Source organism: Lytechinus pictus, chromosome 16 (genome assembly GCF_037042905.1).
Source record: "Lytechinus pictus isolate F3 Inbred chromosome 16, Lp3.0, whole genome shotgun sequence".
Lineage (NCBI taxonomy): Eukaryota > Metazoa > Echinodermata > Echinoidea > Temnopleuroida > Toxopneustidae > Lytechinus > Lytechinus pictus.
In genome coordinates this window covers 25,659,521-25,724,705 of record NC_087260.1, presented here as the reverse complement: position 1 = coordinate 25,724,705, position 65,185 = coordinate 25,659,521, and the positions used below count along the sequence as shown (strand labels likewise).

The window sequence follows — 65,185 nt, the reverse complement described above, 5'->3', positions numbered from 1 at the left end:
TGTCTGATATTGATTCACCAGGGAAAAAATCATATCGCTCATCACCAAGGGTTAGAGTTATTAATGAAGAAAATATTTTATCATTTTGTTCTTCATTGCAGGACATCAATTGGAATACCGTACTTGTTGATTCCTCTAACAATCTTGATGTAAACAATATGTACGATGCATTTATGAATGTATTCAGTAGATTGTATAATAAACATTTTCCTAAGCTTGAATATAGAGAAAACAAAATAAAAAGGAACCCCTGGTATAATAAATCCTTGAAAATGCTTTGTCGTAAAAAGAATTCCCTTTACCACAAGTTTATTAAAAATCCAACATCATACAGAGAAATTGTTTATAAAAAGCAACGGAATATTGTAAATTCTGCTATTAGAAAAGCTAAAAGAGATTATTATGAAAGAAAGTTTGGTTCAGTTAAAAACGATTTAAAGGGAACTTGGAAGGTAATTAATAATGTTTTGAAAAACAAAAAGAAACCTGAATTTCCATCTCTGATGGTTGACAATACTTGTTTAACAGAACCTTGTGATATTTTGTTGCATTTTAATCAATATTTTTTTTCTATCGGAGATGGTATTCTTGATACCATACCACTTTGTAACAAGAATCCATCAGACTTTTTAAGTACTGTTTACCCACATTCATTTTTTTTGTACAGCCATATCTGAAGCTGATGTTATAAATGCTGTATTGGGATTAAAAGATGGCAAGAGCCCAGGGCATGATGAAATCGATAGCAGAGTTTTAAAAAAGTCAATTCATGTAATAGCTCCAGTACTGTCTCATATATTTAATATTTCCATTGAAACTTGGTGCTTTCCAGAATCTTTGAAAATAGCCAAAGTCTTGCCTTTATTTAAAAAAAGGAGATAAAGATTTGTGTACAAACTATCGTCCAGTTTCACTTTTATCTATTTTCTCAAAGGTATTTGAAAAATTAGTTTATAACAAACTAATGTCCTTCATAAACAAACATAATATATTATACAATAAACAATTTGGATTTCGATCCGGACATTCTACATGCATGGCTCTGTTGGAATTTATTGAAAATCTCAATACAGCATTTGAAAACAAAAACATTGGATTAGGTATATTTCTGGACTTGTCAAAAGCTTTTGACTCAATAAATCACAAAATTCTATTATATAAACTTCATCATTATGGTATAAGAGGTACTTTTTTAGAATGGTTTAAGAGTTATTTGAGTAACAGACAACAGTTTGTATCCATCAATGGTATAAATTCTCCATTACTGCAAATAAACACAGGCGTGCCGCAAGGTTCAATCCTCGGCCCCTTGTTATTTTTATTATATATCAATGATGTCCAATATGTTAGTCACCAACTGTGCCCTATCATTTTTGCAGATGATACAAGTTTTTTTTTTGTCAGGTAAAAGTATTGTCGATTTAAATTCTATCCTGAATGTAGAAAAACCTAGGATCGAAGAGTGGTTTCTTGTAAATAAGTTGGTTATTAACTCTTCTAAGACAAATTATATGATATTCAAAACAAAAAATAAGAAACTTTTTGACAATCTTAGTGATATCTACTTAAACGATAAAAACATATTACAAGTTTTTACAATTAATTTTCTTGGAATCACTCTTGATGAAAACCTGTCATGGTCTTCTCATGTAAATGTAATTTTACAAAAAATATCTTGTGCTATTGGTGTTATATTTAGAATAAGACATTTCATACCACGTCAAATTCTATTATACATTTATAATGCAACAATTTTACCACATTTATCTTACTGCACAATGACTTGGGGTAGCTGTGCTCAAACACATTTAAATAGAGTCTTTGTCTTACAGAAGAGAGCATTAAGAGCAATTAATAACTCCAACCCTAGAACACCATCTGGACCTTTATTCTATAAGTTTAAAGTTCTTAAAATTTTTGACATTTACAATTTACAAATAGCATCTTTTATGTATATGTTTGAGCACCAGTTGCTTCCTCCTATATTCACAAAATACTTTAAATTGAATTCAAATGTCCATTCATATTCAACAAGACAATCCAGTGATTTATATTTACCTTTGTTGAATTACGAATCTTCTAGAAATTCTGTAAAATATGCTGGAGTTATTTCATGGAACAAAATACCTAAAGAAATAAAAAGATGCCCATCTCTTGCCTCTTTCAAAAACAGATATAAAAAATTCCTTATTGATGCCTATAAATAAATTTGAAAATAAGTTGTATTGCCTTATATCATCCACCCATATAATTATGTTTACAGTACTTTCTCTCTCTCTTCTATGATTATTATGATTATATTATGGTCTCGGGAGCCCAGCCTTAGAAAGGCCATTGGCCTATGCTGGCTCCCTCATATTCTCATTTATTCTCTTGTAAAATGTATTTCTATTTTTGTATCTTTATTTGTATATAGTGTATTCTTTGATTTGTATGTTGTATGTTTTTTAATGAGAATTTGGAATAAATAAATGAAATGAAATGAAATGAAAATATGGGCCCCATGTGGTATCTATATGGGCGATGTGGTCTTATTTCAGGCTCGACCGAGCCCAGATAGAAACATATAAAACCCATATAGGGCCCATATGGGTTTTCCCACCTAGAACCCACATAATAAAACCATATGGGTCCCATAAGGTATCTATATGGGCGAAGTGGCATAATTATGGATCGACTGAGCCCAGATAGAAACATATAAAACACATATGGGGCCTACATGGGTTTTCCCACCTAGAACCCACATAATAAAACCATATGGGCCCCATGTGGTATCTATATGGGCGAAGTGGCATAATTATGGATCGACTGAGCCCAGATAGAAACATATAAAACCCATATGGGGCCTATATGGGTTTTCCCACCTAGAACCCACATAATAAAACCATATGGGCCCCATGTGGTATCTATATGGGCGAAGTGGCATAATTATGGATCGCCTTAGCCCACATAGGAACATATAAAACCCATATGGGGCCCATATGGGTTTTCCCACCTAGCACCCACATAATAAAATCATATGGGCCCCATGTGGTATCTATATGGGCGAAGTGGCATAATTATGGATCGACTGAGACCAGATAGAAACATATAAAACCCATATGGGCCCCATGGGGTATCTATATGGGCGAAGTGGCATAATTATGGATCGACTGAGCCCAGATAGAAACATATAAAACCCATATGGGGCCCATATGGGTTTTCCCACCTAGAACCCACATAATAAAACCATATGGGCCCCATGTGGTATCTATATATATGGGCGAAGTGGCATAATTATGGATCGACTGAGACCAGATAGAAACATATAAAACCCATATGGGCCCCATGGGGTATCTATATGGGCGAAGTGGCATAATTATGGATCGACTGAGCCCAGATAGAAATATATAAAACCCATATGGGGCCCATATGGGTTTTCCCACCTAGAACCCACATAATAAAACCATATGGGCCCCATGTGGTATCTATATGGGCGAAGTGGCATAATTATGGATCGCCTTAGCCCACATAGGAACATATAAAACCCATATGGGGCCCATATGGGTTTTCCCACCTAGAACCCACATAATAAAATCATATGGGCCCCATGTGGTATCTATATGGGCGAAGTGGCATAATTATGGATCGACTGAGACCAGATAGAAACATATAAAACCCATATGGGCCCCATGGGGTATCTATATGGGCGAAGTGGCATAATTATGGATCGACTGAGCCCAGATAGAAACATATAAAACCCATATGGGGCCCATATGGGTTTTCCCACCTAGAACCCACATAATAAAACCATATGGGCCCCATGTGGTATCTATATGGGCGAAGTGGCATAATTATGGATCGACTGAGACCAGATAGAAACATATAAAACCCATATGGGCCCCATGGGGTATCTATATGGGCGAAGTGGCATAATTATGGATCGACTGAGCCCAGATAGAAACATATAAAACCCATATGGGGCCCATATGGGTTTTCCCACCTAGAACCCACATAATAAAACCATATGGGCCCCATGTGGTATCTATATATATGGGCGAAGTGGCATAATTATGGATCGACTGAGCCCAGATAGAAACATATAAAACCCATATGGGGCCCATATGGGTTTTCCCACCTAGAACCCACATAATAAAACCATATGGGCCCCATGTGGTATCCATATGGGCGAAGTGGCATAATTATGGATCGACTGAGCCCAGATAGAAACATATAAAACCCATATGGGGCCCATATGGGTTTTCCCACCTAGAACCCACATAATAAAACCATATGGGCCCCATGTGGTATATATATGAACGAAGTGGCATAATTATGGATCGACTGAGACCAGATAGAAACATATAAAACCCATATGGGCCCCATGGGGTATCTATATGGGCGAAGTGGCATAATTATGGATCGACTGAGCCCAGATAGAAACATTTATAACCCATATGGGTTTTCCCACCTAGAACCCACATAATAAAACCATATGGGCCCCATGTGGTATCTATATGGGCGAAGTGGCATAATTATGGATCGACTGAGCCCAGGTAGAAACATATAAAACCCATATGGGTTTTCCCACCTAGAACCCACATAATAAAACCATATGGGCCCCATGTGGTATCTATATGGGCGAAGTGGCATATTTCTGGGTCGACTGAGCCCAGATAGAAAAATATAAAACCCATTTGGGGCCCATATGGGTCCTCCCACGAATCCATATAATAAAACCATATGGGCCCCATGTTGTTTCCATATGGGCGGTGTGGCTTATCGCCTGATCCCAGATAGAGACATATCTAAACCATATGGGGCCTATATGGGTCTTCCCACCTAGAACCTACGAAGTAAAACCATATGGGCCCCACTTTGTATGTATATGGGATCGCTTGAGCCCAGAAAGAAACGTATCAAACCCATATGGGCCCCTATATATTGGTCCTACCTGAAACCAAAAAATAAGTAAACCATATGGGCCCCATGCGCCATCTATAGGGGCGATGTGGTTTATCGCCTGAGCCCAGATAGAGACATATCAAACCCATATGGGGCCCATATGGGTCCTCCCACGAACCCATATTATAAAACCATATGGGCCCCATGTGGTATCTATATGGGTGATGTGTCTCATCGCCTGAGCCCAGATAGAAACATATCAAATCCATATTGGCCCCATCTGGGTTCTACCTAGAACCCATGAAATAAAACCATATAGGCTCCATGTGGTATCTATATGGGCGGTGTGGCTTATCGCCTAAGCCAAGATTGAGAGATATTAAACCCATACGGGGCCAAATGAATCCTCCAAACTACAACCCACATAAAATAGTAGAACTAATAATTGGCCATATGCAGTATCTCTGTAGGCGATGTGGTCTGATATAAATCTATTAATCTACTGATAGACACATAATAAATCCATAGGTAGCACACACATTTGTGTATCGAATGGGTCTGTATGTATACATTGGCGATACAGGGGCCGATGGGACCGCCCCCCCCCCCCACCCCCATATTGGTGGTCTAAAAATCAGGGGGGGAAGGAAAAGGAGAGGAAAACAAAAAGGAGAGGAAATGGAAAAAAATAAGAGTGGACAGGAGAAGAAAAAAGATAAAGTGGGAGAGAGAGAGAGAGACCGGGCTTTGCATGTAACCGAAAGGAAATGGCGCTTTATAAATGCCCAACTATTATTATTATTACATTAAAGAAAAAGACGAGGGGGGGCTGGGAACAATATAGGCCGTTATATCGTGGAAAAAATCTGCTCACGCTAATTCGCACTCGCCTTTTTTAGATAATGTGCAGGGGAATGGTTAACTCATCACTTCACGGGGAATTATTTCATAAAAAGAAGAAAAACTATCAAAATGTGTGTATGTTTTTGTTTTGTTTTGTTTTGTTTAATTTGTTTGTTTGTTGTTTGTTTGTTTGTTGTTTTTGTTGTTGTTTTTTTTTTGGGGGGGGTAAATCACTATATTAGGAGGATTTCAAAACAAAATAACACGGTTGGTAAAAAAAAAATGTTTTGAAGAACATTGAAATTACGAATCAAATCAAATCAATTTATTCAAATAAAATCCACAGTTTAGGATTGTCATCAAATATTATAAATAATGAACGTGGCAAAACAGATATATATATATATATATATATATATATATATATATATATATATATATATATAAACAAGTAAATATAAGCAATCGCCAAAATATGTGTCCATTCGAAAAGAAAATACATTATTAAACATTATGCCAAACTCTTACTGATTTCAAGATATTACAATTAAGTCATTACAACACGTCCATGGCGTCATCTATTAACACGAATGTATCATAGTCCGTCATTATAATTACTCATATTTTTTAGTTACATAAATTTTACTTATATCGTAATCATTACTTTTATTTGCATGATGTACAAGAAGTAACCTGATTAGCTCAGTTCTCAAAATGACGGCACTATTGTATAGGCCTATTATCATAATTTTTCTCGTTGCGGGTTAAGGATGGGCGCGAGTACGTTGATTGATTTCTAGTTGTTTTTGTCGCCCTTGTTCAGTCATAAATTTACTATTGCTAATTCTTATCTTCAAATAATTCCTAACTTATAGATTATCAATGTCTAGTTATAAATATTTCTCTATGTAGGGCCTACGTTTAAGGTCTTTATATACGTTCTCAGTTTACTACAATAATTCTCTTCCAGTATCTATCTTCATGAAACTGTACCCACTGATTTAACTTGATGTCGTTTAGAAAATGTATTTAGGTTTTCCCAAATATGAGAATAACCTATATCTTTCATAAATAATTCTAGCTTTTGACAAAATCCGTTCTTTATTTTCATGTTTGATTAATAAATGTTAATTAGTATGTTAGCCTTTGCATTTGTTACTTGACACTAAAATCCGATCATGTATTTTAAAGCTCGACATAGATAGTAATCAAGGTATATTTCACATTGTTGGTAAATCTCGAAGGGGTAAAAAAAAGGGGGGAAAAGAAGAAGAAAAAAAAGATTTTCTTCATTTTCACATTTTTTGATACACTTATGATGAGAACTCAACCCCATAAAAGTTCGCTTTGGAATGCCTGCCTTTTCTAGAAATCACATGTTTAGTGTTGATTTTAGGGATTTATCGGGTACCCTATGTATACGGCTAATTCGATTGATGATAAATAGCTTACGGATAAAAAAAAATGTTTGTGATCTTACAATTCACAGGTTAAGTTCTAATCGTGTTAATGCATCTTAAAATAAAGAAAAATTTTGAATTTTCAAAGGAGAACATATACTTAAACAAAATATTCAGCTGTAAGCGATGACTGCATAAAACTTGCATTTCTGTTTTTAGTTAATAGCTTTCGATTTGTCTGATTTGTCAATTAAATTTTGGGGTCTGGTCTGGGTCTTTAAGTCCACATTTAGTCTACATTCAACTGTCAATGTCTGCTGCACTACTAGTATACAAAGAATTTACCCCAAGATATGATAATAATGCTTGTAATCAAATAACATGCATTTGTTAATTTATTTTATACCTAAATTTATTGCAATATGAAAAATCCTTCTTGTCACAATTTTAGGGATAAATTGGGCACAATATGCATCAATTAATATGATTAATACAGTCAGAGTACTAAATAAAGGCAAACAATGGCAGTTTCGATAATTAAAATCAATATTTTGTAATAAGCTTTCTTACGGGAAGTATAAATAATGATCACTGTAAATGAAATTCTGGATTTACGAAATTCCAATGTATTACTATTATTTCCTCCACATTTTCTCGTATATTTTTTTCTATTTTCTCTCCCCCCCCCCCCCTCCTCGATTGCAAACGATCGCTACTCAAGTCCCACATGTGTTATATCTGTGTAATTAGTAAATTAAATCCAAGAGAGGGCGCCAGACACGTAGAAAAATATATTCATGGACCAGCTGGTCAATATAGGCCTATTCATCGAAGGTGGACCGGCTGCGCTGGGAAAATACACTGATTTCGATCATATCACGTGACGCGCAATTGACCAATCGCGCTTGGCTATCTGTCTTGGCTATCTAATATATCACTTTATAATGTAACGTTTCTATGTGCTTCCAAAGGACTTCGATATTATTACTTTAGACTGGCATCTTTTACAGCACACAAGCATTTTAATGAATTAATTCCTGCCAGGTACCTATTTACCTTACCTTGGTTGAGTGCAACACAAATTTCGATATGTGCACACCATCATAGTAGTCATTGTTTGGTGGTCATTGATAGAGTTTATGATATGTGGTCGTTCTGATAATCATTTTTTGAGTATTCCACTTCTTTGGAGAAAAGGGAAGGAGTATAGGGCCCGGTCCAGAATCTGAAACCATACCCATACTGAACTGAAATTAGTATGAAAACAGGGGCCTAAGAACTAGATGGCCCTCTGCAAATAGAGGTGCTTGGGAACTGTAATTTAACATGAAATATGGTCTTCGAGAACTGACTCCTAAATTGTGGGGCTTAGGAAAGAGGGAGAACTGAAGGGGGAGGGGAGGCAAACGCTACATCCCACTGCTCCATCCATTGTCTGACTACTCTTTTTCTGTTTATATTTTGTATCACCACTTGAAAAATATCGGGGGCAGTCATGTTGCACCTCCTGTTCACCCCACCATTATTTTTTTTACACCTTTGAATTACACAAAATGTGAGATTAGACAAGGAGTGATGAGAAGATGTGTGATAATATGACAAACTGTAAGAGACGGCCTACCTATAACCAACGCCCGGGTTTTGCCGTTCTTACACTCATGTTTCATTTCGATCATTTATTCTTTTCACCTGCACTTGTAGGGCGAATAAGGTTCATTTTTATACCAAGATGGATCAATGTATTGGCAAAAATTTCCCGTTTGAAACTCGATTTCGTCCAAAATGATACCTATGGGCATTTTTGTATATTCAGATGCTCAATATATTGTGGATTTACTTCTAGAGATCAATGTTTGGAGCCTGATTCAACAAAACTTTATGAAGCATCTACACCTTCATGAAAGTATATACTTTTAATTGAATTGGCATTGGTCAGTTCCATTCATATTTTCTCCAAAACACTGACAGGGCACCCATCAAAAATGTTAATGAATACCTATCTGCCCCTCCTGAATATGTGAATAGTCCTTTAAAAAAAAAACGTTCATCCATAGTTTATTGTCCGAAATAGACATGTGAGAATAGAAATATTCAGAAAATTCATTTTGCCCAATTATTAATCGTTGGCCCCGCAGTAAATGTGCAGCGCCAGATCAACGAGGCTATATCCCCTTTATGTTGAAAGCCAAACAGGGTAGCAGCAATTTCCATCTTTAACGTATATTGGTCTGAGTCTAACGCGGCCATGATTTGAACCCCTGACCTCCCGGTTGTGAGCAAACTGAGCCAAAACACCGGTATAATTTAGACACATCTAACAGTATCAACGTCGGAATAATTAAATTAAATTCAATTAATTTATTTGACATCCTTCAAAAATATACAAACATGATTATGTACAAGTATAATATGATACAACAACAAAAGAGTAGAAGAATTTAAATCACAGTATAAGCAATAAAATGGTAGAAATATAAAGAAATGAAAAGAAATTCATAGCTTATATAGGAGGTCAGACAGGCCATTGACCTGTCAAAGCCGACTCCCTTAATTACTACATTATGGTACGATTAAAAACAAATAGTGGCAAAAAAAAATAATAACAGACACATACAGTATTATAATTATCTTTAATATATGTATGCTAAGGATTGATGTATTAGTATCTTGATAGTCCTTACAATAGAGAAGTCCAGTATGAAAATGCCAGTGTAAATCAATTTTCATAATTCTAAGAGATTGTTGTTATAAATATAATCTCTGCACAAAGACATATGCAAATGAAAAGGATTTTCCAAAGGGGGAGGGCACATTTTTCCGAGGAAAAATGTGACAAGCAAAAAAAAAGGTCTTCATTTTACATTTTACAAATTTTAATTGTGCTTCTCAAAGGGGGGCACGGGCTGGCTTCCCCCCCCCCTCCCCCCCTGGATCCGCCAGTGCAAATTACATTTTTGTTTATGGATTCACACAGTATGTGCTCTTGTGTGAAGTGTGCACATATATGCTTTTTTAAATTCTTGTATTTTATGTTGGTATTGAATAGGCTGGCAATTGTGAATTCCTTGATATTTTCGTGTTATACGAGTTGGTATTTAATTGTATTATAAGTAACACCTGTAATTTCCAGATATTTTCTACGTAGAATCAATATGTTATAATGTCGTTTTTTTTTCTTTCCAGATCATAGATGAAAGTAAGATTACCCATTTGCCTGAGAACGAAGTGTCATTCATTGTTGATACTCGAAACTCAGAAGATGATGACATGATATTGCAGTTTATCATAAAACAGAGCGGCTCAACACAGAAGATCTTAGTGAAAATGTGCCTGCAAGGTAAAAAAAAAGAGTTTTTCATCTAATTATTAATCTACAAGTATCCGTACATCACTCACTGTTTGATAGCGGACACTGACGAGAGTTATTCTTATGTCAAAGTCCATGTCTGCAGTTAATAATCAGCACATGATTTATTGATTTCAAAGGAATATAGAAAGTGTTTAATTGAGAATAATTTTCCTATAAGCAATCGACCTGCCTGAAAATGAAATTACTGAAAAACTATGCTAAAAAAAGATATTACGCCAATGATAAAACAGCTAATGTGTGACTATTTGTTTTAATAGGATTTACATCTGTTTTTGACTGTGTATATAATCTATGAAGGTTTGATAACTGATTGTTTGCCAAGAAGGTGTATCTTAATTTTAATCATTATTTTTATCAGAATTGTGATCTTTTTCAATCATATCCTTATTATCAGTATATGGATAATTACCACCACTTTCATAATGATTTTTATTTTTGTTGCAATTACAATTCAATTATTATTTGTATTATCATCATTTTAACTATTATTGATGATAATGTTATTATTTGTATTGATTTTTTTAGCTGTTATTATTATGTTGTCATCATTATTATCTATATTATTATCATGATTGCTACCTTTGTTAGCTGTTAGCTTTCGTCGTGTCTTGGTCGTCTTTCGTTAATCAGTAATGAAGTCAAATCGAACAAAGCAGACAACATTGGGAAATTGCATCACATGACGACATGCTATCTTTGAAATAATCAATGGCAAGTTCATCAAACAAATATATCAACTTAGTATTTTCATTTAAAAACATCAAAATTTAAATAACACTTCCACCAGGATCCTCGATAGGCGAGATAAGTCAAGAAAAAGCAATCTCAACATTCTCGAGACCCGTCAGATCCACATCGTCCAGTACTCACCCTACTCCCGAAGGAGCGACCAGTGACACTCCTAATTTGCACCAACGGTAAATATATTTTATACAATCACGAATTCGGTATTTTTTTCTATTTTACTATCATTGTTTCTTCATGAAATCATGCAAAGACGACAAGGTCCCTCAGACATTCGGCTACGTGTACGTATGAATGAAGAGGACGTTCTTCAACTAAAACTTCAATCTTTAGCACTTTAAAACCGTAAATGCTCTTTCTAATAATTCAATCTAATAGAACCTTATCTATTAACTATATTTTATCTATGCACATTTTCAGCAGCAAAAAATAATTGTGCACCGGATCCTTCAGATTCTAATGAAATTTGGTAAACTGTAGACCATGGTCATACATTCGTAATCAGCGAGATCGCTACGCTCATGTTCTTAAATATGTTAACCCCCCCCCCCCCCCCTCACGGCGAAAAATAGAGTCCTGCATAACATGGCCATGTTTATCGGCATGACCCAAGCAGGGTATATTTTTGAGATGGAAGATCTTGAGAAATATTTCTAATGAATGGTGTGTATATAAAAAAACTATTTATTATTATTATTTTTTTACATTTTAGCCCATGTGGTGAAAAGAACGTGGAAGATAAGCATATTATTAAACTATCAAAGCTTCTAACGCCTGATCTTTGGGGTGAGATACACGTCGCTCTAGATATCGATTACAGCATCGCAGAGAAGATCAGAGTGGAAAATAGCAACCCAATGCAACAGTATGTAAACCTTCTTCAGAGATGGAAACTTGCATCACCGAGGACCATTAAGGAATTAAATAAGATCCTCATAGAAATAGATGCAGGAGGACTCATAGATAAGTACACATAGGCAAGCTGTTAAAATAATGACGAGATAAATATTATGCATTGGTATATGGAATTTGATGACAATGCGATGGTAGTAGGTCCACCTGCGCTGATTTCAACCTGAATCAATTGTATCCAACTATGAAAAAGATAGTTGTACAAATGCCAATCGTCACTTGTGACTGGCTACAATCTGAAAAATATGATAAGTAAAATATTTCTTGTTTTTCCTAGTATTGAATTGACTTGGATTGGAAAGGGTTGTAATGTTTGTGTGAAGTTAGTTGCCCTATTCAAACTTGAGATAGTGTTAGAATTTCAAACGTTGATAAATAAATAAAGCTGATTAAGCGACTCGAGTTTAGAAATAACCGTTATCAACATACTAACAATGAATGAGTTTGATGACATATATTACTTGTTTCTATACATCCAGGACCCAAGCAAGTTTTTCAAAATTTGAAAAACTCTCATTTGAAAGCATGAGAAAAAAGTATTTCTCTTGTCAGACCAGGACAAAATACTTTGAATAAAAGGATACTTATTTTGACTAATTATTTTATTCTGTTATTCTGAAATCCTTTGATTCTCAATTTCGTTTTTTAATAAGAGATGTGAAAGTATTTAATTTGAATTTCAATAAGAATTTGATATTATTCCAGTATATTATAGTGTCCGAATTAGCATATTATTTCTTCTGAATTTATTTGGCACAAGTCTGTTTTTGTGTTTGTATTATTTGCAATACATAATTGATCCCAAGGCACAGATTCAGAGTTTTCAGGATAGTTTGTATTTGATGAATTTCTTTTCTGAAAATCATTTTCTCAGAAATTTTGCACGTTACATGAAAAAATTGTTGTACTGGGTTCACACTTTATGTATAAACGAATAATGTTATATGTTACATTTATTAATTAACATTTTCCATGTTACTAGTCATTTTATCAATTAAGGTGTCATTTTATTATCACTAATCCAGTTTTGAGGATAATTCTGATATGTGAATAGTTTAATGTATATATTGTGTGTGATACGAAATTAATGTTGAAAATGACTGTAGTCATATATTTTTTAAGTTTGATTGTGATATTGAATCCCCAATTGTACATATGTTTATGAATGTTTCATTGAGATGATAATGTTGCCCCACTTTACACCATATACATGTACATGTACATGTAGGTCAAAATTTTCATGAAATAATAGTTTGTATCACATTACGGTTAGTACACCTTTTATGTCTCCTTAGAAATTGTAATATTAATAGTGTGTTTTATATTTGCTCAATGTGTGAGGGTGTGTGAGTGTGTAATGTATAATATACACTATAAATATCCATCTATATATCTATTAAGTCATAAATTTATATTTTCTTTTTCATAACTGAAAACAAAATACGCTTGTGGTTCAAATCATTCACATTAAATTCAATTTAATGGAACAAAATATTCTTTACTTCATTTTTACATCATTCTTTTATCTTTCAACATATACATGTAAATCATTTAATATATATAACAAAGCGTTTCAAGATCAAAGTACTTGACGCGAGATCCCGAGATACACAATGTAAGAGATGTGAAGCCAGAATGAATTGAAAATGTATTTAAGAAGTGCGTTCTTTGTGGTTTAAATGTGAAAACATGAAACTTGGAGTTAAGTAGCAGAGATGAAATATCTGACACTGGGCCATATAGGTCCAATTTACTGTACATTTGTACATAATTTGTATTATTATCATAGAAGTTCATTTTTTCGAACATAGACTTTTTATCACAAGTCTGCACAAAGTAATGAATTAAAGTAGACATCGTTAGTGTGTTTCATATGCTTTCAAGAGATAAGATAGCCCAAATTGATACCATATTCACCTTATATTGAAAATATTCAACTTGAATACGCTGTGAATGATCATTGTCCAACCTGTTATGAAATACAGACCGAGGTTGGAATATTTCTTTAATATTTGTTTCTGTTTGAGAGTGATCTGCACATGAAGTTAGACGTCTAGAATTATGTAGATCTTATATTAACATTGAGTATTGGCTATGAATATGTGTTCGGATACAATGTTAAATTGTTCATGTAAATTCTTTTCATATAACAAAGCTTATAACCGATGATATTTTATATGTTATAAAAGTGAATGATTAATCTGAATACGCTTCTATTTTTATGCTCTGGATCGAGATTATTGTTATTTTTGGTTATATATGTTTTGTTTCATAATATGTAGTCCATAATGGTGTAGGTTGGTAAATTATGTCGCTTTTTTAGAGGAACGGAGATGCGATCTACTGTAAAAAGAACATGATAGTAACGTAAATGCAAAATAGTGAATAAAACATAACGCAGTAGATGGAACTTTTTTTCAATGTATTCAAACTTCATCCTCAACCTGAAAATTATGCAAGGAGTCAGTATTTACACCCTTTGGGTATGAGTACAATCAAGTAATATTTCCTGAATGTAATCGCATGAGATTACAAATTAAGCTTGAATTACACAAAGTGAACAATTTTTTTTTACGAGAATAAAATATGTACAGTAATATGACCAACGAACATGTTCTGAAATATGAATGATTAGTGTGAAGTCAGTGACCATATACAAAATTCATATCCTTATATTCTGTATAAATTTTGTGCAGAGTTTTTACTTGCATAAATATTATTGTGTGTTGAAAGCATGTTTTTAATTTAGTATCTCACTGAAATAGTCTTACAATTAAAAGCTTCCGTATCAATACGGCGAAGGACCAAAGTCATGTATGGATTTAATAACAATTGCCTATTGTTGTGCTTGTATTTTTGCTCATAATATGTATGTATATATATATATATTACTTGTGAAGGAAGTCCAACAAAACGATTTTATAAACAAGAATGTTTGATATACGTTTTTTTTTGTAACATAACTAACTAGTCAGTTTATAAATCAAGATGTCATTTATCATAACTACTCCATCTTAGTATGATTATTTTAGGATGATTCTGATATGTGAATATTTTAATGTATATGTTTTTATGTGTGATGCAATTGTTGAAAATGAATGAAATCACACATTTCTGTAATTGTGCATAAATTTAGATAGATATAAATGTTTCATTAGAGATGATAATTTTGCCCGACTTTAGACCATACATGTCTATTTAGTTATAAATGAATATTGTGTTATGCCTACTTCTTGTATCGCACTGCTTTGATATGCTTATATGTCTCTTTTAAAATTTGTGTTTTCATATTTTCAAATCCTTGAATATATATGAATAGTATTCCAAATTAGCAGCTGGAATGGAAAATACATCAATATCATAGAATATATGCATATGTGTGTCCACAAACAAATAATTGTAAAAAATATCAAATGCAACACGGAAGTAAATATCTATTCTTCCAATGATGTCATGTCATCATATCTCAATATTCCGTCGTCGTGAAAATTGTATGAACATGCAACTAGTGTTCATTCTTTCCATATTGATTTTAAGATGCTTCATATTTTTTAGGTGAAATTTTAGTTGTGGTATTTTAGATGTGATATTTCAACGTTGAATCTGGATTTTTTTTTTACATGGACCTATCCACGGAGGATTATCTATTGTTACTGGGGGTGCTGTGACAATGCTCAGCACCCCCAGTAACAATAGAATAATCCTCCGTGGATAGGTCCATATTTCTTTAGTACAAATTGAACAATACTTTTGGTTGTGAATGTCAATTAAGCTCAATATGTAACTTTGTATTTTTTTAATAAAAACTGACCAAAATGTAGCTGGAGACTTACAATTAATGCCGAACTCATGGTATGAAGCAACGATGTTGTACTTTAATTACGTATGTATATTATGTTGCCTATTATCTATTTCTATGTAATGTATTTTTTATAATCATTCAAAGCTCAACATGACCTTCAGCTCCCAGTAATCTCAAGTGTATATTTTCACGTGTTTGAAAAAAGCTCAACCAAATAAAAATCAAATGATCAGTCAAGCACGAAACCAGCTCATGATTACAGTCTGCATTGACAAATTATTAAAAAATAATAATTGTACATATATTTTTCCTGAATTTGAAAATAATGCGTTTATATAAGAAAAGGTATTTTCTTGTAGTACTATATCATTTTATATAATGGAACTGAACGCAGAAATAAATTCCAATAAAACAAACAAAAAATGTTATGTCGTATTTATGATGCAAAGGAATGGGCCATCTTGAATGTTCAAGGGAAATTCATGAAACCTTTTTTTCACATTTTACTAAAGACAATTATAGGTATAAGATAATGCATGCAATTTTGTTATGACCGGTTCCTTTCAGAAATTTATATATTTTCTTGTAGTACTATATTATTCTATACAGTGCGTATCAAAAAAAAGGTTTACACTTAGAAAAAAATCCTGTAAAATTATACATTTGTAATATCCTGAAGACTTTTTCCACATTTTAACATTGGTACAGGTCCATTTAAGCAAATGACGATATAAATGTCGAAAAATATTTCCGCTTGAGTGAGCACCACTTACTTTTGTTAGTTAGTGAAAAATGACTTGCGCAGAACCTTGAAATAGTTATGCGAATAAAAGTAGACCTTAATCATGAAGAACATATAGAATTTAGCTAGTAAAATTGATTTGAAGATATATTTTACCTTTTTAAACTTGTTTCCTTGCCCAAAACACTTCGAAGAGTGGACTGCGCCCCATCCCACTCCCCTACACACCGAGACCATTGTGACAATATTTGCTTTACACTGAGCTGTGATTTACATGAAATGGCTTAGGCTTGATTTTCATTTTGTTAATCATGTCAAGCTTTGAAAAAGTGTGGAGAAACAAGTATTAAATGAAAAATGAAATGTAAACCCACTTTAAATGATAAAAACTTAGTGAACAAATGCTGGAGATGTCTGATATAAACTTTTGTTCAGATTCAGTTATGTCCTCAGATCCAGCTGGCACAAAAAGGGTAAAGGCTGTGCTTACTAAGTGTTGAAATTTCAATTTGGTGGCAAAATTGTTACAAAATGCTTGAATGTATCCATTTTATTTCAATTGATTAAAAGTGCAAGGAAAATGTACGAGAAATGTTTCGCAGGATAAGTTTGATTTCGCCCTTTCCCCTTGACACAGCGTGAAAACAAGCATTTCTGCGCAAACAGATTTCTGCGAGCTTTATAAAAATGGACAGTGCTCAAGTGTAACATTCTGTCAAAACTTTTACTTTCATTGGATAGATGAGACCCAAACCAAAGATTATATGTGAAAAAATTACCCACATTTTGTATATTTTTTAATTCTCAGGGCTTTTTCAAAGTGTAAACTTTTTTTTGATATGCACTGTATAATGCAACTGAACACAGAAATAAATTCCAATAAAACAAACAAATGAAAATGCTATATCGTGTTTATCATGCAAAGGATTGGGCCATATTGGATGTTCAAAGGATATTCATTAAATCTTTTTTTTTCTTCACATTTTTACTAAAGACAATTATAGGTATAAGATAATGCATGCAATTTTGTTATGACCAGTTCCTTTCAGAAATTCACTCAAAATCCACACTCTCATTCTGGAGAAGCATCAACATCCCAAGTTACCTTTACTCATGCAATAGCAGCTCAAACTTCCTACATCAGGCTGTATTGATCAGGGTCCAGTAACACAAAGCTTAGCAATGATCATAGAACATTTTTCTACGATTGATTCCATAGAATACAATGTATAATCAATTGTGAAAACCAAGAGTATGATTAATTGCTAACCTTTGTGTTACGGGATTCTGGTCTCAGATTCCGCGCTAAACATACCATGTTCAAGCAAGACTTCTCACTATTAAAAAGTCCAATATAGCCACTTGCCAGCTTTGTAACAAGGAAAATGAAGATGAAGATCATTTTGTGGCCCCCTGAGTCAATTTTTTCATACCAAAGACAAGGCCTTGCAAAACTGAAAGGAAGGCATATACAAGAGGAAATATGCCTGTATGACCCTGTTAAGAACATCTTGCATTGAGTACTAGATGTAGAAAAACAAAGAAAAATACTATAATCACAGCATAGCATTTCATCTACAATAATTTTTATTTAATCATTTTCAGTTTAGGTCAGCCTCGATTGGTCGTGTACAAAAGAATGAGGCAATGAACATATAAATATTTTTGGTGAAAAAATACGAGTAAAAAAAGTATGAAGAGACATGTCATTCTCTTTATTGCACAAAGAATCCTGCAATACTCTTAGATGCTCTAGTAATGGCTTGGATCAATTTGTATTTACAAAATATTAGATGATAGCAATAATAGCAAAGTCACAGGCACATATAATATAAATCTTACATAAGCCCAATTCATTCCCAAGAACCATAAATTTGAAATTGATATTTAAAAAAAATTCAAAGAACCATAAATTTGAAATTTTATTATGATATAAAATTCTCTCACATTTTTCAGCTCCTGGAGTTTCAAGTATGTATAATTCAGATTAGTGTGATGTTATCAAAATAAATTTCAGACATTCATGCAAATTTTATGAAGATATTCTACAGAACTTAAACAGATTGAGGGGCATTCTCATAGCAATGATTAACTTACCCGAAATTAATGCAAGATCCTTTTTTCATGTGGTTTTCTTAACCCCACATCACACTATCATTCCATCCTACCCTATGATACTGTCTGGTAAAACTGATAAACCTTGGATAAGGAAATGCTTGCAGTTCCCACACAAGATTTGGTGACATCAAATGAATATTCGTTCACATCAGAGAATGAATAATCAGAGAACACTATGGATTTTTATGAATTATTGGCACATTGTCTAATGTCATATATATTGAAGGAGGATGAAGGGTTGACTTAGAAGTAATAACTAATAATCTTATTTGTACTAAAGTTTAACCCAGGATGGATTATCATACCATACAGTTAGACTCACATTTACTCATAAGTGCATATGTCAAAATTCATCACATATTTCATAGTGTTTCCTTCTTCAATAGGATTTAACTTAACCATCTGTATTGCATTCAATGCGGATATTGAAAAAAAAAGCCTTCATCTTAAATCTTAATAACAAATGTCATTGATCCTGAAAAAAAAGTTTCATCTTTAATGCTACCTATAGATAAAGCCTCTTAGTTAAGCGAAGATGGCAGAAAAGAATTAATAACCATCGCTTGTACGGGTTGTGTCTTCATTAAACAAGATATTATAAACTTCGCCCATGTAGTTTCAAAGATTATACAACATGTTGACTGGTGAGTTGGCTCAGTTGGTAGAGCGTCTGTCTCACAACTGGGAGGTCGGGAATTCAAACCCTGGCCACATCAGACCAAAAGATATTAAAAGATGGGAGTTCTACTACCCTGTTTGGCGCTGCGTTGCCAGGCCCACGATCAATTGGGCAAAACAAATTTTCTGAGTATTTCATTTCTTGTGTCAATTTCGAACAATAAAAATATGGATGTTCCTGTCCATTTAATCAAGAATAATATTACATTGTGAACCTAGAAGTACAATTGTGATTAAATATGGGGAGAAACACAGGGAAACAAAGAGAGAGAGAGAAATCTGTAGAGGATGATTTATATATACCAACTTCCATGACAATTCATTCGTGAAGTTAGGTTTCCACCTGAACTACCAATCATTACTACACCATGCTCATAACCATTCATAGTAAAGTTCTCACAGCAATAGCCTTTGGTAATTATGCAGAACTATCTACAGCAAATATCAGTGTCATACCACTTTGATGTCACCCTTAGTCACATGTAGCACTTGACAGTAATGTTCATGTACTGGTGTTGGGTACTAGCCACACATCAGTATAACTACCACATTTATCTGTCTCATACCACTTTGATGTCGCCCTTATGTCACTCGTAACAGTTGATAGTAATGTTCTCCCAGTGATATTGAGCACCAGCTGTAGGTCATTACAAATAACTATCGACCACCATCATCAGTGTCATACAACTTTGATATTGCCCTTACTTCGTACACAGCAGTTGATAGTAATGTTCCCACAGGAATGTTGAGCACTAGCTGTAGGTCATTACAAAGAACTATTGACCGCCATCATCAGTGTCATACCACTTTGATATCGCCCTTACATCGTTCACAGCAGTTGATAGTAATGTTCGCCCAGTAATGTTGAGCACTAGCTGTAGGTCATTACATATAACTATTGACCACCATCATCAGTGTCATACAACTTTGATATCGCCCTTACATCGTTCACAGCAGTTGATAGTTATGTTCTCATAGCGGGTATGTGGATGGTAACGATGTGTCATGTTGACCTTTGGCACCGGACCTTCAAGAATGGCCTGCTGGGATATCTGTTCTAGTTTGATGCTGGGCTGCTTGTTTAGGACAATCTGTATTCAAATCAATGAACAGAAGAGAAGGTATTAAAATCCTACGATCAATTTGTCAATTGAGACTGATCAGAATCAGCACAACGTAACTGACTTTTTTTACTATAATATATTGTTCCACAGGTTTGTTGATCTAGAAAGAGAATGGGGTTTATTGCTCCAAAATTTTGTTAGTTCCAAATGAAAATACATTTTGTTTAAGTCCAAAGAAAAAAAAATTGAAGTGAACTTGTTATTCCCTAAGGCCTGATAGTCCGAAAAAGTTTGAAGATGTTTTAGTACAAAAATAACTTATGAATTATTTGAACCTTACTTCATTTTTGGCCGAGTGAAATTTAGAATAATAATTCTTATGATAATAATACAATAGGATTTGTATAGCGCACATATCCACCTTGCTAGGTGCTCAAGGCGCTCCTATATTACCCTGGTTAAGCTAGTCTACCGATTCTGGTGCGCACAGCTTTTTGAGACTTCCTGCCGGTACCCATTAACCTCACCTGGGTTGAGTGCAGCACAGTGTAGATAAATTTCTTGCTGAAGGAAAACAAGCCATGGCTAGGATTCAAACCCACAACCCTCTGTTTGAAGGCAAGAGTCAGAACCACTAGAGCACGACCTGCCCACTTATCTCATTTTTGGATTGACCAACCTGTTTATCAAACCCATTTCATTTTCTGAATAACAAATGTTTTGATAAACAAATCTTTAGACTAATATAGGTGAAAAAGGGAGCTCCTTGATCACCTTAACAAGGTGAATATGTGCGCTATAAAAACATCCTTTATGAATCTTTGTCATATTGTACCTTCAGAGTATTCAAACATCTAGAATAACAAACCTCCAGTTCAACAAATCTGTAAACATTAAGTTAAACACACTTACATCCTTGGCTAACAGCTCAGCCTCTGTCCAATCCACAAACTCAAATCCCTTGAGACCTCCTGACCCCTGGTGGTGACCTTTGACATCGCCAAGAAGTACGTTAGAGATTGTTGATGAGAGCTGTTCATTGACTAAGGCAAGGGTCATGACATTACTCAAAGTTTTACAAGAGTCTTTGTCGATACTTTGATTCCGTTGTAAGGCACTTGACAGATATTGTAATAACCTGAGATGAAAAGAGAATACAAGATTTCTTGCTATCAAGGGTCATGACATTGAGCCGAGGTGTAGTGGTTCTGACTCTCGCCTTGTAACCAGAGGGTCGTGTGTTCGAATTCCACCGCGGTCTAGCGTCCTTTGGCAAGGCGTTAATCCACACTTTGCCACTCTCGACCCAGGTGCTAAATGGGTACCCGGTAGGATGCGAAAGACATTGTATGTTTGAATTTGCCAGCGCCATAATGAGGCTGCCATGAATGCATGGAATGCTCCCCAGGGAGTGGAAATTGTGCACTTTTCGTGCAGGATTTAAATTAATCCAATGACTGGGATAATAATACGCTGAAGCGCGCTTTGAGCCATTCTGGGAAAAGCGCTATATAAAAATTGGCTATTATTATTACTCAAAGGAGGAGTGCATTATATACAAAACTGGTATATTATGATTATTATTATAATTTATGAATTAAAATTGGACAATAGGGCAACCAGGCTTCGGATCCACGCCCAACCTCCATTACATTGAGGAAATACAGGAAATGCCAATTAAAGTGAGCCATCTACTTTTATCATTTGCTAGTTCCATATCAAACATTTTGAATTTGAATAGCGTTCATTTTGAATTGAATAGCATTGAATCATTCCTCTTGTCAAAAATGTGATACAGATAAATTTAAAAGGACATTATGTCACCTACCGGTTCGTTTTCATCATATGCCGTCTGATCTCTGCTCTCTCATCCAGAAGTCTTTGGATTGCATTAAAGGACTCTTGCTGTAACATATCGAGATGTGTTCTAGAAGTGATCAACTCATCAACTTGTAATCTAAAACAAAACAATCATTAAAAGATTCTTATCTTGTTTTGACATATCAAGAAGTGTTCTGGACATGACCAACTCAAAATGAAATCTTAAAGCAACATCATATAATCTTGTAAATGCCTGTTTTTTCAAATATAAACAATTTTAGGAATCATTGCAAAAAGAAGAATCAGACAAAAGTAGCCTTTTTAATGTCTATGATGTGCATAAAAATGCACACACTTTGAAAAACTATGAATTGATATTTTTCCAATATCTTGATGCTTTTTCGCTTGAGTATCATTTACTTTTGAAAACTCTAAGGATAATGACATAGCAAAAATTGCTGATATTAACATGGATGAAATTTGGTAATGAAATATATGACAAGTTATGATAAAACATGAATAATTCTCAGTTTTGTAAAAATTTCAAGACTCACTGTATAATAGAAAATATGTTCTTACATAGCAAAAAAGACAGAAGTAAATCCAACATACCTGCTTCCTAGAAATTTACTCCTCCAGACATCACACTGGATATTAACCCTCTCTAGGGTTTCTCGTTCTTTTAGAAGGGTTGCCATGGTATTTTCTATCTCCTGGGCTAGCTGGGCGCGGTCTCTAGCCAGGGTCTCCAGCTGGCTGTGAAGGTCGGCTCCCATGGAGGCTACCAGGAGCTTCTTTAGCTCCTTGTTTACCTGAATATTAAAATGTTTATAGTTAAAAATGATAAGGAGCTGTTTCAGGATTTACCAAAGAAAGGGGGAGCCCACTTATGACAGGGTCCTATTAACAAAAAAAAAATCACATGCAAAAAAAAGGACCAATAAATCGGCACCAAAATTGATGTTAATCTCACATAGATTTATCGGCTATCGGCATCAATTTGGTGACACTTTAATTTAGCAGAAAAATACATTTAGATGTTACTGGAACTCAATCACATCTGTACGATTCCATTTGCTAGCATGACCTCAACAGGCTGAACCTATACTCATTAATTCATGAAATAACACCATCTATTTTCAAGAAAGGTATACAATCTAAGGAATAAGTTAAGCATAAAAGAATTGTGAAATCAGTCTTTGATCAAATATGACTTCACATGCCATCTTAGTCAAGTTTCTACCTGAATCTGCGCAGTGAGTTCAGTCTCAAGTTCCATACATTTCATTTCAAACGCATCCCTCTCCTTTAGTGTCTCTGCCTTCTCTGATTCAGCTTTCTTCAGCTGTTCTCGTTGCTCTGCGTACAGTTCCTGAAGGAGACCTTCTCCAGATGGGACATTCACTATAGAAAGAGTATAGATAAGAGAGATGGTACAATAACTAGGAAAAGAACCTTCTCTGATTTTGCTTTCTTCAGCTGTTCTTGTTGCTCTGTGTACAGCTCCTGAAGGAGACCTTCTCCTGATGGGACATTCACTATAGAAAGAGTATAGATAAGAGAGATGGTACAATAACTAGGAAAAGAACCTTCTCTGATTTTGCTTTCTTCAGCTGTTCTTGTTGCTCTGTGTACAGCTCCTGAAGGAGACCTTCTCCTGATGGGACATTCACTATAGAAAGAGTATAGATAAGAGAGATTGTACAATAACTAAGGAAAGAATGTTGTACTCCCCTTTCCTAAAGAATGAAGTTGTGAAACCGGCTTCTTAGATTGTACTGCTCACATTCACAGGCTAACAGTCCAGATTCCTGAGATTCTAATTGTAATCCATGGGGGGTATAGTACACCCCTTGGGAATGTGCCTTCATTATGTTGATACCTAATTCGTTTCATTCGGGCATGTGATATAAACCATCACAAAAATATTGAAAATAGTATTGACTTAATAATAAACTTCTTCTATTAAAATTGCATTTTTTGTAAAAATAAATAAATGACCTGTAATATCATAAACCAACAGACCCTACTGAAAACTTCCAACTCTGTTTTTATTCCAAAATTTGACAAAAAGGGAAAAAAGTGCCAACTAACTCCAATATTCATAATTTCTCCTACATTTTTAAATACAAAATAGAATCAAAACTGATAAATAGCATTGCACTGCAGTGAACATGATATCTGACAGACCCACAATCTCTATTTCAAGTAATGCGCATGCGTATGGTTCTATGATATGCAGTGTCCATATCGAGATCATGTTACCTCAAAAAAATAAAAAATCAATACTGAACTAGTCTGAGTTTCCCCCTTTCTTTAATATGGAAAACATGGTGGGGGCCTTACCTGGGGATTTATTTTCCTTCCTTGGACTTGATTCAAACTGGACATCCTTCTGATTCTGTCGCTGACGAAAGGCCAGATCAGTAGAATTTCTGTTCTTGCCATCAAAGAAAGCAGGCTTAGCTCCAGGTCGTCTGTATCCTTCCAGTCTAGTGCCCTCTGCTGTCTCGGCTCCTAGATCCATCTCCTTTCCCTCTGCCTCAGGCCTTGGACTGGATGATGTGAATCGATTGTCATCACGTTGTATGTACTGAGGCTGCACTGTGAAGAGGTGTTGTTTGACTCTTGATGCCATCGTGATTGCTTTTCCTCTGCATTAACCTCAAATCTATTAAAAAAACAAATTATACAAAATTAATAATAAATTATGTAAAGCATTCAAGAACATAATATGATATTAATGTCTTATCATGTCTCAACGCAATTTGCATTTAATCTGCAGGCGTATGGATGTGCCAGGCATCCGCAGGCATGTCCGCACACTCAGCTGTAGCTGCGCTGACGGTGATGGAAGAAGATTCTTGCGTATCGCGATCTGTTTGTCATCAAAATTTGTTATTTTCCGGCTTTTTTCTCGGAAAGGGTGGTATGCTGATAGTATTTGATACAAATTTATCTTTATCATTTCTTCCTTTCCCCCGCAAAATTAAGGAGTAATCGAAGAGGATGCAAAATCACACCCTTTCTCTATCGACGTTGTAATTAAGCGGCAGGTATTTGCTCCACCATTACGACTTACGAGCCCAATGTCCGTCGTCAGTCCAGACGGAGGGGGTGCCGCGGAGCCAGACGAAGTCTGAGCAGAGCATATTCCTAACCAGGAAGCTCCAAGAGAGCCAGGGATTGCATCCCATTCATGTGCGTGTACCACAAAGAAAACTGAAATTTTCACCCCCAAGATTTCTACTTCCCTACTAAAAATAAAAGATCTAGCCCTTAATCATGTAAATGGGATACAACTTCATTCCGACATTTATATGACATTGATTTCAAGACAAGAATTCATTAAAAAAACGAGAAAAATATGAAAAGACGGGGAAAACCTGCCGCGATGTTTACATCGCCATCTTCTTGTTTCTTTTTGTTCTTAGGACTTTGCCAAGCTACGTGACGCATATCGGATATGCGTCACGTACCTTGACATTCACAAACAATCATGGGCGGAAATCTGTCCCGAAAGGTAGGGGGGACAACGGGCTGATCCAGCTAGCATTGGGGGGGGGGGGCTAAAACATTTTCAGCCATATGTTAATCCCCGATCGGCCGCTCAAAGGTAATTTTTGTCTGTTTCATTGAAGGAGTAGTCCTCATGGTCACTTGTTAGCTTTATTCTTATAAATCAACATAAATATATGATATCATTGTCCTTATTTATATAATGCGAGCGCGAAGCGCGAGCAATTTTTTTGGGGAAAATTTATGTATTTTTTTCCTAAAATTTGAACATTTTCGGCAATGTTTGTTATCCTGAAAAAGATGTATATACAACTAAATATTTACCACGACTGCGAAGTGCGAGCAGAGGTTAACTGATGGAAAAGGTACCTGTTAAAGACTGCTTGCAATTAGCCATGAAGACGTTACATATTTCAACAATCAAATAATGCGAGCGCAAAGCGCGAGCTGAAATCAGTTTTTGAATTTTTTACCTAAAGACTGGAAATTCTAAGCACTTTTTGTAACTTAAACATATAATAGGTATATAACTAAACAATTGATGCGAACGCGAAGCGCGAGCGGAAAGTTTTGAGATTTAGACCTAAGAACGAGACACTCTATTCATATTTTGTAAATCATGAAAAGGATGAGTAATTGGGGGTCTTTCTTACACCCGGTCCTTACATAAATAAAGCGAGTGCAAAATGCAGCCAGAAAATGTTCATATACGTTTAATTTGAATTGATCGAAAAGGTACTTGTTAAGGACTGCTTGCACTTAGCCATGAAGACGTTACATATTTCAACAATCAATGCCAGCGCGAATCGCGAGCTAAAAATTTTTGACATTTTTTTAAAAGAATCGAAAATTTTAATCAATTTTTGTAATCGTGAACAGGGTAGCTATATAACTAAACAATTGATGTAAGCGAAGCGTGAGCAGAAAAATTCGAGATTTAGACCTAAAAACGGGACACATGTTGGACATGTTTTGTAAATCATGAAAAGGATGAGTAATATGGGATCTTTCTACATTAATAATGCGAGCACAAAATTTTTGATATTGTAATCTGAAACTGGATAATGATTTAAATAGAGAACAAATTGAATATCTAAATAAACATAAGCGTTTTTCAGATTTAGACCTAGAATCTCGGCATTTTACACATCTATCAGCGAGCGCGAAGCGCGAGCTTAAACTTTTTGATATTCAGATCTGAAAAAAAAAAGAGTCAATTTCAGCTATATATTTCATGCACTTTGTAGGAAAATTGTGAGGTGGATATGGATCACACTTAATATTTCATTATTATTTGAGTTTTGACATAGGACCGGGACATCCTTATAGGACAAGTCATATGAAAATGATGACTATCTTCCTATTCCTCTTACTAAGCGCGAGATGAAACAAAAGGGACAATTTAATAATTAAATTTATATCTTATTTATTAACGCATTTTGCGGGCGAGAAATCTGATGATATTATGGCCTGAAAACTGGACATTTCAAGCACTTTTGTAATTAGGAATAGAATGCATCAGTTAAAATATTTTTAACCATCAATGCGAGCGCAAATCGCGAGCCAAAATCTTTGATAAACTGTCATGAAAATCAATATTGAGACATACATAAATCGCCAATCAAAATACAAGTAGCACTATCTGCTACGTTTTGACAATCAGACTTGAAAAGGGATATTTTCAATCTAAATGGAATACACAAAAATAATAGGTACTGAATAAATCGAATTTTGCGAGCGCTCAGTGCGAGTAGAAAATGCCAATATTCAGACCATAAAGCTGTAACTTTTATAGATCACTTTTTTAAAAATCCGTTTGTAAATCACACAAAATCTTCCAAACATGATATTTAAGCTCCATATTGAAAAATCACCTAACAGGCACTGCGAGCGTGAAGCGCGAGCGAAAATTTTATATAGTGACATGAAAGATTCTTTCCAAGTTTTCACCTCATCTTATTTTATTCACTCTTGAAAATTTGACAAGCAAAATAAACAAAGGTTTTCACCCAAAATGTAAAGTCATTTAGTCCAAAATACATGTATTATTTCGAATGTGAATGATGCATTTTTCTCCATCATAAAAGACCAAAAATAGTAGGGGGGACATTTGATATTGTGTCCCCCCTACTATTTTTGGTAGGAGGGACACGTCCCCCCTGTCCCCCCTGGGATTTCCGCCCATGCAAACAATGACTATTGCCGGGAAATTTGCTCAGAGACAAAGTCTTTTTTTTTTTTTAACAAGTTGACAAGTGCACACCTAATTTAGTTACCAATAATCAGGATAATGCACATAAGTTTTATAACAACATTTCCATTTTGAAAGCAGGATAAAGGTGACTGATAAAACATAGCTGCTGCTGAGGATCAAACTCCGGACTTTCCATGTATAGCCAGGCACCTTAGACCACTCGGCACCTTATGCCGGCGCTAATGCAGTTTCGCACCGGTCGATTACCAGCATACCTCACCACCAGTAACTGTTCACAAATGTCCTAGCAAGTCTCTCAGTCATATTTCGAGGTCATTAGACATTATACCCACCCCTTTTCTAAATATCGCGATCAGGAACGGCTAGATTTTGGCTTCGTTCTTGACATCGTCATGCGAATCCTCAGTCATGCATCGCTTTGCTTGGATTCGCCGTGCACTATAATGTTGTGTTGTAAAATCAAAGGAGTTGTGTGGGTGTGTTAGCGATGGCACACACATACATACGATGGCGAGTGGTTAAACTTATTGACAGGACACTACTGACAATGGTTAGGACTCACTAATAAACGAATGGGTTACCGACGGTACGAGACAGTGACAACAACTAATACTCACCTGACACTTGTACAAACGATGCCACACGGTAGATAAACAGGTATACTAATTCTATGTCGCTTCTAAGTTACTTGTAGACCATGGCGCCTGGTGGGGAACAGCTGGGATGCATGTCCACACTCGATGGCGTCTCTGGGTCTTCTCTCTGTGGTGTCTGGATCCAATCTCTCCTCTCATACTGATCAGGCACCAACTTGTGTACGTGCTGTGCAACGCACACACGTAGCAGGCGTAGGAGCATATAAAGGCTCCTCCAATCAGGAGCGCTCCTCGCATACACACAGCACATACACAGACATGAACATATATCAATATACATGAACATAGATCAATACATAGACTAATACACATACTAATACATATAGGGTACTACAGGTACATGGCAAATTTACTACATTCCTCCCGGTTCCATCAGATTGCGACATATATTGACAAATCCATGAATTGGCTATATTGTGCAATCTCAATAGATAAAACAGATATACGAAGAACTCTGACAGAGGAATGTAATATATGCCTATATGATTAAAACTGATTAAATACATAACCTCAATAAAATACCTCAAAATCTCAAATACATAGAAAATGTGATCTGAGGACATATAATGGTTTTTAACAACTTGTTCATTTAAAAAGGTTGCTGGTCCCGCAAAATTAAATCCCTTATCACTTGAGACCAGCAAAAATACACTTGGAGAAACAAGAACAAGTAAATATGGTAAGTAATCCGGCCAGTCTGGCCCAGTCTTATCTATGTACTGATACAAAAAATATCAGTGTTTTATATTAAGTTGTATATTGTTATTAAAGGAATGACAATTAAATAAATAAAGCCTATTTGGCTGGAGCTCTATTACCAATTAATATAGGCCTGTACAATGTGACCTTTACAAATATGATATATGATTGGTAATATTTTTGAGCTCTTAAAAAACATATGTAATGTAAGGATAATTCAACCAGATCTGGTGCAAATGTATATAGCAACCTGGACTTGACATACATACATAGTATTTTCCCTTGAGAAAAAACTACTACTATTTCAACATCCTGTATGACAATATTTCCAGAGTTGTTTATAAAGCCTTTGCAAACAAGGTAAAGGATCTATGGTTGAAATATCTATATATCTTATGTAGTATAAAAGAGCTATCTATTGCTTAAACAGTGTTTGCACCTATTAATTCATATGTCACCTGAAGAGGTAAAAACTATTGAAAAATAAGAGGTGTGCCTTCACCTTCAGTGACTATTAAAGGAAATACAATGTAAAACAGAAATTTCAATTGCAGGACTTTCAGCAACTGATCAAGGAGATACTACTCCATTCTTGGGGTGGTGGCCAGGGAGGAAGGAGCCACGGACAAGGTATAAGAAATGGGTCATTACTTAAACTACAGACATATCTCTGGTTCCACCAGAGAAGAGAACTGAGGAATTCAAGGATGGACAGCTTAGGAGGGGTACTTCCCCAAAGCATTTGCACAAGACTCTGCCCATGCTTGATATCCTCAGTAGAGGCTCGACTGTCCTCTGACACAGTTACAAGAGTTACATTATCTAAACATATGGTATTTACTGTAACATCACTTACACATGTAGTATCTACAGTTACATCATCTACACATGTGGTATTTACAGTTACTTCATCCACACTTAGGATATCTACATGTTTTACTGCTAAACATTCTGGACAGTTCCTCTTAAAGTGTCCAGATTTGTTGCATACAAAACAAACATCACGACAAGACAACTTGGATTCAGTGTCTTCTGTCGAAGGAGAATGTGTATGCCTATTAAGCTCTGGGACAGCAGTTACCGATCCCTGGACTGAGGACTGGAAGGACTTCATCTGTGCCCCTGGAGCAGATTGAATATCAACCTTCTTCTCCAGATTGGGCACTCGGTCCTCCAGACTGTCCTGACGGGAGGACTGCTGAGCATTAGAGGCATGCCCGGAAATGCCCATACGGTTATTTCTGAGATCCTCCTCGACAGTATCGTAAGACCTTTGTCTTGCATACTTTAGCCGATGCTGAAACCATCGAACATAGTAAATGGCATCAAGATTCCGAGGACGTGATTGGATAGCATATTTTCCCGCTTCTTGATCTAATGAACCCTGACAAAACTTTTGCACTATTTGCCTCTCAACAATCTCCTCAGGCAATCCGTCAAAGACGCGTGAAGCGTAGGATAGGACCCGATCGGCCCATTCCCCCTTTGTTTCGGTTGTTGCCTGCTGCGCAGAATCAAATTGCAATTGTGCGACAGGAAATTCTTTGGAAGCAAATCTTTGCTCAAGCTTCTTGACAACATCTGTATAGGGAATGTTTAGCTTGGAAGAAACAATTATTGATGCAAAATATTTGATTGCGCTTCCCTCAAGACAAAAGCAAAGTTCATTGAGCTGTTGGGCTTGACCCCAACCGCGATCTTCCGAATATAGCTGGAAATTACGTATAAAAGTGTGCCAACATCCTCTACCATCGAAGGTCACGGACTTGGGCAACGAGGACACTCGCGCACCAGGAGTACACCCAAGAGAATAAGATCTCAGGGCATCGCAACCTCGATCTAAGGACGGAAGCCTTGAATCTAGAGCAGATGAATGCCGAGATGATTTCAGTTCTTCTGACAATGATTTCATTTGAACAGCCATACAGTGCATCATCATTGCTATATAAGCATCATCTTTGGAATGATCATTTGAAGTATGACAGGAAGATTGTGGATAAGAATCATACTCATTTGTAATCTGAACCCTACTGTTTGATCTGGATTCACACTGAGTATAAGATGATTGTTTATTATCAGCCTGAGGCTGTCTACCAGTATTGGGTTCAGCATATTTATTTTGGCATTTATCAGCACATTCATAAACAAGATCTGTTAAATCGAGATCAGATAAATAATGTATCCTTGAACAATCAAACCTCTCATAAACAAATTCATCTACAAAATTTCTTGGATAACCAAGCTTGTACAGATTATTTGCCAGTGAATGCTCATATAAGTATCCTTTACTAATATTACGACTGTCTATAATGTCTTCAACTAATCTTTGTTTTACTCTGGCGATGTCACTTTGCATCATTATGAAATCCAAAATAAATTCAGGAAAGTATTATTGATGATCACCTTGGTGATTCAAAAGTATATTCTTAAACATATTGTAAATACTGTCATAAATTCAAATTCAATGATCTACAGTGTAAGTTATAGCAGAATATATGTAGCTTGCAGATCAGTGAAAGAACTTAACTAGGTTTGTTTATACTTCTTTAATCTTGTGTCACTGAATACACTTACTGCCAAGAAAAGATTGAAGTATTGCAATACTTGTACTGCCAAGAACAAGCGTCTGAATATTAATAATTTATAAATGTACACACTCCACTCCTGTAGCAATGGATGTATTCAGTGAAAGTATATTTACAAATTACAGTACAGCTTCAAGTTTCAGAAACTACACTTGTAGAATAGAATATATCAAAACTTGTACTACTCTGAGTAATCGCAGAAGTGTCAGTAAGTTTTACTTAATCTACGACTATTAACATAAGCTAACAAGGATTCAACTTATCGAAGCCTCAACGATTACAGGAGTAGCATTCAACAATAATCGTTTATTCCTGATGAATGTAATAAATAAATGTCAAACACACATTTATCCCACATCCGATTTTCTTTCTTTTTTTAGAATGGGGATAAGTTACCAATAAAAAAATGAAAGTGAATGGCAATGAGCCTAAAAATGACTATTTAGAAATCAACTTGCGCAACTGGCGGTTTGAATTCACGAGTCTGAATAAAAATTTGCAATTTGTCAATGCAAGAACAGTGCTCCAAAGTACATTAACAGAGCAACCATATGAAAAAAATTTTTTTCTTCAAATGTTGATATCAATTATTCTGATATCAAAGATCAATAGTATCTGTACTTTTCACTTAAAATCAGAATCAAGAGTTGATTTGATTAAAGTATTTTCAAGAGCCTTAATAAAATTTAATTCAGATCTAATTAAATTTACAAGCAAGAATTATTCCAAAGAAAAATTCCTGATCTAACAATGCTTGTTAAAAATTATCAACTAAGAAAACCTGATTTTCAAACAGACAGAAAGACAATCCAGAATAACTTCCATGAAAAATTTCCTACAAAGAACTAAGGGCCTGAAATTAAATTCCAAGTCCTTGTTCAAACCAGTTGTACACCGAGTCAAAAGGCAAAGCAAACAATTGCACTTGTTGGCACCAGGTATACACGGTCAGGAAATTACAAACACCCGAGAGATTAACAAGATTATCTGCAAAGGAAAAATCCCTAAACTATATGAAGATACTATAGATCTATTCGGGATCAATTAAATTCTCACTATGGAATCCCTCTGATCCATATTATTTTTATGATTGAATTTGAGCTAGTTTTCGTAACAAAAATCAGAAGTGTCACAAAGATCTGAAATATATTTTAGGTAAAAAACCAATTCACAGCTCTAACTCAGCTGATAAGCTCAAATTCAAGAGGTTAAAGGAATTCAAATAAATTATTTTAATTCCCAGTAAGAGTCAAATTGATCTCAAACAATGCAAAGACAAAGTAGTGATAGTGCTGCCTACAGCACAACACCTACACGTGAGATAGGCACACGCTATTGCCGTTGGCTGGTGGAGATCTACTTAAAAGTTAGTACTTGATCGACACCGTCACCGGACGAAGCTAAAAAAAAAGTACAAACGAGAATATGGCAATATGGGAACAAGGAACTTATCTCTGTTCGCGTAAATATTGAGTCAAGAGACAATTGGCAGCTAAATTCAGCAAATTGTCAGTAAAAACTGATGAAAAGAAAACTCGTTCAGAATCTGCCTTCACGGAGACGATAGCCGGCTCGTGAACGTTACCCCTGCCTGGAGCTACGGGCCAGACGGAGAGGTGCGCTGCGCTGGTGTTGGTTGGAAACCGCGCGACGTTAGACCTAAAATTAATAAAGAACGATCAAATTACAAAATCAACTTCTACGAGTTCCTACTTAGAACTAATCGTTAGAATAAATCAACAGTCAATCACGATAATCGTATAAAATCAGAATTTTGCAAATTCTAACTCTGATCGACTGTGACTGTGTGTTGTGTTTACAACGAGAATCTCTCGATCAAGTGGAAAAATATAGAAGTCACGTGATCGACAGTGATGACTCAATATTATTCGCCGAGCGAGGCGATCGAGGGTAGATTGCCTATTGTTAGTCAAAAACAATCTATTACTTCTCGATTTCTAAATCAATAAAAATCAGCACAAAGAGTTACCAATAGTGATGATTCAATTAATTTCGAATCAAATCGACATATAAACATGTATAAACATGAAGAACATAGAGAATAATTTATCTAAGTTATCAAGAAATAAATAGCCTACCGGTTTCTCTGCAAAACTACACAATTTTAAAAAATTATGGAGCCTACACCCAACCAGCCCAAACTACAAATTATTTGATAGGGAAGATAAAATTATTCAGACTTCTCTTTCCCAGTCCCAACGGGTCTGACACTGGAATTATTTATAGAAGTCTATATTCACACAAATTCAGACGTCTATTTTTTCCAGTCCCAACGGGTCTGACACTGGAATTATTTATAGAAGTCTATTCAAACACAATTCTACCGAGTGGGTGAATAATTAAGCACAAGGAATAACTTTTATTGAATTTTAGACAATGACAATCACAATTTATCATTACAAGAAAGTGAAGAAACAATCACAATATCAGATGTGGTGAATGAAATGCTTTAAAGAAAATTCACAAGATGTGTATTAATTAAGACAATCAAGAGTATATATTTTTCAAGTTACAGGTAAGATCCGAAGCTCAGAAAACCCACCTATTTTTCTAGTAACAGGTAAGATCTGAAATTCAGAAAAACCCACCTCTAACGTACCACCGACACAAGTGTAATTTCGAGTTGGGTAATAGTTTGAAGTAAATTCAGATCATTACTAAACTCGGCAACCAGGAGTATTAGAACTTCTAACACTCTTTCTGCCACTCAATGTGTACAGAACTGGCTGTAAAAAACACTTGCCAGAAGTCGATAGAAAATATATTGGAAAATGTATAGAAATGTATGAACAGCAACTCTACGCCCTCAAAATATTTGTGCACTGCTCGATATGCAAGAGTATGAAATTCTAGGAAACTTATACCATCCGGAATAATTACTGAGGATCGAGAGAAAATTTCAAGTTCAAATTAACTTTTCCAATCCAATAAATCCACCAAATACTCACACCCGACTTTTTTTTTTTTAGGAAGTGGTGTGGTGTGAATGTTCCGAATTTGAAAGAAAGCTTATAAAGACAATGGCGGACTAAAAATATCCTCGCCTAGATGCAGACTTCAAAGAATTTACCAACAAAAGCAACGAGATGGTAAGCAACGCAAAAATATGCAAGGAACGAAATTCTTGATCGCGAGCCAAACAATAGAAGAGACTCGCGAAGAATGCGATAAGAAATGCAAGTGCAACTAAACAATGTAGGGCGTGTGCACAGAGAATACCACGTGCGTTGCAATGAAAATGCAACGTAGTGGACATGAAATAATTCCCTAGATATGGCAAATATATTTAAAAATCCACTTGTATCAAACAAGAAATGATATCATGTACGGAAAAATGATAAAACTAAAACAAGATGTGTGCGAGATGCATGCGAATCCACGCAATCACGGCACGCAAATTTACAATTCTCGGTAGAGAGCGGAAAACTTCTCACTCACTCTCCGTTCGATACACACTTCTAAATCACTCACAAATGACTTTTAAGAGCAAATATAAAGTATGAAGGGACATGAAATGATGAAAATGAAAATGACAGGCGCACAGGACGATCCGAAAACTCGCAATCGCCAATGTTGTAAAAATGGAAGTTGTGGTGTTAGGGTGTGTTAATGATGGCACAGACACGATGCGATAAACGATGGCGAGTGGTTAAACTTATTGACAGGACACTACTGACAATGGTTAGGACTCACGAAACTCACGAATGGGTTACCGACGGTACGAGACAGTGACAACAACTAATACTCACCTGACACTTGTACAAACGATGCCACACGGTAGATAAACAGGTATACTAATTCTATGTCGCTTCTAAGTTACTTGTAGACCATGGCGCCTGGTGGGGAACAGCTGGGATGCATGTCCACACTCGATGGCGTCTCTGGGTCTTCTCTCTGTGGTGTCTGGATCCAATCTCTCTTACACTGACCAGGCACCAAATTGTGTACGTGCTGTGCAACGCACACACGTAGCAGGCGTAGGAGCATATAAAGGCTCCTCCAATCAGGAGCGCTCCTCGCATACACACAGCACATACACAGACATGAACATATATCAATATACATGAACATAGATCAATACATAGACTAATACACATACTAATACATATCACTCGTCATCCCCGACCATTTGCCAAACAGCAAAAGGTAGGGGATGGGACTAGAGGTATGTGAGGCGTACTCATAGACAAAATTTGTGATAAAAAATGTAAAAGTAAGAGAGTTTGACTTACCAGTCTTTCCCCCCGAACCAAACGTTGATCTTCCTTCCGTTGTTGCTGGAATTTATCTTGGACTCAACTATATCTTGTCAATTATTCGAGGACTCTTCGGTAAATCGTCAGAATGTATGATGAAATTTGTCATGATCCTCAGCAGCGCATAGACTTCTACGTATAGGATGTAACGCGCCCTCTTGTGCTCAATTAAAGAAAGCTAACGGAAGCGACCACACCACTGTCCTCTACAAAGCTGTATAAAAATGCTTCTCACCACAGATACCTGTTTCCGGTGATGCTTCTATTTCGGAAATCCAAGATCCAGCGATAGTAGTCTCTTTCTCCCCTGACACACAATATTTTATTTTTATTATTTTATACATCAGAATAATTTTAGCGCCATCAGCTTAGTTTATTCTATAATGAACTGTATCTTGTCGTATGCTGAAAGGAAATATGATGCCTTTTTTTTTTGGGGGGGGGGGTTATTGCTTCTTTTCTCGATCCCCGATGCCTCTCTTTTATTGAGTACTATCATTGTAAGGGTTAATTATTAATATTATTATTTTGGTTTTCTATCATTTTTCATATTATTATGGAATATTCATCATCATATCACTTTTGTAAGCCAACATTTTGTACCATCCTGAAATTAATATGGGTAAAGGCTGAAATGTGAAAAGAATGGAAGGGGCAAGAAACTCAAGACAAAGTGATAAAACAGAACATAATTACGTTCCAATTCTTTTTAATGAGTTTCTTTTATTTATCCAGGATGGGGAGCACATCAGGCTCGTGCCCACCCCCTCGAAAGCCATAGAACACATTTATTTTGCATCCATTTTGTTTGATAATTTGTACTGTTAATTTCATTTGATTGTAATCCTTTATGTTTGGATTTGAAATCAATTAAATTAACTTGAAACTTTCCCGCCCTCCCCTTGAAAATTGTGATCTACCCCTAAATAGGCCTTTGTGGTAAGTGATTTTTTATTTTATTTATTTCTTAATGAAAATCCTTTAGGTTAGGATTTTAAATCAATGAAAACAAACTTGAAACTTCATACTGTATAGCGAGGAGCTGTTATCATAATAAATAAATAACTAAATCAAATAAATAAAAATCAAATCATAATTGTGAAATTATTCGTTACATAAATCTCCTTCACGGGGGGGGGGGGGAGCTTGTTATTTTTTTCTGTAAAAGAAACCACCCCCTCCCCCTTTGGAAAATCCTGGATTCTCCCCTGATTAGACCCACAGTAAAGTTTGTTATTCTGAATTTCTGTTACATAATAATTTGGAAATTAATGCCTAACTTTGTGAAAAGTATTTCTATCGTCAGGTTCATTAATTAGAAAAGAATAAGGGGCTTTTTCATCAAGAGTCCCATAACAGAAAATTAACAAAATCGAAACAACTGAATTTCTCCTTAATTTTTTTTTATTTCATACAAAAATGTCTTATTTCATTCCACTTTCACAACTACTAGTATCACTTTTGACTTTGTATAAACATGAAACAAAATTGCAAATTTGTCTTGATTGAGGCTATCAAGACTTCCTTACCAGAATTCATTACAAGCAAAGTTTCGTCGAAACATCAATGGTCAGTGGTCCAAACGGGTTGATGAGCCTCTATGGTTTCGTGAGTTCTTTTTTCTTTTTCGATTTGTCACTGTCGAACACAATAGACGTAATGGAGGCAGTTGGATGAGGTTCACGTTGAGAAATCGGTGAGTTTTTATTCATTTTTTATATCATATTTATTAATTTAAAGTCATATCTGTCAAAATAACAGTTTACATCAACGGATCAGTTCAAGTATGAACTGATTCGCGATGCTTTGGGCAACAGATGGGGGGAAAATGACCAATGTATATTTTAACAATAGAGAGGTATACAGCCGAGAACGAGGTTATATTATAACCTCGTTCGTAGGATGAGTGATACATATAGGGTACTACAGGTACATGGCAAATTTACTACAGTTGATATGGACTGAAGTTAGCAACAAAATCATGTGAACATGCTGTGAATAAACTGCCGGCATGCCGCAGGGGAGTCTTTTTAAAGTTTTTTGGTTGCTAACTTCAGTCCATATCAACATTTATCGTGCACAGCGAATCCAAGCGAAGCGATGCATGACTGAGGATTCGCATGACATCAAGAGCGAAGCCAAAATCTAGCCGTTCCTGATCGCGATATTTAGAAAAGCGGTGGGTATATTGACCTCGAAATGTGACTGAGAGACGTCGAGACTTGCTAGGACATAACCGGTGCGAAACTGCATTAGCGCCCCTTATGCCGGCCCGTGCGAAACTGCATTAGAGCCCATTGTGATAAACGCAGGCCAAGCAAGGCCGAGAAGATCCCTGACTGAACGGTACTCAATCGTCAATAGGTGGGACCACATTAAAATATTATGGCATTTAGAAATTCCTTCCCCTCTTAATTCCCTTTTGCCTGGTAATCAAATTCGTGCTAGAATGTACAGATTGTTCAACTGGATTTATATTGACTATGAGATGTTGAAATACTAATCATACTCACGTCGATTTCCAGAATTTCAAACTTTCAAAGGCCGGGACATCCAGACAGGTGTGACGTGTTCTCGATGATCCTCGGACATGACGTCATACATAACAACACGTCATAGCTTTTTTTTATAGGAGAGCGTTTTCATCATAGAGATGTATACTAATTTATATCTCTATGGTTTTCATGAAAGAATCTTTGTCAGACATTTTTATCTGACAAGTTTACCCAGTTGTTGTGTGTCCGGACAGGTTGTGTGTCCGGACGATCAATTTTAGAAAGTCATTTGGAAAAATTTACAAGGGAAGTTTTATCAGTTTTTAGTACAAAATGTCAGGAAATATTATAGAAAACAAAATAGAAGATTATTACAACTATTGAATTCGTATTGTTTTATGCGACAGTTACCATAGTAACGGTGCTTCTCAGCCTCTCAAAATAAAGGAAAGTTGTCAGATCTAACAACTTGTCGGACAAAAATGTTGATGAAAGTGCAAATGTTCCCCAGAATTCGGAGCCCCCCCCCCCCCTTCCTAATTTTTTGTGTACTTAGGATCATGGACATGGGCATGGTCTGTCTATAGAGATAATATTTAAGCTATATATTCATATTTACGGTCCATGTCTATAAACTGACCAGGGGAACGAAGGGCCCACTTTTCTTTAAATATGTCTCAGAAAAAATAAAACATTTGATTAGAGGAGGGGGGGGGGGGGGTCCAACGACTATAAACAGTAGCCTAACCTTTCCCTTAAATTATTCAGGAGACTGCAATTCTGGGGACCGTTTCATGAACATTTTTGTCCGACAAGTTGTCAGATCTGACATCTTTCCTTGATTCTGATTGGCTGAGAGGCACTGTTACTATAGTAACTGTCGGATAAAATGGGACTTGTCGGATAAAACGTCCGACAAGTCATTTCATGAAACGCTCCCCTGGGGAGCGAATACCCCCCCCCCCCCCATATTATTGCAGATATGCAGGCCTGGATATATCTACGATTTCATAATGGGGGAACAGGCATGCAGTGAAAGAAAAATTTCTGATTATCTTGTGACTGGGGCTTTGCGGCGGAGCCCCTATCGGGTATCACATACTGGCTTGCCCACATACAGAATCAGCAATTTCCACCCCCTGGGTAGGCATTGCATTGCAATTAGCAGTCAAGTACGTCGCTCAAATGATTAAACAAGCTGAATATCAATTATTTACATCCTAAAAATTCAAATAAACATTGGTCAAGTCATCACTTCCAGGGGCCATGGAATGGTTTTCAAAGTGGGGGGCTGACCATGCAAAAAATCACAATCGTATGGTCATTTTTGTGTTTTTGTACATGTTTTTGGAAGAAAGTGGGGGGGGTGCTGAAGCCCCCCCCCCCCCCCCCCCCACAGCCCCCCCCCCGGTTCCGCGGCCCCTGACTTCGTCTAATCACCATTTTGTCTATGACCATTTCATCTCATAACCCAGGGGCCGCGGAAGCGGGGGGGGGGGGAGGGGGCTGGGGGGCTAGTCCCGGGGCTAGTCCCCCAACTTTTTTTCATAACCGTGTACAAAAACGTAAAAATGACCATATGATATGGTATATATACTAAATGGCTATTAGACCAACTGGTTATTAGACGAAATGGTAAGTGGACGAATTGGCACTTGACCATGTGGAGAGTGGACAAACTGTTGGTATACCGTAGACGAGTTGGCAATCGGACGAATTGGAAATAAACTGTCCCAGCTGCTCCCCCCCCCCCCCTCTTAGTAAATCATATGATCGCCTCTTGAGAGAGAAACACTGTCGAAATATACATTTCTTGCATTAGCAAACCATTTATAACATACACCTAAAAATTCCAAGGTTATCGAAAACCCCATCAATCTTCTTTTGTGAAAATTATTAGCAGCAATGAATAAAAATATACATTATCTTTTTCCAGTAGTAAAAAAAAATTGGAAAAAAACTCCAAGAAACAGAGGGGTGATAAGGAGGAAGAAGGGAAAAAATATGTTAACATGTCATTCATATGAGAACAAAATACATCTCCTTTAAATCACCCCCCCCCCCCCCCCCCGATTGCAAATGCACAGACCCCGGGCACAGACACAGCGGCTGCATGTCATAGACTAACATCTTTGTTTACAACAGACGTGGTTTGTGTACATAGATCAGCTGATTGCGGTTTTGAACTGTACACACGTGCATCGCGCGTTAATCAAATGGAAAATATGAGGGTGGAGCAAGTATAACGCGATGAATCACGGCCATTCAAAAAAGACCCCCGCCCTTTTCCTTAGCAATGGTACAGCAAAAATCATCAGACCGATTTGGAGGAAAGGGGCTCAGGAAGAAGGCCTCATCTGGAAACCGCACATTGGTCAACGATTCGGCGGAGAAGCTGGAATTTACGGTAATTTTTATCGTGTACACTCATTTTCAGAGATTTTTCAGTTGAGTTGGAATTGAATGAACTTCAGTCCCACATGATAATTTTTAAGTTGGAGAATGGAGTAGGCCTTTTGACAACATTTGATTACACTGCAGATGTGTAAATGCTTCGATAATAATTTTGCTATGTTCATAAATATGCTACATTACATGTCTTTTGAATGGATATATCTTGTGGTGTTGACTAAATTTATCTTGAAGCACCTCTTAATGTGGAAGAAGAAGAATATACATTTTTAATAAACTATTTTTATGAATAAAACAAAAATTATATGATATGATTATGAAAACGATGGAATAATTTTATGGAAGAAATATGTGTGTGGGTGCAGGAGATTAAAATTAAAGTAAAATCGGTCTATACAGATGATAAAAAGCTGTTTGCTTCGTGAGATTTCGATAGCAAGCCAATGATTCAAAATTCATGTCATTTTTAAACATTGTGACAGTCAGTTTGACTTTGAGTATCAAGTTTGCTACCTCCATGACCTCGGGCAGTCTGTATAATAATATTGAAATTGATAAACCCTTTTTTTACCTTGATGTTGGGCATAAAGTATAGAAGACTTATTTGCCCCTCTGCATCTTCTTTTTTATTTGGAGAATAACATTTCCTCGATCAATAAAAGAAGTGGGGGGCAATGTGTGTTTTGGCCAACTGCCCCTCACCCCTTTAAAATTTTTGAAGAAAATATGTTATGAATCTGACATTTTTGTCAGATTTTTACACACAGGGGTTTGCCCTAATGATCGTGGACAATCATGAAAAATAGCATTTTCATACCATGTGACTGGGAAATTTTTGGCTCCACCCCCCCCCCCCCCCCCCTCTCGATCCCTGTATCGATTTTGACTTGATAGGGGCCTATACCTGATGTAATTTGCTTCAATATAAAATCATAACGGATAGAACGCCTTGAATACAGGCCAAACAGCCTAACGACATTGCCGTTTCACGTGACAACCAGTATTAAACGAGGATGTGTACAACCCTATGGCGACTAGGTTTGTCGCAAAAGTTGAGCAAGTTCTTGACAAAAAGGCTTCAATACCCCAAGAAAAGACCAGGCGAGTACTATTTATACATTATATTCCATAAGTAGTATCTAGGGTCTAATTTAAAAATAGATTTCGTCATGGAGCTCCATGGTTAGTCCTCACCAAGGATTCTAGAATTTAAAAGCGAATGGGGGAGGGGATGGCATTCAATCATCTCCTTAAAAAAAAGTGGGGGGGGCAATGCTTATTTTGGCCAACTCCCCTCCCCCCATACAATTTTTTGAAGAAAATATGTTATGAATATAGTCAAAGTTTAGGGTTGCACGATTATTCTACGTTGCTGTTGAAAAAATGGGTATTAATTAGACCTTATTATTGTAATAATGATAATAGTATGCAGTGCTAAGCCTAAGGAATATTTGTATTAAGCGCTAGATATAAATGTTGCATATTATTATTATCATTATTATTGTTATTATTATTATTCTTAATAATTAGTGTTATATATTTGTTTTACTATTATTTTTTTTATTATTATTTTATACATACTACATGATATAAAGTAGAGTAACCTCCATGGCAGTTACCAGCATTGATGAGTGAAAGGGGCATTTGAACTCCCTACCCCCCGCCCCCTATGAAAAGTGAAAACTTGCACCATTTTGCTGAAAATTTTCATGAAAGCAACATAATTGTGCACCAAATTCCTGAATATCACTGTTGAGAATGTTTCGGTGAAAGTGCACTCATTTTAAGCATGGTCACTTCACTCCCTTGCTTTAAAGTTTCTTTGTAAAATCTTAATCTTGGGTTTAATTTTTGAAACGCCATCATGAGTTTGATAGTCAAAAGTTTTATTGCATGAAACTTTGACAAAAGGCTCTAGAGCCAAAGTCAGTGAGAACATGGTGAGAACAATGTTTGCCAGAAAACTCTTAAAAAAAAACATTTCTGTATCAATCCCCTATTATGCATAGAGTAGTCCAGGCAAAATCCATGTACAATATCCGTTTGTTCAATACAGAATAGGCGTAAATACTGATTAAAGTGAATGGTATTTATGCCTTTAGTACTCTCAAAGAACAGTTATAATATGCTTCAAGCAGAGCTCTAAGATGAATTTTTAGTTTTATTGGTGATTTTATCTTAGGGGTATATCAATCTTTATACTGAGCGCTTGTATTATTTTATTCAGGATAGAAATTAGTATTTGTTTAACAGACTTTTTTTTCTTGTTGGCCTTCCAACAATTAAATGGTGCTATTCAGTATTCTATTTTAAGTCAGAGGCTACTTTTTCATTACACATCTCTCAGTTACACTAGCGTACCTACGGGGGGGGGGGGGGGGGGGGGGGGGGGGGGGGCAGGGGGGGCACTCTGCCCCCCCCCTGACGAGCCACAACCCATACAAAATACATATCACTGCCCCCCCTGACGAACTTGAAAGACCTTTTATGCCCCCCTGACGAGCTTGAAGACCTTTATTGCCCCCCCCCCCTGACGAGCTTGAAGACCTTTTTTTTTTTTTTTTTTTTTTTTTTTTTGCTTGTCAATTTTTTTTCTGGAACAATAACCTTTATTTTTTATTGAAGACCTTTTTTTTTTTTTTTTGCTTGTCAATTTTTTTGGCGGCCGATTTTGCCCCCCCCCCCCCCTGTGGAAAATCCTAGGTACGCCACTGCTCAGTTATGTAAATATAACACAAAACTTTACATTATGGAATTTTTACAGCTCTATAACATATATTGTAGAACACAAAAATCTTAAAATTATTGTTGAAGATGTGGGACAACTCTGAGGAAAATAGCCAATTCAATTTACTTCAGCCATTTACAGGGCGTGTGCTCTGATAATGTACAATGAAGGCTAATTAAGAAGTGATCTACTTATTAGCAGGTCCCTATTACAAGAAAATAAGCGTTCGTACCTTTACGGAAAAGTTCTGTGTTTTTACAGTATTTCCATGGTACCACTTTGAAGGTTGTAATTCACTCAAAAATCTTTTCTGTAGATTTAATGGCTGAGTTATGTAGGGAACTGACACTATAATCATGATACATTTATATAGCGCTTAATACAATGTTTCTAAGCGCTGCATACTACTTCCCCGGCTTTAGCACGGCTACCCTGATCAAGAATTCAAGGAATTTTTTCCTACTGGGTACCCGTTTACTACACCTGGACAGAGAGTGGCAGATGTAGATAAACGCCTTGCCAAAGGACGCAAGTGATGTGGTGGGTTTGAACCCTGCACCTTGCAGTGTAAAGTCAGGAGACTTATCCAGTGAGCCACAGTATAATAGGTAATTGATCATGGGTAATAAAATTAAGTTTAAAGGGAAATCCAGCCTTGGCCATAAAATGTTGTGTTGGGAAGGAGAAAAATAAATTAAACAGAATGGTGAAAGTTTTAAAGAAATCAGACAAGCAATAAGAAAGTTATAGCTGCTTTAAAATTGAGATCACTAATAGTATGTAGATTTCAAATTGGCAACTGGGTAAGAAAAATTATGACAAGGGGCAAGGACAACTTTACAATAGGCCATGTACTTTATTATCAGGGATTTGTGGTTTTCTCCTAAGTATCCATTCCCCTGGGGCAGTAATCTAAATATAACCCAGGTACAGTTTAGTATATTGTTTAATGTCCTCATGAAAGAAAAATATAATTTGAAGTAAAACTTTTGGGAAAAATGACATTTTAGCCATAATATGTATTGGAGTACATGGAAGAGTAGTCCTTGCCTTACATCACTATGACATCCCATATGCGGCCGATTTGAAGTCTCCATGAGTATAGTGATTACGAATATTTACAACTTTTAAAAATTCATAACTTTCTTGTTGTTTGTCCAATATTGTTCAGACTTTCACTTATCAACTTGTCTGATTTTTCTTTTTCTTATAAAAACAAGTTTTTATTTGGGTTGGATTCCCCTTTAATATGATTGATTGATTGATTTTATTCGTCAAGAATATCACAGGAGATTACAATGAAATTGAGGAAATACCTTGACAGGATAGCCCATGAAAGCCGAAAGGCTTATTTCCAATGGGGTGACAGCATCTGTGAAATGATACCAAAACATACATGCATGCACACAAAAAAATAAAATTTCCCTGCTGAAGATTCTACAGTTGAGATTGATCAGATCAATTGCAATTTTTCATAAGATGTGGCCTTATTCATCAATTTTCCTGTTCTGATTGGGAATTCTATCCAATTCAATCATACAGTGCGTCCAAGAAAAAACGAAATCGAGATTTATCGATGATTTATCATAACTTAATCACAAATAAAATAGACAGATGACCTACCATTGTAAAGCTTAGAATCTCCTCTTTCATCTGAAATTACTTAGATTATTTCTTATTCACGCATGAGTTAGCAAAAATAATTTGAAGAGGGGATACCAAAAAGTCACTTGGCGGGCTGTTTCTTGGTTTCAAAAAGTAAATCACATTTCTAAAAAGTTCAGTATCTGCTCTTTAATTTGATACCTCAATTACAGAAAATGGTCAAGAAATAACAAAGTTCTGGATATTTGAAATAAGGCTTGAATTTCAACAATTTCATAAAATGAAGAGGTTTTACATGCTAGCGTCCAGACTCACTCGACACTCCGTTTTGTTGACGATCAGCCATGCATTAAGTCTTTTGTTAACCGTGCGATAGCTTCTGTGGGAAACCGGTGAAAACACGTTATTTAATGAAAATTATGGAAATACAAGCATTGTTTCGAGGGAACATAACTTTTTTACTTCTTGACCATTTTCTGTGATTAAGGTATCAAATGAAAGAGCAGATATTGAACTTTTAGGCATGTGATTTTCTTTTTGAAATTCAGATACCCCCCGCCGAATGAGTTTTTGGTATCCTTTCTTAAAATTTTTTTGCTCACTCAAGCGAGAAATAATCTAAGTAATTTCAGATGAAAGAGGAGATTCTAAGCTTTAAATTGGTAGGTCATTTGTCTACTGTATTTATGATTAAGTTATGATAAATCTTCGCTAAATCTCGGTTTCGTTTTTTGTGGGACGCACTGTATTGGATCACTAAGAAATGAATACCAGAATTACTCCAAGAGATAGGGCCAATATTTCACTCATCTGTGATTCGTAGAATATTTCTGGTAATCCATAAAAAAGAATCCATCCATATCCAATATGATTAGTATTATCTATTCCAAAAATATTATTATCTACACCCCCCCCCCCATGAAAAAAAAATTGATGGAATATTTGTAAGATTTCTGTCCTGTTGCCTAACAGGTAATTGATGCAGACCAAAAGGTGCTTTTTTATGCATTGCTAAAGCACCCTATGTAGATCAGAATATTGGGGCTTGTGTGAAAACAAGTTTATGGGTACTTTTAAAAATTATGATACTTTTTGCAGTGATTTCCCGAAGGTCCTGGATTTTTATTTAGTTTGAAAGTACAGATTATCAAATTATTAGTGTGAGTTCAGAAAATATAGAGAAACACTGGTAAGACGAGTTTACATACTATGAAATCACCTTTGGTATAAGTTGCTTGAGTGCTCCATGTTTTATACCTTGGCTGAGTTTAGGCATGCCAAAGGGTTTTATTGTCGAGTTCAGAATATAGGCCATAGTCACTACTGAGTTCAAGGAAGGTCTTAACCTGCCTCTCCTAAGCCACATGGTAAATCAAATCCCTCTGACTCTCTTTATAACAGCTATAAACAAAACAGAACATCACCAAGTATGAATAATTGTTCATAATGTTTTTATAAGTTCGCTCACAGCTGGGGAATAAGTCTTGTAGCGGGGTTAAAGTAGGCATCGCCCAGTTAGGCAACCGAGATTCTACCCCTGCGCAGAATTGTCGCAAGTAATCAGTCAATAAGTGCTCTCAAATGATCGTAATGAAATTGTTAGTTAATCAGGCAATTTCCTGGATCACCGATCGCCCATATCCCCCAGAAATAAATCAATCAGATCCACATTGACGTTCCCACCCAAAGACCCTGTTCACATTTCCACACCCACTGCTTGTGTTTGATGAAGCCTCTATCGTGTTCACACTTTCATTTAATCCTATGGTGAGATACTTGAGTAAATATTTGTTTGCAATTAGTCATATATGTGAATTTATTATCATCTTGCGCTGTTTCAAAATGTTTGCATTCTTGACACCCCCCCCCCCTTGAACTGCTTGAATTTTTTAATATATTTCAAAAAATTAAAATCTAGGAAAATTTTCTATCAAAGCACTAAATGCAAATCCATTGTTTATTGATATTTCAAAACATTATTTATCAATATAAGAAAATTTGCCATCAAAGCACTAAATCTAAAATTGTAGTTTTCTGTAAACCTCCAAAGAAAACACATAACAATTTGTTGAAAGATGAAGAGTGCATTTACCAAGAAGCACAAACTAAAATTATGGTGCTCTGGAATGGAGCAGAAAATAAATTATATGAATTCAAAGACAGTGACTGATCAAAAATATCAAAATTAAACAATTTTTTCATCAATGACTCCTTAATTTAGATGATCAAACCAGTTATTTTCTGATAATAACTCCATGGTTAAACATTGCAAAGAGACATTCTTCAAAACCTTAGAACTGAAGTTAGCTTAACAAGCAATTTGATTTATGAGAACATAAAAGCTGCAAATGTAAGAAAAATAGAAACTACTGTTCATTAAATCTTAAATTGCATATATTTAGAAAAAAGTAAAATTTGATTATTGAGGGCAGTAATACTGCTTCATTGTTTTCAATTTGTTATTTTTTTATGAAAGTTGGCAAGTGGGTGGAAATGTTATAGATTTGAACCAGATGTCATATTTGTGTTTTATTTTGTTTACTTCTCTGTTTATGATAACCATTAGTATGCCCACTCTTTTTTGTGTGCTATTTGTGAGTTGTGGTTGAATATTTGATGATCGAAAAAGCTCAATCAATAAAATAAATATTGCATTTCTAAAGCTTTATCATACTTACAGAGAAGGGCGTATTCTGCATTCTGTTATTTTTTTATAGGTATTTATGACCAACAACAAAATCATAAAGGATAGCAAATATTTTCTGGAACTGTTAAATTGTTATGTACAGTTTTAAAAATACTGTAAACAATATCAATAATAATGATAATAACAACATCATATTTTACCTGGGGTAGCCACTTCAGTTCCGAAATCTGTTCTTCCCACTGGCCCTGCATAACATGATAATGTTATATCAACCTCTGCTGATGGCTTCAATCAGAAGAGGAATATATTATATGGTTATATGTAGTGAGTTAGATTTATTATATGTCACTATATAAAAATAATGTAAGTCAAGCGTAATAGCATTTTGATGTACTCATTCATAGTTCAATTGAATTTAGATATCAAAACATATCTTCTAATAGCTTTTAACCTATTCACACAAAGGTTTATACTATGACACAGTGAGTAAGTATTACCAAAACTATGAATGATTTAAATATTATATCTGTGCAGTGACATATTTGCATCTTGGTAATTAAAAAAACAATTAACCATTCAAAGTACATGTATTACAATACTATTTTTCTAATCCGTTTATTTTTATTTTTATTTTTTTTTTGAAAATTTGTACACCAGTAGATGAATGTGGGGAATTTTTTTATTGCTGAGTTATTTGAACTTTAAGTAGTGTAAATTAATTTCTGATTATAGTGAACAACAAGTGTTTTGATTTCACTTCAGATTTAGTATCCATGATCCATGTTATTCCATTTGAATTAGTTCTACACATTTTCAATGAAATGTAAAATCCAATTTCTTTCAACAATAACCAAACACATAGTTGATTGATTGTCCTTACTCAATCCTACTTTCACAAATAGTGTAGCCTCGCTTTATCAGAAATGTCTAGGTGAAAAGTATTATGGAATGATACAGATTTGACTTGTATGTTTTGGATGGGAAGGTTTCATATACAATGTACTTGCATCTTACAAGGCTTTCCTTTGATGTTTAAACTTGAAATTTTAAAGAGCAAAAGTTTGAGCCTTTATTTTCGCTATTCACTTCAGTATGATTTCATCCTAATCAATAGAACTAGAGCCAATTTGTTTAACTTTATTTATCATGAGAATGCAAATTAAATTTGAATTGTTTTAAAGTAATTGATTTAATGTTTAGATCATTTTCCTTCAATTACAAGCTATGAAGCCATAGTAGACAGATGCCCTTTATAAGCAGGTTCTATAACACATTCCTTTCAAATGGGAGACAATATTGGTGGCCACTAAAGACAGGTTTTTACGTCAGACAGGTGGCCACTAAGACAGGTTTGATTGTATTAAGGAATATGTTAAAACAGAACAGTGCTTTAAAGTGGGAATAAATATGCTTGTGTGGGTAGTAGATTGAGATCTATAAGAGACAGTGGAATTAATGACTGCAAGGAAGTTAATTAAGATTGATTAATGCATGTGAACACAGTTAACAACAGGACATTTAGATTTCACTGCATAATACAGACATACATGTAGGAATAACAGTGACTTAGTAAGGCCTTACATCAATAAAAAGTATGAATACAGTCAACATTGCCATGATTTCATTCTACTTCAAGCCCTCTTAAATGGCATCTTGCACAGATTGGAATAACATTATGTATGTGAGGAGAAATATGAACATAACCAGCATAGGCATGTTTTATATCCATTCCATTTCTCTTAATGTTTCAGGGAATACCAATGAGTAATTAATGAAGAGTATGAACATACCCAACATTCACACATATCATTTCCATTCCAAGCCCTGTAAGTAAGTTTTCTTGTTAAAAGGAAAGTAATGAAAGAGTGAACACAGCCAACATTGTAACATATCAATTCCAAAATATGTTACTATTCATGTTATAGAAACTGATACCAATGTCTGATTTAGCAAGAGTATGAACACATCCAGCTTAGAAACCTTTCATAGGAATCATCCTCTTTCTTTCTTTTTTTTAAAGTTATCTTTATTACCTTCAATACAGCTTGTATACAGTACCAATGTTTTTATTAACATAATATGAATATGACAGACATTTATTTCACATTCTCATTTTGACTTGATCAAACACATATTTGCATAAATTCATACAAACTATGAAGTAAAAATTAACATTATAATTAACAATATCATCAGTTGAGAGTAAATTATTGTTACAATGAATGTTGGAAAACAAAACTGTCAATTCCATGCTAAATTGTACTGAATTAATAAATTAAATTAGGTAAAATAAACCATGTTGTAGAAAATATGAATGAAGAGTATAAACGTACCCAACATAATAATGGTGGCTACTTTTATTGCGCACAGGTCCACCTTTCGGTGCTCATGGTGCGTCAAGAAAAATAAGCACAACGCACAAACAATAATAGAAATAATAGAACATTGGAACATTTCAATTCTGTTCAAAGCCATGTTGTTGTTTGTGTTGGAAGAATATGGACACAGCCAATATGGTAACATATTTATTCCATTCCGAATCCTGTTAGTGTTGCATAGAATATCAATGCGTAATTAATGAAGAGTATGAACGCAGCCAACTTTGGAACGTTTTAATTCCACTTCAAGCCCTCTTAGGCTTGTGGGTGGGACGGCCATCAGAAAATAGGTCAACTCGTTTGGGTGTGATGTTAACTTCCTCTCCCGCCCAAGTCAGGGGGTTCGGAAAGAAATTCTTTGATTTTTTTAACCCCCTCTACTAGAATCTTCTACACCCCTCCCCCTTCACCAGCACATGCACATTTCCCCCTTTTTTCTTCCTTTTGTTAACTTGGAATAAATAATCAAGATATAATACTAATATTAGAATTTGGTTTAATTGCCTGTGTGACTTTATATAAATTTGATTTTTACAGCAGATTTGCAGGAATGATGAAGTTGAGGATAACATTTATTAATGATTTAGGATTATAATCAGAGTTCAACTTCACAATTATTGTTAAGATTTGTTTTATGGCCCCATATCAGATCATTCAAAACCTGCCAATGTAATTGTGTTTTATGAATGATTGTTATTACACATTCTTTTAATATGAATTTTTGTATCTTTCTCATTTTTTAAAACAATTTTGAGGGGTTTTTTTTCATCTTTGTTTGCACCATCAGACTTAAATATGACAGCTGATATCTATCTTTGGAGCACAATAAAATAAAACATTCTGCATTAGATGAAGTCATGAATTAGCAATCCACTGATAGATATCTTGGATTTTCAAAATTAAGTCATTTAATACTCTTAATTACTGCTAAGGGGTCTTGCTTAACAGGTTTAATTATAGATGTCTTGTTCATACAAATTATAAGAGTTAAAAGTATGATTCTACACAATACTTAATTGTAAAAAAAAATACATCAAATTTGTTTTTCCAGCTATAAGAGTAAACAGAGAGCGAATACCACATATATCACATAGACACTGACATGCATGTCATATATAAATTTTACAATTCTAAGGTTTCACATATGTATTGCACAAATAGTTTTGGGGGAAAAATAGAGATGGGATCAATAAAAGAGAAGATAACAGACAAAAGAAGAAAAGAGCAGTGCAATAACATAAGCCCTTGAAGACAATGCTATCAAGGAGAAATTTCCTCATCATAATATAAGCTTATTACATGTTTTTATGTTATGGGGCGCTGATGTCTTTTTCTCTGTGTAAAAGTATCTCATTCAAAATGTTTTTGAATGGTTGGATGATTCGTTTGAATTTAAGATAAAAGATGTTCTTCACACAATAACATATTTGACCTTTTTTTGTCTTTCTTATAGCAAAACAATAATGTTTCTATGATTGAAAGAATTGTTTCTTGATAGATCATTCTATGCTCGACTACCCATGAATACTGAATACAGTCCGAGCCCCAGTCGAGAAGAATATTTCATGAAATAAGTATAAATAAATAAGAAGCTTCTTAGGGGATCCCCTCATTTTCATAAAAGCTTTTGGTATTACTATTGTACTTTTTATAATAATTTATCTGAAGTTGTAATTATATTTGATTTGTATTTATTTATGTATATAATGCATGCAACTGAAGAAAAAAATAAAACTTGAACTTGAAACTTGAATTAGAAATGAACCATTCTAAAGAGACTGCTCATACCAATGATAAACTTGGGTAAGCAAACAATTATGAAAAATAGTCAGTTCTTGTATAGCGCATAACACATTATGAATAAAATCTCTATGCGCTTCCAAAGGACTTGGATATTATTACCCCGGCTGTAGGTCAAGCAGCTTTCCAGCGCTCGGCATTTCAAGGAATAAATTCCTGCCAGGTACCAATTCACCTCACCTGGGTTGAGTGCAGCACAATATGGATTAATGTCTTGCTGAAACCATGGCTGGGATTTGAACCCATGACCCTCTGTTTCAAAGTCCGGAGACTAATCCATTGGGCCACAACGCTCCACAAACTATTGCTATTGCTCTGCAGATGTGGTATATGGTTTCAAACAATAATTTCCCTGAATCTAGTTATTGTGCAGGGGCCTCTGAGAAGAATATATTCAGATTTCATTCAGATAAACTATTATATTAAAAAAAAAAAAAATCAAGACAGACTTTCCAATGACCAATAAATGTCTTTGTTAGCAAACTAAGTATACAAATCATGTTATCCAGAATAAATGTCACAAAAAGTTGTATATTACCCCAATTAGTTAAAGGAGAATGAAACCCTTGAAACCAGCTGAATCCATATCAAAGAGAAAAATCAAAGAAACATATTGTTGAAAGTTTGAGGAAGATTGAATGAATAATAAGAAAGTTATGAGCATTCAAATATTGAGATCACTAGTGCCATGTAGATTCTCCCAACGGCAATGCGACCAAGATCTGTGATATCACACACGTACAACTCCCTCATTACTTTAGTACTTATTTCACTTATATTCTCACTTTTATAGAGTCTATCACAAGGTGAGGTGTTCTCTTTATGAGATGACAAGTACAGAGGTTTCACAACATTATATCATTGATGAATCGTTTGTCATATGATTAGAATGAGCAAAAAGAGATGTTTTGGGGTACATTTTCAGTGTCCAAATGGGAGAGTTGTACGTGTGTGACATCACAGATCTTGGTCGCATTGCCAATGGGAGGATCTCCATTGCATTAGTGATCTCGACATTCAAATGCTCATAACTCTTTTATTGCTAGTCCTATTTTACTCAAAGTTTTGTTGATCTTATTCTTTGATTTTTCTGCTTTCACAAAAGCTAACTTGCTCCAAGAGTTTCATTCTCCTTTAAGACTGTCATTCACATTGAACAAGAATGTGAACCAGGGAGGGGTTGTTGACTGCTTATATAATTTTTTTTTTTTCATGATTATTTTTGTTCTTGTACTACGATACTCGTCATTATGATTCAAATAGCTTTCTACAAAAGACTTCCATATAATCCTTTACTATTTTCTTTTCTTATTCTAATCTTAATTATAATACGTGCATATGTTTTTCCCTTTTCAAAAGAAAGTAACTGCCTCTCCCTTCTTAAATATTTCCATCTTGAGTAGCTGTCCTTAGAGTGCTCACAGAGGGGTGTGTATTTAATGAAGGGTAATCTTGTTTAACCCACTTTTCGTCGTCTTTAACGGGTGGATATTTCCAGGGCAGGAAGAACTCAAATCGTCTCCACCCTTTTCCATATTTTGTCATTTATTTTCCATTAGCAGTATCTCTGATTGCACAAACAACAGAGCTTCAGAGCTCTTTTTGTCTGTTTCATAATCACGGGGTGTTGTGATGTAGACATCCTCAATTCCTATGTTCTGTGAATGGTTGGTAATATGCCCAAGTTCACTTTATCACAATTTTTAAATGTCATATTCTCTTGGTTTTTCTATAAAGTGAATCGTACGTCTTGTATGTTTTTTTTATTTTTATCTTTCTCTCTCTCTCTGTCCCTGTTTCTTTCTCAGCACCCCTCTCACATAAACACACACACTCTCTCTCTCACTATCTATCTATCTATCCATCCATCCATCCATCTATCTATCTATCTACTAGTATCTATCTATCTATCTACTAGTATCTATCTATCTACCTACCTATCTATCTATCTAGTGAATATTTAATTTGTGCTATTGATTATGTAAATATTACTGATTCAATTATAACAAAAAAATTTATGTTATGACAGGGCCGTTGTGGAAAGCGGTTTTGAAACTGACAATGCCACTCAGTATAAATAAAACTACAAATAAATAAATATATATCTCTATATATCTCTCAGTCTATCTATCTATCCATCTGTCTTTTCTTTTTTCCTCTCATCTTTTTCTTTCCTTCCCTCTTTCTTGCACTCCCTTTCTCTCTCTTCCTCTCTCCCCTCCTAATATCCCAGACTTTTTTTCACAATATTAACACCGGTCGATATGATGTCGATAAATGTTTGAATCATGAAATGTGTTATAATTCAAAACATTTTTCCTCCCAATTATAAAAAAAAGGCGGTGCCACGTTTGACAGGAATTGTGAGAGAGGACCCTGCTGATGTATTGATGAAAATGAAAAAGACTGCTAACCACTGCTTCCATTAGGAAATAACACATATTTATGAATAATGGCACTTGGGACTTATTGAGCATTGTTGTTGAAGAATTTTTGTCAAGATTTTGTCACGTTTCTTAGTTTAAATGTGAATTATGTCAGGTTTTATGACATTCCCTGCAGCACTGAGAAATCATTTGTGTAAACTTTTATTTCCGATTGGCTTTTTTGTGTTTTCTATATCTATGTAGGTGGCTGGGTTTGGGGGACCAAAGATTGATCAGCCAAGAATATTTGCTGGTCATTAAAAACCATCAAGAGTATAACACCAGTCGCAATCTCTACTTGAGCTTTGGTGACATGAACTGATGACCCTTGACCTGAAATTGATAATATGTAAATATGATTGATAGTTAGTTATCTGTGTTAATGATATAATTAATGATTAATTTTTCAAAATTGCACTTGAGTGAAGTCATCATTGCATGATCACATTGAAAAGGTTTGCTGCACACTTCCATAGATGACATGAAAAAGGAATAGATTGACATGGGCCAATTTTGAAAAGTCATGGGGACAAAAAATTGTCTTAAAATAAATAAAAAGAGAAAAAATTAAAATTCTGATGAAAACAATAGGTGATCTGACTGTCATATATATGTAAAGACAGACCACCTAAGAAAGCACTTTAATATTAAATCGGATGAACCACCCTAGTAAATACCAGGATGAGAAATTGTATGGAGTGTGATAAATAGCTCTTGCTATGGCATATTATAATGAATGCAATTGTACTGCATGTTCTCATTGCAGTTTTTCTGTAGATGTTCCATTAAAGAGAAATTCCAGTAGTTGCAGTAAACACTGATTTCATGAGAAAGTCTGTAAAACCAGGCTTAAAGGGATCGTTTAACATTGTGAGAAGCTGATTTAAAAAATTCTCAAATTAAGATGAATTATGTTTATGAGTTTATGTACTTGTTCTAAGAAACCCTAGAAATCATCTTTATTTTGAATGAAAAGTTGTTAGTAGGTAGGAAAATGTAATTATATTAGAACTCGTCTACTAGACGATTTCCCAAATTACTGTGACATCCCGATTTGAAAATAAAATTGTATGCCTCCCTCTGCGTTGAGATCGTAACGGACACGCAAGCGAGAACTGTCAATCAACCAACAGTGAATGGGGGCAAGGCCGCTCCGGCCGGCATGCACTGAGAATTGTAAACATTACATGCAGCGCATGTTCTCTGCTGGCTCTTTTCTGTAGTGCCTTGACTGTTCTAGTTGAAGCAGAGAAAGTAGTATGAAAGAAGAAAAACAGATTCTGATAGCGTAACGAAAGATATGTACAGACCATCTAAGATAAGAAAAATGCAGACTTACTGACTCCTCGCCGGGATGGTAGTAACGTGGCAAATTTGGGGCGATGTACTTTAATATAACATGAAGATAAAGCGAAAGTGTAGCACCAGAATAAAATATGTGCGATCCAGAACATCATACATGTACTTGAGAATAGAATAAGAACATGTGGTCTCTCGAGCTCTGCGTGTGTCGTGAGCTGAGGCATGGACCATGGCTAGCTGAGGGAAGGATGGCTTTATCCCATGGTGAACGTTTCGTTGTTTATGTGGGTATGCAAATTACTTGGTATACTATTACTATTACGTAAGACTCTTCCCATATCGCTCGAAAAATGAACATAATACAGGACATTCATTTTTAATTGTGCAGTCACATGATTATAACATTTCATTTATTCAAGACTGTTTCTCTAATGGGCCGAGCACCTTTTTGAGAGCAGTAATCAAAACTTGTGTAGTAAATCTGCCATATTTTACTCACGTATGCACTCCCTTCCTTTGAACGCGAGGTCCTTTCTTCTTCTTCTTTTGCTTGACAAATTTTTGGCGAAATACCTTTAGATTGTAAATTTTTAGATGAAAACCTTTTTTTTTTTTCTTTTTTTTTCTTTTCAAAATTTTCTCATGAATTGTGCCTCCTCCCTTTAGAAAAACCTGGATCCACCCCTGCACAACGTAAAGCTGTCCCCCCCCCCCCTCCAACACATAACTGCACAGCCCAACAACCAATGTATAACGAACATTTTTATAATAATTATATAAAAAGATTTGGTGCAGCATAAAATATATAAAATATAAAGGTATATGCTGGGGATAAAAAGGACATAAAAATAATTGCATTATTCTGTGGCCGGCGGCGAAAGCATAAAAATATTAGATTCTGGATTGGCGGTGTTCCAGCGGTGTTGAAGCATGATCTTCCGCCGCCAGTGCCAGAATGTATATTTTTACGTACTTCGGGGGGGGGGGGGGGGGAAGAAATATTTCCATCCACATTTCTTCCACATCGGCTGATAAATGCTTAATTATTATCATTTAGGGGGGGTGTCTCATGCAACTAAAGTCTGAATTTTTAAGTACATCGTAGCTTTATTCTTACAATCATGGACCTACTATGGCCTAAATTAATGATGCGAGCGCGAAGCGCGCAAGGTAATGTTTATTTTTATATTTCGCCTTGAAAATAAATATAGGAGCGCGAACTTTGTTATGAACATGAACATCTTAAACGGGTCATTCTACTCACTTTTGGTAATCACGCAGGGTATGTTCATCTTAAACAATTCGATTTGATTTATTGTTCTCGTAAATGCGTATTAGCATTTTCATAACAAAAGAAACATAATATCGTTTAAAATTTTGGCATGAATAATAGAGTGTACTTATTAAAAATATGATTCAACCCACACACACCAAATGATCCACACCCAACATATTATGATATTAACAATTAGCAGGATCGAGGATTGTCATTATAAGCACATTGCTTGGAAAAAAATAACTGAAAAACCGAGATTCAAACTTATTAAATTGCATTGATTATACAACAGAATGGTGCGAGCGCGGAGCACGAAGAACGAGTTGAAAATTATTAATATTTTGACATGAAGAGCTGAATCGGGTCATTCTAATCAAATACGGTCTTATGGTAAGTATAAAGTTTATACGCCAAGCGAGCTGATATTTGTTGAAATTAAGATCGTAATACGAAACATTGTATAAACTGTTTTGGAATATTGCTGCATATTTTCCTGAATAATGATAAGAGCGCATGTAAAACGCAAGCTGATTTTTTAAAAAGTATATTCACGATTGATTTTTTTTTTTATAATGATTTCTACTTTTTCTGTTTTCAAATCGTTCTTCTTTTCTTATTTCATTCACTTTTCTTCTTCTTACATCCTTTCTTATCGTTCCTCTCTATTTCCCCTTTCTCTAGGCATAGATAGCAAAGCCCCAAGAAACTCCAGAATCCTGAGACGTCCAGATGGTATTTTGTACAAAAAAATGAAGTCACCAATCTAAAAATGTCACTTTAATCCGATTTTAAAAAATGTGGAAAGACACATGCAGGGTTCGGCGACAGGGCATATAAAGTTTAGTAATAAAATAGAGAAATGCGAGTAAACGCAAAGAGTTGAATTTGAAAAGTTTTTCGATTTTATATTAAAATCCTACATTTTTATTTCAATAGCATGTTCGTGATATTACTTATAACCCCTTATAACATTGCATTATGAAGGGTTATATATAGATATTCCCGTGATGCACATCAGTGTTTCCACTCCTCCCGAAATTTCGGGAAATTTTTACCTTTTCCAGGAAAGGTTCCGAATGAAACAAATCCATGCAGGAAATTTCGGGAAATCCAAAGATTACAAGTAAACAATAATTAAACATAGCAACTGTCAACATTCATGTTATATTTTTAAAATTGTTTGCTGAAAGTTTCGGCTGGCTACATTTTTGTACAATTTTTGTTAAAATCAAACTAAAAATTCTAGGAAATGTCTATAAATTCGAGAAGTTTGTTTTGGATCTGTGGAAACACCGATGCACATGGCCTTTGTAAGCGGGGGTGCTAAATCACCTCCAATATTTATATGGGGGTGATGTACAGGTTTGATCCAAACACCTTCATTTTGGTGCGGAAAACAAACTTTTTATTTTTGATTGTATGATTATTCTGCTTTAAATTTTAAGTATTTTCCTTTGTCAAAACTGCTATTTTGGTATTATTGGTTTTAGTAAACATGTGATATTCATCTTTTTCTTATTTTTATTTTCACATTTTTCCTTTCTTTTCTTTTTTCTTTCTTTCTTTCTTTCCCTCTTCCTTTTAAGGGGGTAACTACCCCACTTATCTAAAATTTAGGAGGGCGTGCCCCTTCCCCTCGCTTCCATTTATCGCTACCTTTCCCATTCCCTTCGTTAGTCTGGTAACCTTATTTCGACGTCAAAGAGTCCACTCTATTGTTCTACAACACAACGAACATGACTAAAGAAAGAAAATTGGGAGAGAGAAGTAAAATGAAAGGATCTGAAAACGAAAATAAAACGACGTGTGACCAGGTTGAATTCTCTTATTCACAAAGTGCAACCCTGGACATGGAGGAATGGGGGGTCTGAACATGTGATTTTTGAAATCTTGAAATGAAAATCATTACATCATTATGGAATATAAACAGGGGAAAAGACAAACAAGAACATAGCAGACATTTTCGTTTCTAATATTAAAATGTCCTTTATTTTTTTCTCCTATTTCTTGTGTTGTCCAAGGTTGGAGGTTGGTTGCTAGCGACCCCCTCCCTTCACGCTAGCGCATTTACACACTGACGAGGCGGATCGGAGAGATGAAATCATATATCTCCAGAATGGACGATGAAAACAAATTAAAATTATTGAAAGGGGGAGCGGGAACGCTATAGATCATGCCTATACCTGCGGCCCCCTCAAAAAAAAAAATGGAGACGAGGGAAGTGGAAGGGGCGAGTAGCGTATAAGTTCTAAGTAATGATAATAATAGTAATAAAATAATATAATATTTATATAGCACACGTGTCCATCTTGTTAGGTGCTCAAGGTGCCCATGTATTATTATCACTGCTTGATTCGTGTGATCAAAACGAACATACCTATAATCCTTTATTTGAGCCCCTCCCCCGCGCAAACGAAAAACACTACGAACTTCCACAACCATGCAAGGGAGAGGGGGGGGGGGGAGAAGTGGTGTTCATTTTCAAAAGTTATTATATTATTTTATTTTTTGCTCACGAGCTACACTCCATCGTAAATGTTCAAAATGTTTGTCGGTATATCCCTTGATTCTACAAATGTATATCGGTAACGTGTACCGACGTCAGCTATACGACCATGAGTCTTGGAAGTGTTCAACACTCTCCTCAGTCACATTTTCTTCCACCATACCCAGGGCAGTACAGGCTTTCATCAGTTAAAGGTAGGGGTGGGAATTATCATTCACACTTTCCCGATAGGCCGCCAAAATAATTTTTTTTTTTTTTTTTTTTTTTGGGGGGGGGCATTATTCACGTTATTATTTATTTATTTATTCATTTATATATTAGAGGGCTTGACCTAACTAAAGATCGAAGTTCTAATACAGTCTTATCTTACCTTATCTCATGAGGTCTAAATATATCACATGCAAGCTAAATTTATTGTATATTTTTATTTAGAACTGAGAATTGAATATTCTGGGCAGTTATTGTAATCATGAAGAAGATACGTATATCTAACGAAAAGATTCGTGCGAGCGCGAAACACAGAAGTAATTTTTAATATACTCACCTACAAAAGTATTCGTTTTGCAGTGACTCATGAATGTACATGTAATACAAATCTCACCAATCAATAAAATGCGAGAGCGAGTTGTACATTTTCAATATCTGGGACTAAAAAATGTATATTCGAATCACATTTTCAACCATAAATTGGATGGATATATAAGCATAACTTTATGATGCGAGCGTGCATGAAGCGCGAACAGAAATTCTAATTTTCCGCCCGAAACTCGGACAATCTAAGCACTTTTTCTGTCATGTACAATATGAGTATTATTGAGAACTGAACATGTTAACCACGTTTTGAAATCATAACCAGGATGAGTATGTAATCAAACAATTAATGCGAGCGCGAAGCGCGAGCTGATTATTATTATTTTTAATTCAGATCTAAAAACTGGAAAGTTCAAGTCCGTTTTTTATTTAAAGAAGAAACGTCATATTAGAGAATTAGACGCGAGGTGATTTTCCCCCTAGATTTAGACCTAAAACAAGACATAAAAAGCAATGGAACCATGAACAGAATGGCTATATATATAAATGTGTGAAGTTATACATGTACATGTTATACATATATACATGTACATGTTATACATATATACATGTACATGTTATACATATATATATATATATATATAACTCAACAATCGATTACAGCGCGGAGCGCAAGCTGATATTTCTTCCGACAAGAAAAGTGGACTTTATTACATGGCGTATCTAGCCGGGGCGGCAATGGAGGCACGTGCCCCGGGTGCTACTTTCAGTGGTGCAAAAACGGGAGATAGATGCAAAGAAAGAAAGGGAAAAAATGAATAGAAAAGGCAAAGGAATTAAGACGCTGAAAAAAGGAATACCGCTGACGGTAATACCCCCGTTCTCTGTACCATTAATGCACTTTTCAACGTAAAAAAATAATCTTGCATGTCTTTACCCAGGGATGAATATTCGTGCAACTTTTAATTAGTGATATACTTATATTCTCTCCATGAATTCCAACAAACACTCCTTATAAAAAAAAATAGTTTTTCAAACTCAAATGTCATAACTTTTCATCTATAGCTACGAGTTTGCATTATTTTTATACCTTTCTTTTCATTAATTCTTGCAAACAGTTCAGAAATATAATTTTCTGGTTTGTCAAAGCTTCTCACCACGCTCTGGTTTGATGAGGGAGATAAAAACTCTCCATTAGACATTTTTAGGTGAGGATATACAAAATATCATCTCGCGCTTCGCGCTCACATTAGGGCCTACCCCGATGAGACACGTATCCTTTTCATGAATTCCTATAAAAAGCCCCTAAAATTATCCATGCTTTGATTTCCTCCCGTTTAGATTTTTCAAACTCATTGTTCTTTAACCTCCCACAAAAAGATTGGACAAAACTTCAACGTCTACAAAACTCTGCTGCCCGTCTCCTAACATACACTAAAAAGTATGACTCCATCTCGCCAATCCTCCAGTCCTTACATTGGCTGCCTGTTAATAAAAGAATCTCCTTCAAAATTATTTTACTATTATTCAATTTATTCTCTCTTCCCCCACATATCTCCGCAGCTCTATCTCAAAATATCAGCCTTCACGCAGTCTCCGCTCATCATTCTGATGCTCTATTGCTCCAGACACCCAGAACCAAACACAAATGGGGGGATGCATTCTCTGTTATAGGACCAAAGCTATGGAATCGATTGCCTATCCAATTACGCCAAATTTTCATCAACAGAAACATTCAAGTCCCAGTGAAAACTAAATTTTGATCTCCCATTAACATTCAGGAGAATTCAAATTCTATTCTTTTTCATTTTCTATTGTTGTTGTGTGTTGTGTTTATTTTTCTACAAGCGCCATGAGCACCGAAAGGTGGACGCGTGCGCTATATAAGAAGCCACCAATATTATTATTATTATTGTTATTATTATTATTATAATTATTATCATTATCATCATTATTATTAAGATTTCCCCTCAATATTAATTTTTCAGCTCGCCCCTCGTGCTTGCATGAAATGCTTAATTAGACAAGCATGAATATTATTATGGCCCGACAACTGGACATTCTAAGCAGGTTTTTTTAATGTAAATATCAAATTATATGTACCTCAGTAAACAATAATTGCAAGCGCGAAGCACAATAAGCTATTTTTTACATGTAGACATAAAAACACTTCTTGTAATAATGAATACGAAGGGTATATCATGCTCAACAATATATTTTTTTAAATATATAATTGATCATGACTGGACGTTGTAAAACAATAAAGAACAAGCTGTTTGTAGCGCGAACTAAATTTACTGACATAAAAGTGAATATCTTAAAAGCGCTGCCCAACGCGTAAGAAACTTGTGAAGATGATAATGGAACAGTCTGAATGATGCGAGCGCGAAGCGCGAGCTAACAATTTTGGCGACTGGGACATATGGCCGGGCAATTTTAATCACTGTACGTAAAAAAGAATGGGCTTGATTGTAAGGCGATTTAGACCTAAAACCTATATACATTCAAATCTCCCTCGGAACATGAAGCAATTAATTAGAACCGCCCTGTGTGACAGTATATTCTAATCACTGTCGGTATAGCATATATATACACGGAGTAATGGAACATTCCTTCGTGACCCAACAGTTATATCATTTTTCCGGTAGGCGTCAGTCCGACAGCCTCTTTTCTTTTCATTTTTTTCTTTCCTTCTTCCACTTTTCTTCTTTCTCTTCTTCCCCATCCTCACTTCTATTTTCCCCCTCTCCCCCTTTTCCCGACATGGGAAGGGGGGGGGGGGGTCATACCCTGTTAGAGACGGCCTTTCAATATCGACGGAAATACAATTATGCTCATTCACAAGAATTTGTTTTAAAATACACGAATTTAAGTGTATTGTTATGTGATAGTTGTGGTGATGATGTATGACTAATTGTTCCATGGAATTTGAATGTTTCAGTGATTGGATCGAGCAGAAAAGGGAACTTTCGTGATTGATAACGTGTGACTAATTACACTATTTCATTTTTCATTATTTTCCCCAAATGAATGATATCATGAGGATATATTATTTTACATTTGTTTTATATTGATTTGTTATACTCGTATTTATTAGAAATTTTCATATTGTAATGCTAATTTAATTAATTTATTTTTAGGGACCCCGGGGAAGAACAGGTTGGCTATTAATAGCCAATCTGAAACAGGTCTATCCCTACGATTCTGTATTACATGCATTGTAAGCTTCATTACTGTTATATTGTTAATTTGTTATATTGTTTTTTTTTATTATTTGATTATGTAATGTTATTTTGTTTATATTTATGCATTTTTTTAATCGTGAATATAACCAACCAATATAAACAATACCAGATCGAAGGTAAAGGATGCTTCATATACGCTGAGGTTTCATATAAATTGTATGAAGAAAATCAATAACCAATTTACAGGTTTTCAGGTCAACGAGCTAGAAAAGAACACAAAACACTATTTTCACGTAAGGTTCATATAGTAATCAGGGATGTGTAAAAAAAATCAGACTTCTTTTTTACTGTAAAGAATTTACGGAAGGAGGATCGAGAGAGGGGAAGCAGAAGAAAAGAAAAGAGCGGCCGAAAGAAATGGAAAATGTAAAAGAAAAGTGATATGATTTGAAAGATGTCATGAGCGGATTATATGGCGGAGAAACTGAAAGAATTATTGACCCCAATCATGGATAAAATTAAATACGATTCCTACCCCTTACAAAAAAAAACATTCAAATAAAAAAAATAAAAAACCAACAAAGGTTATGGATAATAATTTGTAGGTCTAATAGTCATTATAGTCCGGGGTCTAGGAGTTGAGATGTTTTGGGTTTGCAACTACCCTATCTACCACGTTCCAAAATAAAGTCCAAAACGGATAGGCCCCGATCTATCGGAGGGGGGGGGGCAATACGTTGATCATGTTGATCATATAGTTTCTCCCCCCGGGAGTTTCTCATAAGCATCTTACGTGAAGATAGGCCTACCGAAGATTTTGATGGGATGGGAAATCCGGGCTGGGAATATCTTTGTTGGGGGAGCTCGTGGAGAACGTAAAAACACACACACACACACACAAAAAAAAACACGATGGTGGATGTTTCCATGCCAGGGGGGGGGGGGGGGAGAAGGAGAGGTCACTGCCTTTATTCCGAGTTCCTACCCAGCTATGCCCCGTGCATGTAAACATGCACATGACACACGAAGGCCTGTGACTACGTGGACGTAACATGACCAGAGTGGAGTTCGGATACATATTACAGCTCCATGATATTGCATTACATGGAGCTATATTGCACTCTCTTCTCGAATCAGTCGACGGACGTTTGCTATATCGTGACCAGGTAAAAGAGAATTATCAACAACCACAAGGATATATCTTGTAGTGCATGCAAAGGTAAACTAAAGAAAAGAACAGAGGGGATTTTTTTTTTTTGGGGGGGGGGGGGCACAATATAGCTTCTGGAAAATCACGCTCCATCCCCGGCCCCCATGATCCACAAAAAAAACTACTATTACTCTACGCTGTAGATCCGAGATTGTATTTGTAGCCCCGGTTTGTCGCGTTCTTTTCTGTTGTTGTCGTTTTATTTGCTACTAATTTACGTCGCCAAAATATAAATTCATCAAAATCCCATGGTCTGTAAGTCTACAAAGTTCATTATGAGGCATACATGTTGCATATTCAAATGTACAGACCACAGACGGAATGGACATTCACGAGTTCGACACAGTTTGACAGT

General features: G+C 35.5%; 1 protein-coding gene across 3 annotated transcripts; it reads right to left on the bottom strand.

Annotated features, from left to right (window-relative positions):
- Window positions 1–18,276: 18,276 nt before the first annotated feature.
- LOC129279305 (golgin-45-like) lies at window positions 18,277–56,323 on the bottom strand. Of its 3 annotated transcripts, none has more exons than XM_064111120.1 (7): window positions 56,160–56,323; window positions 24,725–25,049; window positions 23,622–23,782; window positions 22,991–23,190; window positions 22,386–22,514; window positions 21,470–21,695; window positions 18,277–20,584 (listed from the first exon to the last, which is right to left on the bottom strand). In XM_064111120.1, exons 2-7 carry the CDS (start codon window positions 25,014–25,016, stop codon window positions 20,411–20,413), a joined length of 1,182 nt encoding a protein of 393 aa, XP_063967190.1. In that variant the 5' UTR covers window positions 25,017–25,049; window positions 56,160–56,323; the 3' UTR covers window positions 18,277–20,410. The 3 variants fall into 3 exon arrangements, with proteins under 3 accessions (XP_063967190.1, XP_063967189.1, XP_063967191.1); XM_064111119.1 differs by lacking the exon at window positions 56,160–56,323 and adding an exon at window positions 38,843–38,944; XM_064111121.1 differs by lacking the exon at window positions 56,160–56,323 and adding an exon at window positions 28,730–28,929.
- Between the last annotated feature and the right edge of the window lie 8,862 nt (window positions 56,324–65,185).

What these genes read in the sequence shown, in the direction of transcription:
- LOC129279305 (XM_064111120.1), bottom strand. Translation starts at nt 25,016, where the DNA reads ATGGCATCAAGAGTCAAACAACACCTCTTCACAGTGCAGCCTCAGTAC. An exon ending in GAAGGAAAATAAATCCCCAG is followed by an intron (nt 23,783 to 24,724) that starts GTAAGGCCCCCA and finishes CTCTTTCTATAG; the next exon opens with TGAATGTCCCATCTGGAGAA. An exon ending in AACTCACTGCGCAGATTCAG is followed by an intron (nt 23,191 to 23,621) that starts GTAGAAACTTGA and finishes TTTAATATTCAG; the next exon opens with GTAAACAAGGAGCTAAAGAA.